Source organism: Leptosomus discolor, chromosome 2, assembly GCF_034619465.1.
Source record: "Leptosomus discolor isolate bLepDis1 chromosome 2, bLepDis1.hap2, whole genome shotgun sequence".
In the NCBI taxonomy this organism is placed as follows: Eukaryota; Metazoa; Chordata; class Aves; order Leptosomiformes; family Leptosomidae; genus Leptosomus; species Leptosomus discolor.
Genome location: NC_141392.1, coordinates 24,061,954 through 24,133,799, shown reverse-complemented (window position 1 = coordinate 24,133,799; position 71,846 = coordinate 24,061,954). Strand labels below are relative to the sequence as shown.

Below are 71,846 nucleotides of genomic sequence, written 5' to 3'. Positions count from 1 at the left end.
TCCATCCATTTCAAACATAGTATGAAGTCTGTCACCTTTTTGCTTTCAAGCAGCACGAAAGCTGTCAATGTACAGGAGCGCTCAGGAACACACAACAGGGTCAAGCCTTGCACAGCCAGAACTTAAAGCCTTGTTTAAGCTCAGTCCTGTGCCTCTGGTTTGCACGAGCAATGGCTACAATTGCTTAGGTAAACTGAATGTTTGCCCACACAGATGGCCAGCAAGCAACAGCAACAGATCTTCTGCTCATTTAGATGGGCTTTGGCTCAGGAACTAAAATGCTATTAGCTTGGGGAAATACGACAGCTACTCACAGCGAGACACCGGATCTCTGCAGTGTAGGGCTCATGCTATAGCACAGGCTGGGTGGTACCTACCTGAGCTCCACATTCACATGGGCAACACCATGCAGACAGGCCCAAACAGCTGGGAACAGTTCCAGCCTCACCACACAATTAATTGCTTTTTCTCCATTTTATGTGGATTTGCAAGGAGCTCTTGAAAGGTTTAGTGGCTTCTCTGCACTGTGATTTTGAATTTGGTCGGTCAAGAAGCAGACCCAGGTAAGATCAAGTCTCACCCTGGGCACCCTGGTGTGTCTCAGTTCAGTTGCACAGCTCTGAAAAGTCTTCCATAAATTAGGTGTCAGGAACAGAGCTAACTGGACCTCAGCTACATGTTCAGCCACAAAGTCTTGAAGAGCCTCATCACTTCATGAACACTTCATTATACATGAGCCAATTACCATCTGCTAAGAAGAGCTGTGCATCTCATATGTTGTGGTTCCTGAACAAGATTCACCCACAGCTCCACAAAAAGTTTCCAGCTGTGGGAAAACTTGTGAGGCTTAAGTCTATAGAAGCAGCGGATGACACTGCAAGTGGTGCCACCAGCCAACATTCAGACAATAGAGCTGCTAATGGTTAATGTAATAATATTTTCACTTCGTTGTACATGAGAAAAGATAATTACTTTCAGGGTTTAAGAACTGAATGTGTTGATCCAAATGTAATCTCTGTATTTTAGCATTTGATTATTACATTAGAAATACAAATGTCAATGGGCTGTAGTAACCTAAGTTATGAGAAGAAAAAAAAAAAGAAAAAAAAAAAGAGACATGTTACTTAAATTACAGTACAGAGGGAGGAGCAGAAGCCAACGAGGGACTTGTAACTTTCGTTAATTAAAAATATATAACTTCTGGAACCAAGAGCTTTTGTTTTTCCTAAATGATCGTTTTGCTACACCCAAAACAAGCAAAGGCCAGGACAATGCAACCAGGAGGGAGAACTGTGAATCATTCCTGTTTCTTGATCACCCAAATCAGAGATTTGAAGACTTGAATGGCTCCTCTTCCACAGCAAGGCAGATCTGTGTTTTATAGCCACTTAGCGACAGCATAGCTGTAGGCACCTGCTCTCTTGTCATGAGTTAGTACGGGAATCCCAAAATTCATTCTTGGAGATCGAGGTCTGAGCAATGCTTCAGCAACACTTCTTGTTAGCTCAAAGACTGAAGATGCTTTTCCATTTCCATTCCTCTTTTTTTTTTTTTTCCTCACAATCCAGTTGGCATCTTGCTCTGGCATCTTCTTTCATCTGCATCGGTCCAAATGGGCTTGTATGTCCATCTTACCCTAAACCTGCTCTAATGAGTCTTGCATACAAAGTGTTTTCTTTAAACCCCATCCCAATTCAATGGAAAAATGCTGTAGAGTCTAACCAGCAGTCCCAGCAGAGCAAAGCCAATCCATTAGCTAGTTTAGAAATTAAGCATTGTCCTCCAGGAAGAGATCTCTATTCTGAACTTCTTGCTAAAAGCATCTAGCGCAAACTGGAAGCCAAGACTGCATGTAATAGTTAATAACAAGAGCACACTGCCAAGAATTGATTCAAATTGTTATGATTTGCTGTTGAACAAGCTATTGCCTTGATTTCTCAGCAAAGTTCAAGTTTACAGCAGACTGATTAGTTCCGCTAACATTCCTGAAGCACCTACCGTTGTATGAAATTTTATTAAATTGCCAGCATCGACGGCTGTTCAAAGTTTGTGTGCCTTATTGCAATTGATGACAACAAAATAAGGAAATAAAGAAAGGGGGAGGGAGGGGAACTCAGTTTGTTAAGGTTTTTTCTTTTTCCTTTTCAATAAAATGTCAACTCCATTATATAGATGTCAACTCCATTACTGTAATGCTGCTTCTGTAACCTCAACATGTAACTATCTGTTAATAAAACAAGTTTCTCAAAGGAAGTGCTGAGGGCAAGCGTACCCATGGTAGGGTGCAATCTGTTTAAGAAAATGCCAGTTTATCCCTGTAGACACAAATACCATTTTCATTATTCTGTTTTCCTGGTTGTCTTTGTCACCCAAAAATAAAAAACCTGCTCCTTATCCCAGGGAGCCTGCGGTGGTCACAGACCTATTCTTGTTATATGAGAAGTCAGAAAACAGGAAGAGCGGTGCCCAGCATGCCAGCAGGACCATAAAAAACCTGCATTAGACAGCAGGAACATGGGAGAAAGAAAGGAGCAGCTGACCCAGGGTCTGGTCCAGCTAGGAGACCCCCAATGTGCTGCCAGACCCTCTGAGGGTTTTCTTGGGGGGCAAATGCCCCCCTAAAAGCAGTAAGATCTGAAAGCCTGGGCAGCCCTGCAGGCAGGACGCACTATAAGTCAGCCTCATCACCAAACCCCTTGAGGGACTTAGACAGGTTTGTGTGTCTGTGAGGTCAGGAAACATTTAGGTGTATGAAACCAGGATCTGCTTGTAAGCACCATTGCCCCACAGCTAGGTTTTTGGTTGGTTGGTTTGTTGGTTTTTACAGCTGGATTTAAAAAACCAAAAACATGACAGGGAAGACTCTCACCCTTTTCCCAGGCAACAACTGCAAGAAGACTGGAGGAGGACAGATCACCTCCTGCAATCTCAGGTTTGTTGGCTGTACACATCAATATGAAGACAAAGATGAGTACATATTTAAAAAAGAATAAAAAGAAATCCATTCCAGAACGGGAGCTGTTTAGATAATTGATTTCCCTTGGACTTACAAGCAATAAATAACACTCACTGAGCCACATCTCTGAGATAACCTTTTCTTTCAAATCTCTCTTCCAAAGGATTGGCCTTTGACAGAGGCATCTTTCAAAGTGCAAATCTAGCAAGCTTTAAGCCAGCTCATAGGTAAGACCTTTCTGAAAGAACGTGATGATGATTCCTCAAGCAATTATTTTTCCTTAGTATCCTTTGCATAGAGAGAGCTAATTAACTGCCTGCCAGGTTCTGCAGATTCACAGTAAAAAATGAAGTAGTACAAATGTCATAATTAATTAGCAGTTTAATGCTAGAATGAATATAGCAAAGGTGCTATAAATATTCAAGTGACAGGACCTCCACACCAGTGTGTGCTTGCTGTACAAGCCTGCCCCAGCGGGGATGTTGTTGGGGATTTTGCATGCCAAGGACCACACAACAGGGCCCCAAATCACCACCCCTTAGCAATAAGCTCAACCAGAGTCAGAGGGGAATGAGGAATAATCTGTCGTCTCCCGCCCTCATGCTGTTGGCCACCTTCCCCCGAGGAGCCGTGCAGGGGAAGCTCATGCCAGGCAGTGATCTTGCTGCTTGGACCCCCTACACCACCCCAGGCTCTGCACCTGTGTCCCCCAGGGCTTGGGCTGGTTTGCACAGCCCAAACCCTGCTGCTTTCCAGAGAGGTAATGTCAGACCTACCTTTCCCCCACAATCCATCAGGACATTTGGGGTTTGTATTTTTAGTGAGCATAATCATGACAGCAGACATCAGCCAGCTTCCTAGAACATCTCTCAACATGGTTCCCTCCTTGTGTGGGGTAGATGTGAGGACATAGCCATTTTCTGCATGTAGACCTGAAGCCTTCAAAACCCTTCCATGGGTAGCAATCCCATCCCACAGAGAGAAGAGGAGCACATCAGCACGCAGAGTTACCAGCTTCCCCACAAACCAATGCAGGCAGGAGTGTGTTTTAGACCTGGGTCAAACCCAGAGCCTTGCACCAAACATGCAATGTGAATTAAAGAAAAAATATTATAAATAATCAAAATTGGCTCTTGGGAAGAATAAAAACCCAGGAAACCCCCAAGAAGACACTCAGCCTCACCCTTGCCTCTCGAGCAGTCACACAGGCACTGGGGAGAACACTTAGCTGTACTTTGAGCCCAGCACAGGACAGCTCTGCACAGGACACCTCGCACCCTCTTGTGGGCTCTGGACCAGCCCTCATAAGCCTACAAGGCATGATGGAGCAGCCCAGGCACTATTCCCACTCTAAAAATAAGTGACCCTGGCGCTCAGGCACAGTTCCCACCCTGAGTGGCCCAAGGGCTGTGGAGCAGAGCAGGCTTCAGCAGAAAAAAAAAAATTAGAGGGAAGAACTTACAGGTGTGCGTGGCTCCTCTGCCCAGGCACCCATGGCTCCCTCAGCTCCACTCTCTTCCCCATTCACCTGCAGGATATCTTCAGGGGTAAAGAGGAAGCAGATAAATGAAGTCACTCTGCCAGGCACCCATCTCCAGAGCATCCCAGGCAGTGGTACCATCATTGCCATCTGCTCTGCTTTGCTGGTTACAGAAGGCAATGCTGCTTTTTAAGTCTGTCTTTATTTCTTTTTCTTTTCTTTTTTTTTTTTTTTTTTTTTTTTTTTTAAGATGCCACAATCTCTCTGCAGACTGCAACTCCATGGTGACAAGCACCACCAGGAAACCTATGACACTCACAGGTCAGAGCTCGCACAGCATATGCGGCAGCAAGGGAAGAAAACAATGAACTGGAGCAGTAACCCAGGGTATGAAAAAAAGGATAACCTTGAGGATGAGAAAACACATAACAGGGAAGAGAAATTCCTTAAGTTTCCTCTTTTTTTAACCTCATGAAATCTTTTATTAACACAATCTGGAAGGGGCCAGCACCTCCTAAACATCTGCTTGGATGCTTTGTTCAGGTATCAAACTTCTCTTTCCTTCACCTCTGCTGTTTTAACACACCTGGACCACCAAAGGCATATTTCAGCACTTCAAAAATGTGTCATTTCCAGGTTCCCTCCCCGCCCAAAGTGCTGCCTCCTGCAGGTGAGAGCAGTGAAACAATGGCTCAGTTACGTTCATCAGTCATTAGGGTACCACACACCATGGAGCTCAGATGCCACCCCTCGGGATGCAGCAGCCTATTCCAGCAGGAATGCCTGGGAAGGCATCAGCAGGGTGCTTAGCCCCCTACAACCTTCCAGATCCCAAAGATAATTTTACTGTGCCACAGCTTTGGATCTAGGCAAAGGTGGCTGCAGCGATGGACATTTCTATGGAGGGAATCTGGGAGTTGCTTTTCACCACCACATGCTCATTTGAGAGGAGAACTAGTCTCCTCCAGGTTCACACTATTCACAACCAGTTTTAACCAACTCCTCCTGACTCAGTCTTGACCTGGCCCATTATTTCCAGCTCCAGCTCTTCACTGCACTGCTCTGCTCTCCTGGATTTGGATCACCTCCACACGAGGCTGTCCCACAAACTTTCGCATGCATTCAGAGGCACAAGATGCTGAACTACAGATTCACTAAACACATAAATCAGATTTAAAGAATGCCTGGTGACCTTTGCTAGCCCTGTGCAAGAGGCTGACCCTTTACAGGAGCTGCACAGGGTTTTAACCAAACTACTGATCCTGGCTGAGACAGGCAGGGCAGCACAGCAGAGAACGGCAAGATGGTAATGTGGCTGCCCAGTGCTCAAACCGAAGTTGGCTTCACCCCAGTGGGATTTATAAAGTTATTTCAGTAGCTGGAGATGCTGACAGGCACCCAACAAGACAAAAACGAGTCTGTGCCCAACTGCAGAGTGCGTGGACACTCTGGGTGCATTGGAGTGGTCCAGCAAAATGAGATGGCAGCCTGAGGTGCCCAACACCCTTGCAGAAACTACTTCCCAGTTAGGAGCATGACACACACTGATTTTTCACTAGTGTTTATGGTCCTTCATGAGGTCTGAAAACCCCCACTCACATCACACAAACTGTGGGACAGCCTGGACAGCCCCAAGCAGGTGTGAGGTAGCCTAAAGAGAAACCTCCCTCTGCATAAAAGGGCACAGAAATGAGGCAACAGGATCACAGAGACTCTGAAGACCACCTCGCACCCCACCACAAGCCACTCCCTCCCACACCAGCCCAGCTCTGCTCAGTCCATGTGACAGCATTTGGACCCAAGCTCAGTCCGGTTAATTAATTTCAAGTGTTGCCTCTTGATTCCCAATAGCCAACACTAAGTCATCTTGCATGCATTGGCTTCCCTCAGTGTAATTTAACTAAAAGAAAAAGCTTGGACATGAGCTTTAGAAAACTGTCTTTCTGGTGGCTCCACTATCCCCTTCTGATTTCTTGAGAATATTTGTTCTTCTATATTGCATATTCCAGTCCTCCCATCACAGGGACTGTCGTCACCAGTAATTGCCCAGTGCCAGCAGCCCTGGGGACCCGCACACAGAAGCCACAGGCAGCAGAGTCAGAAGAGCTGACTGGGCTGCCAGCACACCACATGCAAGCTCAAGGGCCCTTTGTAAGGTCCTGGCTTGAGGTGATCCACCAGCAGAGCTAGCTGCCACATCACAGCTCCTGAAGGTCTATCCCAGCAAGAAAGCTCTGCTACCGCTGGTCCCTGGCTCCTTCCACACCAGGGGACAGGGGAGCAGTCGCAAAAGTGCCGTGGGGGGCACTGCTTTACTGTGTGCAAGCCACACCACGTCACTTCTCCAGGGAAAACATGCACAGAGGGAGAGAAATGAGAGGACAACTTTTCTACCCTTTTACCCACTGCTTTTGGCAGTCAGTGGTGATCCTATTATAGTCTTCATCTCCCAAAACAGCTGAATCCCCATTGCCGGGGGGAGGCAGCCTCACCTCACGCACCCATGTTGCCCTGTGGAACTGGCCGTGTCCTCCTCTCCTAGGTGGGATGAGCAGGAGCTGCTCCTCAGCTGCCCTCCACTTTGTTGGCCCAGACGAGGCCAGCCCTCTCTTCACAGGCAATTGGTAGGGGATGAGCATCCCTAAAGCCAAGCTTCATAGCTGGGGGTCATTTAACACCAGCATAGCTGATGAACAAACCTCCATGGAACAGCTTCTCTCACTCTCCACATCACTGGGAAATGAACCATTTCCCCCTGCCCCAGCCTGTGCGGGGTCTCACACCCACACTGCCCATCAGACATGCTCCCACTCCACAGGGCTTGCACAGAAACTCTTCCTCCGAAAGAGGTGTTTTCTCCCCACTCTGTTTGCCACTTTGCTCTGCTCAGCCTCCCAGAGCCAGGGCTCTGAGTAACTATGGTTACTTCTAATTGTACAAGGAATATTATTCCAACTTCAAAGGTAATGGAGAGGATCCTTCAGGAAATCTCTCTACTTTGTGATTTCCTCACACTATATCTAAATCTAACCCGAAGAGTCACCTTGACCACACGCTGACATAAGGATGCCAACAAAAGAAATCAGAAGATGTCATCAAATGAGTATGGAGGTTTTTTCATTTTTTTTTTACTTTCCAAAGAAAACCCATACATTGCTAAATGCCTCTCTGGGGTTTTGCATAGAGCCAGCTCTGTCTCTGAAGACTGTCTAACTTCTCAACCTACTATCCAGGCTGGGCAGCCTTTGGCTCTTTAACCCTCCCTGTTAAAACAGAAGCTGTTGCACAGTTTACTACATAAACTCTTTGCAACATGGACTCCTGAACACCATAATGACCAGCGTCTGAGGGCCTTCCTGCACTTCAGAAGAGTTTGGCCCTCTGAAGGGAAAGCAACACACAGCCGTGAAACCCTCAGGCAAATGAGAGCCCAGCAACTACAGCAAACACCAGTACAAACTGGGGGTCAGAATTTTACAAACCAGCAATGAAGTCAGACCTGACTAAGAGCTCAGCTCTCTGACCTGGGCACAAGAGAGAATAGATACAGGGAGGCAAAAAAATTGGTGTTAAATTAGTAAAATATTCAAGTAAGGGGGCTTGGGGGAAACACAGACCCTTCTTTAACAGAGGGAACGAGCCCTATGGATTTGGGTAGCCCTCACATCAGCGGAAAGATCTCTCCTGGACGACAAAGCAGGACAGGAGAGACATCATTAAGATTCACCCCAGTACCACAGAAGTATAACAGAGCCCCAGCACCCTGTGCCCACAGCTAATTACGCCGCCAAGGAGGATGAAGAGGTTTGATAACCCCACTGCCAGTGCTAAGCACACGTCCCGGGTGAAAGGGCTCATCTTCCAAAGCCAGAAGCAGTTACGAGCAATGTGCTATCAGGAGACAATTTTAAACAGCAACAGAAAATAACCTGAGCAGTAACTCAGGAGCCCAGACTTCACCGGCGTTCCCTGACAGAGAAATCATCCAGCCCCACACAGTGCAGTGGTGAGGAAAGCCAGCCTCTTTATTCAACCCTACTAATTAAAAACGAAGGGAAAACAATATGGAATAAAAGAACACTATATCAACAAAGAGAGAAAGGGAAGTTGGCCAGGAGGCTGCGGCACAGCACAAAGGAGCCAACAGCAGCCCAAGCCTGCTGCTAGCCAGAAGCAGTGCAGGGTTCAGTGAACCTTGCAGAAAAGGCTGGGATGCCAAATAAATATTTACATTCTGTTATTTGAGGAAAAGCCAGATGAGATGCCATTGTCACACAACATTGGAATATTTTCTACTGCACCAATAACTAGGAAAATGTTAAAAGCAGCCCTTGGATATTTCACTGAACTGGGTGGAGTAACATTCCCCATGCTAGTGAGCCCCACAGCAGACAGCTCTATTCCCATCACCGCACACTACCACAGTTCTCTTCCCAGAAACTTTTCCCCACCAGATCTGAGGACACAAGACATTTACCTGGGATCTCAGTAGCTAGAGACATCCCCTTCCACAGGCAGATGGAAAACTGGCTTGTACTCCCACGGCTGCAGAAGCTGCCACCCAAGCCCCACTGCAGGCAAAGCAGAAAAGGAGCAGAGCCCATAGCAGCTCCTAGGTATCACCTCACCTGCCCACAGGCTTTAATAAACTTGAATGTCTCCCCTCAGGAGTCAATGGAGGCTCCCAACATCAGTCCACATCTGCGTGAGTGGTGAGGAGCTGCCTGCTGTGACTCATGCCTACGGACTGCCAGCTCAATAGCAGGGCATGGGCCACTGGCAAGAAATGCAAGAATTGGGAGATGGCAGCAGAGTCAGTGCCCATTAATGTGCAAAATACATCAGGGTGAACAATCTTGGCATTATTTCAATGAGAGGAAAACAAGCTTAGTGGGGGTAACTGCTGATAGCACCTAACCCAGGCCCAAGAGATCCACTGACTACAGAATCAGCACTGGGTGAGATCAATGTAATCCTCATTAACAGGATCAGCAACTGATCTCAGGCGATAGCTGCACCCACTATCAACCTGCACGGTGTTTCTAGAAGGGTCTTGTGCTGCTCAGCATCTTCCCCAGAAGCTCGGAAGAAAATGTGGAAGGACTACTAGTATTTTCAGTCACCCCCCAAATTAACAGCATGGTCAATGGCTACAGGAGCAGTCTGTTTCCAAAAGGTAACCGGAGCCAGGCAGCACCCAGCTGTGGTTGCACACCGTGGGTTTAATGGACCCAAAGGCAGCATCCGTGTGCCTGGGCACCAAGGGCAGAGGAGGGATGAACCCTTGTGAGCTCTCTTGAGGGCACGGCCAGCACCCACACAGATGATGGGATAGACACTGCCCCAAGCCATCAGTGAGTCTAGGGAGGCACAGCCAGTCAGATAAACATGCCTTTGCTCTGCAAGGCTGCGCCTCCCAGGAGCAGCAGTTGACGGATGGTTGGGGCTTGGGAGGCAATTTCAGCTCGACACACAGCATCTGCGGGGCACTGTAGCCACCCTGCCTGCTGCCGGTGCCGGGAAAAGGGTGAGAAAGGCTCCTCAGGAAAAAAAGCCCTGAGGAAAAAAATCCATCTAGCAAGAAAGGCTTACAGGGGCAGATTTGAGAAGTCCACTATGTTTAGTGGGTTTTTTTCCAAAAAAAAAACCAGAAGAAAAACCTACAGTCCTAAGGGAAAATACTGTAAATGGTAACTGTCTGAAGGTAATGGTCATTGCGTAGAGAGAGGCAGGATGAAGGGAACCTTAAGGGTGGGTAGATGTCAGGTGCAGAGAGAATAACACACGCACACACCCCACCATAAGTCTGCCACTGACTTTAGTATAAGCAAAACCCCCAAATCTGTGACATCTGCTGCAGCGGCCGTGGCCCTTGCAGTGGCACTGCCAGGCATTCCTGCCAGCCAGCACCGTCTCCCACTGAGTAAACACCTCGGCCATTAATTCCTGCCCACAATTACTTTTTAAGTGCTTGATTTCCCCTGGAAAGGGAGACGCACACACACCCAGCCACAGGCAGCGAGACCAACATCTGCAGCAGGAGCAGAGGACTCTTTACGCCACATAAATATCTTTCTTTCCCTGTGAACAGGCTATTTAGTGACACTTAAAACTACTAAATCTGGGGTTTATGTAGAAACGATTTTAGAGTGCACTGGAAACCCCAGGTTCCTTTTTCAATCTAACAACGTCTTTAGAAAGCAATTCTTTAAGCCTCCATTTCCAAGACCCTTTTAATCTCTGCAAATTATTGGTAAGAGCTGAATCAAGGCAAACTGCCATCAGCTGTGATCACAACACTGTAACTGGGCAATGAGCGACTATCACTGATTATTTAGAAGAAACTATTGCTTTTAGGCAAGCTGCCACAGAAATAAATTAACATTTATACTGGATTATTGAAAAACGCCGAAAAAAAATCAGCCTCTATCTATATGTCAATTGTGTCTTGCCAAGGTCAACATCTTTACTGTAATAGGCACGGTCTCAAATAGCAAGAACAACCTATGTGTGGAAATGAGCACTGTATGGCCAAAAAATGTCATTATTATCAGAAAGACAAACTGATCTCTGAAATAACAGCTGCATTCGCACGGCTTTAAATAAAACAGAAGGTGTGTAATCAAGAAGCTAGGAAAATAATTCAAAGAAATTAAAACCTAATAGTTTGACTTCTCAGTAGGTTCTTTCCTGTCACCGCCTTATTACATTTGTTAAATCTTTTTTGAAAATCTGCTTTTCAAACTCCTTTGCTTGAAATCTGCAGCTTGATCTTCTCAGGCTATGGGTGGACATGGGCTATTTTTGCATGGCCCTTCCAGGTGATGACTGATCAAGTTAGAAAAAGATACATTCTGTAAATGAGGATGATTTTAAGGGATTTTTTTTTGGTGAAACATTTGCCGTATCAATAGGATTTTCTTTACCACCTGTCCAGCACATTCTAACAAAATTAAACAACTTCTCCCCAGTCACTGGAGTTGAACTGAAACAAAGGAGTGTGTTGGGTTGCTGCTGAAGTAAAACAGCAAAGTGAAAATCACCCTGATACTTCATTTTAATGTCGAGCAAGTGTTTGATGCTGACCATGCCAAAAGGCTCCATTTTACAATGCCCAGTTTAAGAAATTATGAAAGCCATTGTCACAATGTTATGCTTTTTATAAAAACCCACTATGCTACTGATGTGGGAAAAATTCTGGAGTGTTTTCAGTGCAAAATAAACATGAGGAATTTTGTTGGCTGCATTTATTTCAGCCCCCCCCCCCCCCGGCTGTTCTTCCCCTTTGGCTTTGTAAGGAGATGCAGGGAGGAGCAGCCTCTGCCCCCGAAATTGGGGCACGAGGTGACCCCGGGTCTCTGGAAGAGTCCATGGGCAAGAGACACGGGTCAGTCCCTGATGCACCCCCAAAGACCCGCCACAGTCCTGGAGAGCCCGTCCCAGCCCCATCACTGGTGAGATACCCCGCATCGCTCCTCACCCCAGCTCCTCGACCAGGAGTCGGGCTGTGGCTGTTGCGTCCAGGCTCATTTTCCTGCCAGCTCATCCTTCCTGGGCTGCTCCCCTGCCGGGCAGACCCGTGGTATTTCACTCCCTGTGCACAAGGTCCCCAGTTAAACGTCTCGGTGTGCAAATGAAGGCCACAGGGGCTGGAGTGGTGCCTATCACTCCTTACGGAGCACCACATTTGTGCTGGATCCCCAAAACCCAGGTCACACCTACCAGGCTCATGTGTGTGGGCCAGTCCTGCTCATCCCTTCCCCTTCTTTCTGTCTGGTTTGCTACCAAAGCAGCACCGAGGCCTCAGTGGGATCCCAAACTTCCTCCCTGTTCCAGCAGCTAGCAGGGAATCGTTCCAGGGGCACAAGGAGCAGCCTCTCCCAACTCCCGAGAGGATCAGGAGCACCGTGCACCATCTCTCCCCTTTCATCCACCTCCAGGGGGGCTCACCTGCACAGAGTCGGAGCTCCTGCGGGGTCCTTGGTTTGACAAGCCGCAGATTAACCCTGGAGCTGTGTCCCTGCAGGGCTGACCGGGGTCCCCCTCCCTCCTCCTGTCTGCCCGAGGGGGCTCAGGCCACTAAGCCCCTTCCACCGGGGCGATTCCATCTGACCCGACAGCAAAGGGGCATCTCTAAATCCAGGGAGGACGGAGTGTTCAGCAGCTCCTTCCTGGAGTGTGACTCTCAGAAAGGAGGGGATGTGCTCCAAAAGGGACAGAAAACTCTCTCCAGGGGGGAAAAAAAAAAAAAAAAAAGAAAAAAGAAAAAAAAAAAAGGAATAAAAGGAATAACTGTGAGCCTTTTGAGAAAGACATTGGTGAACTAAATGCTGAGCAGGGAGGGGAAAATGGGCACAGGAAAAAGTAATGCAGGTGCCAGGAATTCTGCCTGAACTGTGGAAAAATTTTAACTCAATAAAGTGTTGCAGGTAAAATTGGTGGGGAGTGGGAGTTCGGGAGAGCAGAACAGCAAGAGCAGTAGTGCACACGGAGGTCTGAGTGAGCTTAACTTGCCCTGCACCGGGGGTCTTCAAAGTTTAAGAGGGGGAGCCCAAACTTTAAGAAGCAAAACTGTCCTCTCTGATTTTTTTTGAATCTTTTATTTTCCTTTGATAACCACCCCAGTGCTGGTGATGCTTTGCCCAGTAGTTATAATCAAAGGTGTCAGGGAAAGAATGGAGTTTGGGGAAGGGAAGGACAGGACATCACCGTCTCCCCAAATGGAGTGAGGTATGTGGAGGACGGCTTATTGCACGCACCGAGTTTTATCTGTTTGCTCGGAAATCGCAGTTCTGCTGGTCCCCACTCGCAAGGGCGGTGCACGGATGGATGCACCAGCCTGTGCGGGTGAACTGGCACCCAAGGGGACGCCCGGGCACCCCGGCCCGCAGCCTGCGCGGAGCAGGCAGCCCCAGAGAGCACAGACAGCGGGTGCGAGCAGGTGCATGTACCGAGGGGGCAAACCCACGGGCTCCTGCGGTGTTTGTGCGGGAGCATCTCGCTGCTGCGGAGCTCGCCGCCGGGTGCGCACGTATAGAGCGATGCATAGGCGGAGTGCCTGTACCAGCGCAGAGATGTGCGGAGCTCTGGGTCGGCACCGCCGGGCCGCCCCGTCGCGCTGCCCCGGGATAGAGAGAGCAGAGACCGCCCGCAGCACCCCACGAACTGCCGGAGCGGGCAAGCCCCCGGCCCGCCCCGCATGGTCCCGCGGCGCGGAGCCTCGGTGCCTCGTGAAGAGGGGACAGGAGGAAAGTTTGGCCGCGGGGTCTGGCTGCGCCCGGTCCTCTCCGCCTGCGAAGGGCCGTCAAAGCGTCCCCTCAGCTCCCTCCTGCCCGCCAGGAGCGGCGAAGGACGAGCGGGAGGCAGCCACGGCCACTTCTCCCCCGACGGTCCCCGGGTCCCGCCGCAGGACTCCCCGCAGCCGTAGCCCGAGGCGGGGGGACCGCGTCCCGCGTCCACCCCAAGCCCCAGCCGGGGGCACGGACAGCCTCAAGGAATCATTTCGTTGTCGCAAAACCAACGAATAAACGAAAAACGACCGGAAAAAAAAACCCGAAACAACAAACCCCAAAACAAACCGCAAACGAAGCATCATCCCTGAAAGGGCATCCGGCGCTGCGCGGGTCCCCGCCAGGACCCGCACCCCGGCGGAAGCGGCTCCGGGAAGCGGCGGCCCCGGGGCTCTGTCCCGCCGCCCCGAAGGGCCGGGGCCAGCCCGCTGCCTTGCCCCGGCTCGAAGCCGCACACTCACCCCCAGGGAACCGGGCCGGGAGAGTGGTTTCCCCGGCTTCTGCCGTCGGGTCCGCGCCGTCGCGTTCGGGTCCGCGTCGCAGCGATCGCGCTGCCCCGAGGGAGGTTTATTTTGGGGGGGGGAGGGGGGGGGTTTCCACACACAGAGGTGCGGTCCGCGCCTCCCGCCCTTGCCGTGCAGCGCTCCGCGGTGGCGGGGGGAGCAGGCAGGTACTTACGGGTGAGGGCCACGGGGCTCGGCTCGGCTCGGCTCGGCTCGGCCCGGGCCGGGGCCGCTCGGAGCCGCTCCGGTTCTGCCCCGGGGCGGCCGGGCTTAAGAGCCGTCCGGCGGGCGCAGGACAATGGCCGGGAGGAGGGGGCCGGGGAGGGCGGCGAGAGGCGGGGAGGGGACGGGGCCGCCCGCCGCCGCTCTCCCCCGCCGGTCGCTCTCGCTCCGCCCCCCCGTGTCTGGCGTAAACCCGGCGCCGGGCTAAAAGAAACGGCGAGCTACCGGCGTCCGGGGCTGGTGGCCGCCGCGCCGCGCCTCGCCCGCGCACGGCTCGCCGGTGCCGGCGGCAGCGCCCGGCCCGGCCCGGCCTGGCCCATCCCGTCCCGTCGCGCCATGTCGCTGAGCCCCAAGCACACGACGCCCTTCTCGGTCACCGACATCCTCAGCCCTATGGAGGAGAGCTACAAGAAGTTTGGCGGCATGGACGGGGCGGGCGGGCTGGGCGCTCCCCTCGGGCCCTACCGCCAGCCGCCGGTTCCTGCCGCCGCCGCCGCTGCCGTCCCGCAGCACGTCGTGGCGGGCCCCACCGGGGCGGCCGCGTACCACATGCCCCACGGCGTCTCCCAGTTCCCGCACGGCGCCGTCGGGGGCTACTGCAACGGCGGGCTGGGCAATATGGGCGAGCTGCCTGCTTACCCCGAGGGGATGCGGAGCGGCGCGGCGGCGGGCGGCGGCTGGTACGGGGCCGGCGGAGACCCCCGCTACTCCAGCAGTAAGTGCGGGCGCGGGGCGGCGGGCGAGGGGCGGTGGGCGGGCGAGCGAGGGGGAGACGCTGCCCCCGACGGGGCGGCCGCCGGCGCTGAGCCACCTGTTCCGTTCAGTATCCAGGTTCATGGGTCCGTCGGCGGGGATGAACGTGGCCGGGATGGGCGGCCTGAGCGGCATTGCCGAGGGCGCCAAGGCCATCGTGCCGCTCCACGCGGCCCCGCGGAGGAAGAGGAGGGTGCTCTTCTCCCAGGCGCAGGTCTACGAGCTGGAGCGGCGCTTCAAGCAGCAGAAATACCTGTCGGCGCCGGAGCGGGAGCACCTGGCCAGCCTGATCCACCTCACCCCTACCCAGGTGAAGATCTGGTTCCAAAACCACCGCTACAAGATGAAGCGCCAGGCCAAGGACAAGGCGGCCGCCCAGCAGCTGCACCCCGACGGCAGCGGCGGCGGCGGTGGTCTCTGCCAGCAGCACTCGCCCCGCCGCGTCGCCGTGCCCGTGCTGGTGAAGGACGGCAAGCCCTGCCCGCCGCCGGGCACCGGCACCCCGGCCCCCGGGCAGCCCGCCCCTCAGCCCCCGGCCGCCTCCGCCGGGGCGCTGCCTGCCGCCGCCACCGCCTCAGCCGCCCACCCGCACCCCGGCTCGCTGGGGCAGGCGGCCGACCTGGAGGAGCTCTCGCCCAGCCCGCCGGCGCTGCACGGCCAGGTGGCCCCCCTGGCCCCCATGGACTCGGCCGGCGTCGATTACAACGGCGGCATGGTCAGCCCCAACCTGCTGTACGGCAGGACGTGGTAAATCCGTCCGTGTGTGTGTGTGCGTGTCCCGCCCCGCCCCGGCATCGCCCCCGCCCTCCGGGACCGGACCCTCCCGGCCCCGACGGCCACCCCGGCGGCACCGGCCTGCGGGGAGCCCCGACGTGTGCGCACACGCGTGGACGCAGGGCTGCGGGCGTGGGGCTGCGCCGCTGCTTGTCTCTGTGTGTGTGCGTGCACGCGTGTTCGTGTGTGTGCACGCGTGTGCATGCGTGTTCATGGCTCCGTGTCCCGGCCTCCTCCGTGTGCGCGGCCGCCCGGGGTCCGCCCGGGAGAGCCGCCCCGACGGGGCGCCCGGCCGGCATGCGGGGAGCCGGGGGCGGGGGGCGGCCGGGAGGCCGCGGGGCTTCGCTCCTGGCCCGGCGCCGCTCTCCTGCGGCAGCCAAACCCGAACGCACCCGGTGCGCATATACCTTACAGACCCATTGAAGGCAAACAATAAATCTTCTGAAGTGCAACTTATCTCAGCAGAATTAATTTTAGAAGGGTGCCCCTGAAGTGCAATTTCATTATTATTTGATTGGAGGTAAATTGAATTGTAACTCAAGGTCGAGGAGGCGGCGAGCGGGGCGAGCGGCAGGCGGCCGCTGCCTTTTGGAGGACGGGGGAGCGCCGGAGGAAGAAAATAAAACAAACTCAAGGCTGGCAGCGGCGGAGGGTGTTTTGGCAGAAAAGCCCTCCAACACCGGTGCTCAGATTTAAGTGGGGAAAACGTTTTTATCGTTACGATTAATTATTGCTCAGTAAATAAACGGACGGACACGGCGCGCGTCCCGTGCAACCGCCGCAAACCCCGGCACTTCGCTGAACTTCCGACGAGCCGCGGAAATGGACGGAAAACCCCGTAAATCCCGGGGCTGGACACCGCTTTCCAGCCGAGACAGGAGAGCGGGGGGAATCGATGGGGCCCCGCCGCGGCCGGGGCCGCCGGGCCGTTGGAGGAACGACGCAGGGACGGAACGGGGCGGCGGTTTGTCACCTCGCCTCTTCCCCGAGGAAATCCAGCACACCGGGAAACGCTTCTCGGAAGTTTCCGGCAATTTTTCTGTCTTTTTGTTTTGGTTTGGTTTTTTTTTAACAATAAAAGGAAAAGTTGTTCTCAAGCGTTGGCTGCTTCGTTCTCGGTGTACGCACGGATGCGGTATGACTGCCCCTGGACAACCCCCAAAAAACCTTTTTTTTTTCTCCAAGCCGCCACGAAGATTTCATTCCGAGCCCCCCCCCGCCCCCCCCGGCTCTTCCATCCTCAGAGGGGGGCCTCGCTGAACCCCAGCCGTTCCGGGGGCTCCCCAGACTCGGGGACCACAAGGGCTCTGCCGTGAAGGAACGATTCTGGGGCGCAAAATAGGGATTTTGTTCTTTGTGAGCACAGGGACCATCCCAGGGGCCGGGAGGGGAAGCGGGGGTCCCTCCCTTCCCCCCACGGTGGCTGCTGCACGGGAACCGGGAGATGCCCAGGGACCCCTGTGGCTCTCCCCGCTTCCACAGCTAGGCTTGCACGGAGCGTTTCTCCCCGCTGACTCCCACGGGGGACTGCTTACAGGATGGGGATGGCCCTTGGAAAGGTTTGAGGCCGGTGGGGTGAGTGACACCCCCCTCCCAATTCTGCTAAAGCAAAGGGGGTGGCATCAGGCTCAGATCCAGCTTGGAAAACGTACAGAGAGAGAGGTAAAGCAGCTCCAGAACTGCCATGGGGATCCTGTCTCTAGGGGTCATCCCCAAATACTTCAGCAGCTCGGGGTGCTGCAGAGGAGGGAGATGCACAGGCAGGCGAAAGCAAACAGCCCAAGGAGAGGTGATGCTCCACAGTCAGGCCCCACGTCCCATCCCCGCGTGATGGAGCAGAGGAGGCAAAGCCACTGGCCAAGCGCGTCACTCCAACCACCACTCCGAGGGTCTGGGCAAGCTCCACTTGGAGCTGTCAGCCTGGGCAAGTGGGAACCTGCAGGGAAAAACCCTTCCCAAAGCAGCCCCTCAGAAGATTTATCCAGTCCCATTTTTGTACTCCCAGACAGGTGGAGCAAGGGACAAAAGCCCACTGGCACCCCAGGTTCGTCCTCACCTTCAGCAGTGCGAGGATGAGCCACCCCGCTCCTTCCTCCAGCCTCACACTCAACCACTGCATTTGCATGAAAATTCCTGTTTGCTGCTGGTTTTGTTCTGCTGGAAAAAGCAAAATTACTTTTTTTGAGAGCCGAATGTTTTCCCGGCCGAAGGAGAAGGCCCGCAGTGAGGGCCCACGGGGTTTCCCAGCTCTGGGCAGGATGACAACTCTTTGCATTACAATGAAGGATTCTGCTCCACCCTCAATCACTTGAAAATAATGAATCCAGTTTCATGATTTCTTCCTCCCAAGGTTACACTGGTCTGGTCCTTTTTCCGTCGTTGCTGGTGATTAACATCTGGGCCCTTAGAGGAAGGGGCTGAAAAACTGCTGAGGGGAGCGCCGTGCTTTGCGGCCTGACAGAGGGGCAACAGCAAAGCTCTGAAGTTCACTGATGTATAGGATCAATGTGTTTAATGGAAAAGGCCCAGTGTGGCACAAGGGAAAGATGTTATACTGGTGTTAACGCTGCTCATTGAAGGGGACATTCTTGTCTTTTTCTTTTTTATTAAATAAAGACCTTAAATGCTACAGTAGAGGCTGTGTGGAATTATTTTCCAAGAAATTAATATAAATGTGTGCACACAGGTGTAGATAAAAGATATAGGCACATTCTGGAGGGGGTTGGAAATAAACCACTTGATACTGCTCAGAATTTCAAAAGCCACTTTATAAAGCAAATAAAAATATTTACTGATTTGGTACACCGACACAGAAAATCTCTAGAAAGAGTACTAAAAATGAATGGAAACTGTACTTTGCAGCTATTTTAAATTATATATCAAAACAGACAAATACACCTTCCGTGCTTGTTTATGTTACAATAACAAAGTCAGAAACAGGCACAAGTTGTAAAAGTTGAAACGTTTTACTTCAAAGTCCGAAAAAATCTCCTCTCTTTGTGAGAAATTCAAGGAAGCATCTGATCAGGAATACCGACAGACGTGTCTTTAAGCGCCGTGCTCCGCAGGCTGCCTGCTGTGTCTTCCCCAAGAGTTAATAAAATCCGATTTCTATGCATTCTTTAAAACTCCATGTCTGTTTTCAGGCTCTTATGTGTGAAGTAAAGGATGTTTGGAGTTCAGATTGACAGGCACAGCTAAGCACAGCTTGTATAGGTAATAAAGACAAAACAGCACTCCTACCTCATTGAATGTCTCGCAGGCAAATTAGCAAGTCTAGTTTACTCGTATTTTGCAATACGCTGTTTCCAAGCGACATAGCCGCCCACAAAAAAAATAATCAGTTTGGTAAGAAATGTGCACATTTAAAACAAGAATCATAGTTTAAAAACTACAGGGATGTTTCATAAGGATCCCATTTTTTCCCCCCAAATAATAAAAGAACAAAAACCCCAGACATTTTCTGTATTTAAAAAAAAAAAAAAAAAAGTCAAGAGCTAATTCCAGCTGTATCTTCCTGAGGGAGGTGGCAGCGGGTAGGGCCTCCCGGGGCCATATGCCTACAAACAAACAAAAGCAAGCATTTATTTTTTGGATTAACATCACAGTAAACAAGTTGGGCGAGCTTCAGGCGCCATACAAAAATGAAACAATACATCCTTCGCACAGAAAGGTACCACAGGCGGAGCTGAACATCTCTTCGTGGCGTTCACAGATGCTTCCCCGAAAACACAAGCTTTAACTTCCACCCATGGAGAGCGGTTCCGCATGGCACCTTCCAGCTGCACCACCGGAGGAGCGACGCTTCCGCGTCAGAAAAAAAAAAAAAAACCTTGCCAAAAGACAGTGCTGAGGACAAGCTACTCCCCGGCTGTAACACCTCTGTGTGTTCCTTGCTCTCAGCAATGCTGGGAGGTACGAAACGTTAAAGCCACACACAGACATGTATGTACACACACACACATACACACCTGAAGGGCAGATCTGAAATGCAAATTTTTAATTCCTACAGAAACGCGGGCTTTGCAGCATGTAGGCTGGGGCTTTGTACAGAGTAACGACTTAAATGTCATTTTTGTATCCATTCGAGATGTGCGATGCCTGTAAGCTGTTAGCGGGATCAGCCAGGTTTATGTTTTTGAGGAAAAAAAAAAACAAACACAAACAACCTTCCCTCAGCAACCAGCCTTCTGTTTTAGTTGGAGGCAATCTCACACTAAACCAAGGCAAACGTTTTTACACACAGATATTTTAAGGGAAAAAAAAATTGTATTTGTTAGAGAAGCAGTGTTTTTCAGCACGCATTAATCTTAAATAATAGGTGAAAGAGGCCTAAATTCCACCTTCGAAACCACTTCAAATTAGATATATTTTTGTATTTAAATTTAGACAAGGCACTCTGTGCATCAACTATTCGGTGAAAAATCTGTTGGAAAATTTCATAAAAAATCCCCTTGAAACATTTAAAAATATTTCAAAACCTGATCTACTGCAGAGACCAGAAAGTTAATTAAATGTGATGCACGAACGACAGCTATAGGGCTTTGTTTGCTTCTTTCTTGGAGTTTTTTTGGTGGGTAGGGGAAGAGAGGCTTCCTTTTCTTTCTTTAAAAGAGAAATCCATCTTCACCCTGTCCTACAGCTGGAACTGAAGAGACAGTGAGTAAACCTGTGACAGGGAGGCTGGCTTCAGCCTGCTCCTGCCAGGCAATCCAGAAGGACTTTCTGACCAGAAACCTACCTGTTACACCCTGTTTTTAAAGGGCTCAAAGAGAGGTGCAGAATACACTGTTTCCGCTGTCAGGAAGGTTTTATGTTTGTTTTCGGTTTTGATTGCAATGAATTAAAAAAGGCAACTATATATCCCTTGAAAAATCCTCCAAGTTACATACGTAGCAGCAATCCCTGTACAGAACTGCAATTTAGAGGTCTTGTAAGAGCTGCACAAGACATTTTTCTGGACATTCAGTTGTGTATTACTACAGGCTAAAAATAAAAAACGTCAAACACCCGCACAACATGATTAAGTTTGTTCTTTAGTTGTCTGGAAGAGCTGGACACCAACAAATACCCACTACCACAGAGCAACCCATATCCATGTCAGTTGCATTAATTTTGTAAGCACTTTGTAGCAACGCGTTTATTAACCTCTTCACACCACGTTCTGTATGCTGTAAAAAAAGAATTCAGAGGTGAAAGGGAACAAAGATAATTATTTATTCTGCTATGTGTCACCACTTCCACTTGAATCCCTTTTCAAGGCTTTAAAGCTTTGAAATTTACAGGCAGCAATGCTAGATTCAATTATTGGTTTTGCACCCTAAACCCTTTAAGTTAGCTTCTAATTTTACTCCAGTGCTGTCAGCCCTGAGGAAATAATGACATCTGGAAGTTCATTTAAAAATAACCAAAAAAAAAGACAAAAGAGAAAAAAATAAAAAGGAAAGGCAACAAAAATTTAAAAGGAGATACAAGCCAGTTGGAAAGCAACACAACTGCAAAGGAAAATTTTCAGGAAGCCAATTTACTTCAGCTGAAAGATTTGTCCTTAATAACCATGATGCGCGTGAATACAAATAAAACTGTCACCACCCAGATTTAACTTCATGATCCAGCAGACACGTCCCGTGCTAGTGGCAGCGAATTCTGTTTTGGGCAAGACCGCAGTACTGCCAAACAGCAACGCATCTCCTGTTTAATCACTCGAGTGGCAAACAGCTGGAGAGCTGCGAGGGCAGAGGTTTTCTGTCACTGCCAAGCCGTAGATGTCCACCATGCTCTGAGGCCCCACAAACATGAACTAAGAGGGAAGGATGCCCTCCCTGAGCTCACTCCCCTTCCACCCCATCGCTGGAAAACAATTCCTGTCCACCTTTCACGGTTCCAGCTGCAGCTGTTTCGCATGAAGATTTAAGGTTAGGAATGAACGAGTTTAAGTGTTGCTTCCTTTTGCAAATACCCCCACCTACACTACCCAGGATAAAGGGTAGAGCAGAGTATAGCATAGCAGACAGACTTTTTTCAAGTATCTGTTTTCCAGTCCTCATTAAATACCACCCAGACTCCACCAGCACCAAAACTCTCCACTGATTTTTCTACATTATTACAGCAGCCCCTGTTATGGATTAGTGTAACTGTGTATTCGTTCCTTTGCCTCCAGTGTTTTGGGTAAACCCTAAAATGAAAGATTTTTGAAGACTGATCCTATCAATATACCTCATCCAAATTTGAAATATACTTAAAAAAACCACTGGGGACTAGTAGGGCAGCACAGCCAGGATTCAAGCCCCACTATTTCTGTACTAAGCCAATGTGATCATAACCCACGCTGTCTAGTTTTGCCGACAGCCAAAACCAGTCCTGGAAAGACTCATACTGGTAATGCCTCCCCATGCTACTTGGAGCAAGAGTGCACAGCAGCATACTTGCCTCTTTTTCCCCTGTTTCCTACTGCAACACCAACAGAACTGAACAAGCTAAAGATGATTCCTACTCCAGTCTTAAAAGGCTCCTCTGCACTAGAAGCGCTTCAGGGTAGGAGTCGGGGCTGGGGGGAGAAGGGAATCTCACCGCTGCTAACAAGAGTTCAGCCAAACAAGAGTTTAAGAGTTGGGAGCGCCGGGGCAGGCTGCTTGCTGGCTATAGATCTTTTCAGTAGCACCATGTAATCCCGCAGCCGGCAGACAATACTGGGAATGGTATTAGCAGCTCACAGGCTGTTTCTGCTGGGCTTTGGTCCTGACAAGCTGAACCAGACAGAGAAGCACACGGCACTCTGCAAAAAGCTTCCCCAGCAAAGGCCAAAGGCTCTTCTCTCACAAACCTGGCTTGATAGTACACGGTTTTCTTGTATTAGCTGCCTCAAAACCCCCACACCATAACAATATCATGGTGCAAAAGTGGTTGTGATGGATAGTGCTACCCAAGCCTCATAACCAGAAAAACAAAGCAGACAAAAATCAGAGAAGTGGTAAAAATGCTGTAAGACGACTTTCACATATGCTGTATGGCATTACAATTTAAATGGACTGTACTTGCAGTCCCTGCTGCATAAGCAAAGGGGACTGGGATATTATCCAAAACATACTGCAGGACAGAATTTATACCCACGTGAAAATGACTATACGCTGCCAACAGCATGGAGAAACAGTCCCAGAAATCAAACACCAAACTGGACTGTGCTGGTGCTATACAGTGTAGCACAAATGTTTGCCTACTGGGGAGATGGGCAGACTGGAAGGAGAAAAGAAAAACTAAGAGCATACACTAAAAAGTGACTTTGCTTGAGCACATTTATGAGAGATAGCGGAACCAGGTCCCAACAGAAGGCAAATTTCAAGCAATTTGTGCCTTAGTTTCCATACATTGGAAAATAGTGCTGTTACCAAGCAGCTGAGCGCTCCTCCTCTTTTCCCCATTACTGGTCACTAACCTTCCCACAGCTGAGTAATAGTTCTGACTTACCAAAACAGCAACAGAATTTAAAGTTTCATATAGATATCTGAAATTTATTTTAAACTAGTATATAGCATTGTAAATATTCAAATTTCTAGTACAAGAGTATATGCAGATTATGTTTTTACTGGGATCACACACACACACCCCCCGAAAAAAAAAATCTTATAAGCAAAATCAGCTGCTGCTTTCAGGAAGCATTTTCATTCTGTCATCAGTTTATGAAAATGCCACAAAGTCACCTACAATTTTGGATGAGGTTCCCCTATCATGTTCACTTGTTTTTGTTTAACCACACAAAGCTATTTTCACATGTACTTTCACAGACATGTTTATTTCTCTGGCTACTAGAATCTAACATGTTCATTTAAGCAGTTTTTCAGCTAAGAGAAAGCCAATAAACATCCGAGAAAAAATAACAAAGTTGTAAGAATCTACATTTTAAACATAGTGGGGAGAAACCCTTCTATCCCCAAAATGCGTAGCTAACAGGTTTCCTTACAGGAAGGGAAGACTCTAGTTGAAATACTTGCCTTCAGATTACATTTTCTTGGGCTGCACAAAAGTGTGTGACTTGGTTGCATGTCTGATCTGCTTTTATGAAAAGCAGCAGCGGCATAGTCATGGCATAGGCCTTTTGCCAGGGGTGCAGCTGGAGGGGCTGCACAAGGCTGGGAAGCTTACCTGTCAGTGCTTTCACTGGTGACACAGCTACTGGGCTAAAACCAGCTCAGGAATGCCTACCTGCACTGCACTCACTCTCCACAGCCACACATGAAGGAAGCCTTACTCAGGAGGACAAAATGTGCAAAATGAGGCAACATCTTCATACCTGTCTTCCCCTGTCCATCCGATCTTCAGGTCTCTGTGGGTAACCCATTGGTCCGCCCAGTCCCTGGTACTGACTTGGCTGGTACTGATTTTGGGATTGTAGCATGCGGTTCCAGGCAAGAAGAGGAGCAGCCCCAGCAGTTCTGCGTAAAGAAGAAATACACTGCAGCATGAACGTAGCTCCTAGAGAGAGTTTCGCACCACCAAAAAAAAAAAAAAAAAAAAAAAAAAAAAATCTGTATTTCTACAGTTTCGTATGATAAATTATTAGATTTGTCTCCGAGTTAAACACTGTCACATCCAGCTATGCCTGCAGATGGCCAAGTTGTTACAGCTAAATCAGGGAAGGGGGGAATATCTTCCAAGATTCTCCTGCCAAAAGGCCGTATTTGCTTGCTGCTTCTTTCACCACAGCTTAAAACCTACAGAACCAGGTACTACCACAAGCAGCAAATTCAATTATACATGAGGTCTTTTTTCAAATTCCTTGGAAGGATTCTGCCCATCTTTTATTTTAGGGGCAAATCTGCCAATTCATTCGCACTGATCTTGAATGTAGATTAAACCCCCAGATATCACCAAGTTAGCTAAACGTAACACACCATCCAAAGAGTAAACATGTGCGATACAGGAGAATGAGGCTTTCTTTTCTAAATGTCCAGACTCTTTCTGGGAGTCCATTCTTTCTAGTTAATTGCAGGTTGCAAATGAATTCTTACTGCGAGTATTCTGAATCTAGGGTAGGGGCCTTGGCTGCTTTTTCCCATCCATTATTCTGCTCAATATGTCAGAAGGTCTGATCGGGAAGAAACCTTTTCAAGTTCTATTGATGCCGTTTTCAATTGACCACGGTGACCTAGCAACATAAGCACTAATTGGCACGGACTGACTGACATTTGGTGTACAGTTTATATGGGAACGCAAATTCAACATCCATTATAACCTAGTTTGCCATCCTAGATTACTAAGAGCAAGAAATGTTTTAATTGCTTTCAAGTACCTATTCTAACACTACAATTATAAAGCAACAGGTATAATATTTCAAATCATTGTTTGATTAAAAATATTTAGAAAAATGATACAGCCATGATATAGTCTTTAAAGCTGAGCATGGGTAAGCGTACAACTCCTTACAGAATTCATAACAGTTATGTTCTGCAGTGCAATATATTGTTGTAAATGAAAAACACCGGATAGTTGAGACAGTTAATCTTTTCTGACCCCTGTTTAAGAGAGTCAGTCCAACAGCGTGCAGCCAGCCTGCTGAGACAAGCACAGCAGAAAGCATGAGCACTGCATCTCACATCTACCTGCTGCACCCCTCAACTGAAAGTTACATTGTAAGTCTTCAAAGAGCCTCTCCCTAGATTTGCTGGATTAAAGCGGCAGGACTTCAACCTTGGAGGAGCGACACTACCCCAAGGCTGACATATTCTTTCAGGCACACATGCAGTTCAGGGAGGATGTATGACTTCCAACACCAGGGAGGATTCACAGCCAGCTGTACCATGTTGGGCAGACTGAGCTTTGAGCAATTGAGGAAGCAATGCTGGCAGAGGAAGGACCTTTAAATACATATTTCACCAGCTGGAACAGAGGTAAAGTCGGAATCCAGTCGGGTAAACATAAGATTAAAATGACTGAAAACAGGAATTTTGGATGTGAAAGCTTTCTGGTTTCAGATGCAAATTGCTCTTAGTTTCACACCTAAAGCCTGCTGCACCACCTGGGCAGATCAGGACCCGCCTGAATTTTAGAAAGGCAAAAGAAACTCCTGTCTCTAGAAATTAAATAACTTGATTCCTGTTTATAAAAGTGTAAGTCTTACCTGATAAATACACAATTGGTAAATGTAATGCGCAATACATGTACTAAAGATGAACCTGCACAAAAGCTAAGTGATAATACTGTGTGGTTTTACCTTTAGCTTTAGAGGTGTGTCTAGAAATGCACAATGTTATCTGAATCACTCATTAGGAGGAACAATACTGCATTTAAAGTTAATAGCACATTACACTTTCATGGACTAAACACTCAAAATCAGTATTCCAAGTATGATATTCCTTTTGATTAAGTACTTTGACAACTAGCTTTTTTTCCCTCACATTATTCCCAGAAAACAGCAGACTCTCCAGGAAGAACACACTGCTCAGCCTCAAAGAAAACTACAGGGAATTACCTATATAGACCCAGCTCTAGGACTTTCACCAACAGTCACTCTGTCTCCACAACTTTGCTAACATGCTTGTGATAAATACCCTCAGCAACTGCTGGTCACAGGCCAACAACTGCTACAAGCCTGGAACAGGAAAGTTTGACACACATTTCATTTGACATTAAAATACATTTGGCACAGTTTAAACTTTTTATTTTAATAAAGTGAAAATTTGGGATATTTAACTAATGAAACAAACGAAACACATTAACAGTAATATCACTGCTATGTTGGGTCATTTTTGCTTCGAGACCATCTGAAATTGGTGATTTTCAGTTAGAACCACTATGTATTGTAGGGGATAAACCCAGTATAAAAAAAACCAAAAAAAGCTGCAATGCATTTTCTGATCTTAAAGTCAGAAAGTCAGCTGACACTTCTCTGCTGCTCTTAATTCACAGAACTATGTACTATTTTTAAATCCCAAAATTTTAGGTCTCCATCTGGTAAACAGAAATCAGGAAATTATAGTCCTCACAGCACTTGACTTCATGTTCATCTAGCGGATGTATTGATTCAAATTACCTGAGGGTGGAGATCTGTACGCAGCAAAGCTGTGCCTCATGGGTAACAAAAAAAGAATTGTGCCACTTGAAGTATCACATGACTTCACACTGGCAGAGTTACTCAAACACACTATCCAGAGTTTCATCAACTTACGATTAAACTAAAGCATATACATATAGACTAGCTAAGACAATTTCAGGAAACTTTATACAGTAAAACATTTCTGTGTTCCAACCTCAGCCTCTTTGGAAATCTCTTCTATGAGCAGATTACAAATTTCCATCAGCCAGGAAACCAGGTAGCATATATAAAACCTCTGAAACATATCAGAACACCAGCACTGAAGGCAAGAGCATGAAATAATCTCCTTTGATCTCCAGTAACTCAGCCAAGTCAGACCAGGGCCCAAACGGGACGTGCTGAAAGATGTCCGATTTTACTTGCTGCACACTGAATTGCATCACTAAATTTAAACATAAGAAATTTTAGGCAGGAGACAAGGTCATCTGGATTACAAAGAAGCAGCTTTACAATGTTGGGTTTTTTCCACCCAGGCCTACGAAGCAAGAGCTAGTTTAGCCCCCACTGCAATACTCGATCCCTGAAACAGCACAAAGGCTCAAAGCTTTCCTGGCAGGGACAGGGCTCCTTGCTTATCCCCTGCTTGATGTCGCAAATCAAGGATATCGTAGCCTCCTGCCAACCCACTTCATCTGAAAAGGCTGGAGCAGGGGCTGGGCTCTCCCTCAATTACTTTCTTTGCAGGAGCAGGGGTGACAGGGGAGAACAAATTCCTCGCTGCTCTCCCTGGTGGCACCTTGCTGCTGCTGGAGCACCTGAAGCCACAGCAGCAAGCAGGGACAGCCTTGGGGGTAGTGGTACAGGAACTGGCACCTCCCAGGGAATTAATTGTCAAACTGAAAACCTCTTGAGGGAGCCGGTCAGTTCAACAGGTTGAGCCACTTTTTCCTGCACCAAGCCTATCTACCTTCATGTTTCTGTCTAACCTTTTGCTGAAGTCTCCGTGCTTAACTCTGTACGGCAGCTAACTCAACACCGGCCCTAAGCATCTGTTTGATTTGTTTCCCAAATCAAACACCTTTCAAGAACATGGAAAAATGACTTACCTTCAGCACTGAAACTGGCAAGCTAGTGATTTTAATAAATCACCGGAAGTATAACAAAGCACCATCAGGCAGATAAAACATTGTAAATGTACTGTTGTCACTCAAAAGCCAGAATGGCATTCTGCAAACTTCTCTAAAGCTTATTTTCTAGGTGAAAATGATACATCTTCAGTTTAAAGTCACCTCAGGGGACACCAGTTTCCTCAAGTTTAGGAACTGAATAGTGAGTTCACTACTGCAACACTGGAAGCAGGCTGCATAGGTTAGCAGACTGAATCACAAACACCATCTGTCTCCAAAAATGCTCTGAAGTGCCTGGGCAGTGTGCAGTTACTTCAAAAAATATTAGCACAAACCAAGCACAGTAACCTTACGATAGGCTTCTGATTAGAGAAACGGTCAATTATTACAATTGTAATAAAAATGTGTATTTCAAGTGAGAAACAGACAGAATTTCTGGCTAAAATTTATACAGGAATTGATAACTCTTCCATGTCGCAAAAATAAACAGCCTGGTAAAATGACAGAAGTATAGCATTGTAAAAATAATGACAAGTTGCAGATCCGTACCAATATTCCACAAAATGGTATTATACAAACTGGATTTAAGGTGTGGGAATAGCAACTCCCATGGACAAAGCAGTATTAAGGTTTGTAATCCAAGATTCATTTATAATGCAAGATTCATTTATGATGCTATATTCTGCATAGATGCAGCACAGGACAAGGGAACCGGACTTATTTCAATAGGGATCAAAATGGTTGCCATGGAAAACGTGATGGCGGACAGCTCAATAAATTCTCCCAAAGCTCATATTTTCAATGGTCAACATTTGCAAATAAAACCATGAAAAAAAAAGTTGTGCCACAGAGCAGAAACTTCAATGATCTCACATACGCTCTCATTCCTCCATAAATATAAATAAATATCATTATTCATAGCTTTCACAGGTATGCTGGAGTTTAGAAAGTCCATCTGACTTAAGGACATATAATCTATCAATGAAGAAACACATGTAAAACATCCCTTATTATCAAACCATGTCACATTCCTTCTATTCGATGGCACTTATTGGACTGCAGATTCCATAATCCTTCCCTGAGTCCCTTCTGCATTTAATTCAGTTCAGTCTTAAGTAGTTAAAGAAACTGTTTTCAGTGGCAACTAATAACTACTGACCTACAGTGACACTGCCCTACAATAGGCTTGTCAGGCCTGAAAAACTTGTACCAAAGAAGCTGATTAGGACTTCAAGAGGTTTGTAGCAAGAATCAATGGCTAGTCTGTACTAATGCTGCGGTTGCGGCACAGAAATGATAAAAGTGGAACACCATTAGTTATGCCTCATTAAGCTCCACAGCCCTCCTAAAAAGAAATTTGTTTAGCCTGTCCAAAATCTAATGCAGTTTTAAGCTCTCTGTGTTCAATTTCATAGTATCTCAAAAGCTTCAATAAGATAAAGGCCAAAGAACCAAGAACAGTACCAAAGCATCAACAGTAAAGTTAATTTTGAAGTCTGAGTTTTAATGGAAAGTGTTTTTGCCTTCTTTTTTTTTTTTTAATACAAAGTACTCAAGCCTTTTAAAGGATGAACAGCATATACTGCGCTCACAAAACATAAATAAATCATGGACATTAATTAACTTAAAAAAACCCCTGCTGTACAGTGTGATTTCTACGAATTTAAACAACAAAGTTCAAAACAAAGAGGGGAAAAAAAAAAAAAAGCTGTGAAGCCTGGCAGAACCAAGTACATCCTCCTGGCCACACTTTGCAAAACGCCAATCCCTCCTGCCTTACCTTTGTGGTGTCTGTTGAAACAAGGGTGTAGGACCTCGCCAAGACTCCTGGGGTCTAAGATCTAGAGGGCAAACCAAAATGTTAAAATAAAAAAAAGAGCAAATACACTGAAAGAACTGTGCTCCTCTTACTCGTGCCCGAGAACTTGCTTTAAGAAGTCAAACTGAAAAGCTCAAAGTGGGTATACTACCAAACACATTTCACCAAGTCGTTGGTTACTGTGCTGAGCTCTTATGTCCATCAGTTGCAAGCTCAGTATTAATTAATGAAAGGCAACTTTTGTTGTTGTTGTTTTTGTTTGTTTGTTTTTCTAATATGCCCAATAAGCTTTAAATTGTAAATAATGAAATTAAATTGCTAGAACTAGCACTGGTTAGTGCTTGAACACTTCACCGGTATCTTCTGTTGAATTTTTAAAAATGCAAAGCCATGTCTGTTACCATAACAACTGAAGGCTTCATTTCATCTTTACTTTTCTTACAAGTACATTCATGACTATATAATATGAAAAAAATAGATACATCTACACACGCCACTGTGTCATCAGCACAATACCCCATGTTTGTGAGCAACAAATATTTAATATTCAAAATACGTATAAGTTTCCCTCCAACTAGGCTGTTACTCTATAAAGCAAACTAAAAGAATGACCAGAGCACGTAGTAAAGCAAACAGTTCCACTTCATCCACTTTTTTTTAATATACATATATATATATAAATATGTTACATTTAGGATATATTTAAAGATAGTAAAAATATATTTAAAAGTTAACGCAAAAAATTATAATAATAAAAATCTATTAATGATTTCTCAGATAATGTAATCAGACTGAATTAAACCTTTTTGGGTAAAAGCTTGGCCTGAGACCTAGCACCACAGTTATAAACTGCAATGAAGAAGACCACCCACTTCTCAATTGTTTCTCCTACCCGAATTAACTCTTTACAAAGACGTAGCAGTAACAACATTGCTTTAACAGGACATACAATTAAATGGCTGTTGTTCTTCTAAACAAACTGGTCAGTAAACAAGATAAAAGAAACAGCTAATCAATAGCTCCTCAGTCAGTGCACAACACTCAAATTGTGCATCAATCAAAAGCTTCAGTTTCAGTGACATCTTTGATTATTTTCAATGGTGTTTAAGTGCGACCTAATTTCAACAGCTGGTTCCAGAAGTTGTCTAATGGACACACTGCGATGGGACAGCAATGCCCTGCTGAACTGCCAATATTCAAGTAAAGTAAAGCTTTGCAATAATTTAAAAGGGGAGAAAAAAAAAAAAACAGACAGAGGAAAAATCTGCACCTCTCCTGACTCTGGCTGGCTGGTCAGCAGGCTGTAATGGTCTGACCTGGACAGAAACCTTCCACGGCAGCACTGGAGAGCGCAGCTCCCATTGAAGATAACACCGCTTCGTCAGAGGAAATAAATTCTGATCCCCAGCAGCTCCCATGTTCCCACCTGGGCCTCCCTCCAGGCAGAGCTAATCCAGCCCACCCAGCCCAGCAACAGCCCGAGCTGCAGGGGGGTACATGCTGTGGTTTAGGTATTTATTAAACATTATACATATACACACACCCCAACCAATACATACACCTCTCTATATACACACACACACTCAAACATACACACTGTCACCACCTGATGCTCCTAAACAAGTGTAATTGGTTATTTCGCATACACTGTAACCAAACCAGTCTAAAGCACCCCAAGGACTAAAGATGGGTAAGTGGCACTTCCATACCGATCAGCCTGTGAATTACAAGGGCTTTTACATACACAAACAGGCTGTAGTAAGACCACACTTTAGTGACTCTGTGTTTGCTTTTGAATACAAGATTAGGGCAACATAAGAAAACCCAGGCCCATAATGCTGTCTTCAGCTACTTTAGGGGAAATGAACAATTAAGAGACAACGTTAACTGAAGCTTTAAAAAAAATACAAAGATGAAATTGCAAAGAAAAAAAAATGGTAAAGCCCAAGAGTGTCACTATTTTCAATCAAAAAATATCTTAAGATGACTTTATTTCTAATAATTTCAAAGTTTCACAGACACCAGCGCCACAGAAATACATGCAATACAGAAGAACTATGCTCTGCTAAAATGTTTTCAGATGCACAAACCCCCTCTATCTGTAGCTACTAACACCTGTAGTTCTTCATCTGTAGCCACTAGCATGAGGGCTAGGTTTTGGCTCTCACCATAACCAGACCTGCAGGTCTCCTAAGCCTGTCTCAGTTCTCCTTTTGCTTGCTAGGAGACACAAGCTTCCAGAAAAAAAACCCTATACTCCAGGAAGAATAATGGCAATGCTTCCCCCACCCTTCTCCTCATCCAGGCTGAGCTGGGCAAGACCCCCAAGTATCTGGACAATTATACAGAGTAATAGTCTCTCCCTCCCTGCTCAGAACTTCACATTTTAATTGAAGTTTATTAACATGTCTCCCATTCCACTGCCAGAGTCAAATGGTGCTCTAGTGAAAAACCCAGTGAGGTGATGCTAGTCTCGCCCTGGCGCAGTGTTTCCCATTTATACAGATCCCTGCTTAAGGGCTAGTTAAAAACCTGTGTCCTATTTAATCACTTCCTTTCCATCTGAAAAAGAAAGGACCCAGCTCTCCTGCTGTAACCACATCTTTTTGCAGCTCTAGGGAACAGTTTAAGAAACAGTTTAATGAAATCATCATAAACACATTTAAAGCCACCTTATTATTATTCTTTTGTATGGCTCTGACAGAGAACAATCTTCGAGGGAAAAAGCTTGGAGCAGTGAATTGCACTTCAAAAAGGCACAAAATCGGAGAAGAGACGACAATTAATATTTTCTTTAGTCTTCAAAACTTAGGCATTTCCTAGAGCTATAAGGCCAAATAAACTGCCTTCTCTAGCAGCTCCTCAAGTAACAATTTATCTAATCAGTGTGGCAATCAAAGACGAGATTTTGTGTTTACTGATTGCACTAATCAAAATCACTTTTCAAACACAGCTAATTGACAAGTTTACTGACTGAAATGAAAGTCGTAAATCAGATATCCTGTGCTGCAGAAACCAAATATGCCATTCAGAGTATTCCCATACTGCACTTGACTCCCCAAGTTATCAGCACAGACAATTATTCATCAACTGAAAATTGGCACATCAAAGTCAAATCAGAGAACAACAGTAAGGAACACCCACAGCAGGCTCTTGAGGAAGAGATGGCACTTTGGTTGACCGCATTGCCCTTCTAGAGTCTAATTTTACTTCATCATACATATAAAAACATAATACATAAAATGAAAAGTTGTTCTGCATCAATCCCACAAAATGTGGGAATTTTTGCCACATCACCTCTAGTTTTTCAGGAATGTGTGAATTCCAGACGATTCCCAGATGATTCCCACTCCAATTATGCCGCCACACACAGCTGTTCTCTCACAATTACATCACTGGTGAACGTGACTTTGACACAAGAGATAACCTGCCCCATTAAGAAAACCCAGCATATGCCTTCCCATTCCTTCTAATGATTTTCTAGTTGAAGATATCTGTGCTTCAACAGACATTTTGTGCTTCAACTGAAGGGGTTGACTGCAAAACGCAAGAAGATAGCTGTGCTGTCAGACCTAGGAACACCTTTTGGCACCCCTAGACAGAATGCTGTCCAGGTGAAACTGGCCCATGTGCTCAGTTCTGACCACAAGTGTCCACCAGAGCAAACGCATTGTCTGTGCAGACTGTTCCTGTTCAATAAGATGGCCACCACCTACCGCAGCAAGGTTCGGAATGTTGCTGACACGCTCCCATCTTGACAGGTTTGCCTCGTGTTCAACCCACACAATCTATAATCCAGTATATGTTACGGTGTCTGGGTGTGGTCCCATTTTCAAAAGCATCCTTCAGTGTGAATGTCAGAAAGACTGATTTGAGAAGAAATTTTGGACTATGGAGGTTTAAGCAAGGCTTTAACCCTTTTACCGCAGTCTCTGCCTGCTAAGGTAGAGGAGTTAAAGACACGTGCAGCCACTTGGCATCGATTAAGTCAACCCCCACTGTAGTTAGTTGTAAAGACTTCACACTGCAGTCAGTTTAAACCAGAAGTTAATTAGAGTTTAAGACCAGTCTCCTAGGACAGCTTGGTATCGTTAGTAGAAGAGGAGAAACACAACAGAATTAACTGACAAAGAATACATTTGCAGCATGTTACACTGCGGTCTCCTATGAAAAGAAGAGAGTGTCAGGAACCAGCTTCTCGACTCTGGGATTAAGAGCCCTGGAGAGCAATGGCAGGCACACAACTCCTGCTTTGTGAAAAAGCCTTTGTATGATGACTGCTGGCAGCGTGTGAAGCTGCGTGTCATGACGGCGGCTGGATGGACCAGCAGGTTGACCTGGCACCTCTTTTTGCTGCATGAACAGCAAAGTACAAGATCAACCTCTGCCTAATGGGAAAAGCAGCATTAAGGAAAGTGGCACAATGAGAGAAAGAAACAACAACAAGAAAAGAAGCCTTGCTTTCAGATTTGCTGGGCACGCTTGCAGAACAGCAACTGGGGATGCCTGAGGCAATTTGAGGGTGAGGAAGGGATGGAAGATGAGGGGAGGAAGGGATTTGTGAAAGAAAGCCACCAGACAGTTTTTCGGAGGCCACCAGATGGACTGAGATTTCGTATCGATCAGTGGATTCAAGCCTCCTCAGTTTGAAAGAATGATGGCACTGGGGCATATTTGCATGTGGAGTCCTTCCTACACAACACAAGGTGCTCAGAAGTCATGAGGATGAGAGCTTTCTAAGTACCTAATTGGCAAGATCAGCTCCACATACATAAGGCAGAGAACACTACTTTGAAGTAAGTATTTCCCACAAAGCGTCAAGACTTGAGATTCAGAAGACTTGAACAGCAGCATAGGGACTGATGAGCTCACAAATACTTTCTTCTCCCCAAATCCACGCAGACTTTCTCTTTTCAGAGATTAATACAAAATGCGATGGCTGTTTGGTTGTTCTGGCTTCTCATTCCCCACACTCTTCCTTTCAGATCATATTTCTTGTTTGTTTAGAAACCCACTTGTTTTCCTTTAATCAAAGTTAATAGCTCCAGGCTCTCATATTCAATCCATCTCTCCACTTAACCCATCTAATTCCTCGCACAAGAAAGCTTCTGCACCCACTACTCAACTACACTTCATCTACTTTGGGACTGGATAGGAAGTTTCATTCAGAGTGGCCGCCGATATTATTTACTTGCTGTTTTGTATGTGGCAAAAATACAAGTCAAGTATAAGAAGCCTGACAGCTTCACTATGCAGTAATCTGGTCTTCTAAGCATGACAAAATGTTGGAGTTCAGATTTTATCTGTGTCAGGTGTCTAAACTTCAAACACTTGTATAATTCAGTATTGCAAGAATTCAGCTGAAGAGTGAGAACTTCTTACTTTAAAGCTGCTCTTTAGGCAGTTTAGCCATGTTTCCTCTGGTCTCAATCCCACATTATAGAAACACAGCTCCTGATCACAGGCAAAGAGATAGGACTCTTCACTAGCATCCTTTTCGGGAGCTCTTCGCACAAGCAACTCCTTTCCAGGATGAACAACTCCACTTCAGGTCACACAGGATTTATCTCACCCACTTGTTCACCAAGCCAACAGCAGTGGCAACCCTGACCTCCTGACGATCTCCTACCACCTCAGCCAGAAGTTGCAAGACCCACCGCAGGCAGGAGAAGCCAATACAGGACTGAATTAGCAATTTCGGTTCAGTCTGGCATCTCAGCACCAACCACAGCTCTTCTGTTGTTCCTACAATCTTTCCTGATCTGCCACCATGCTCATGCATGAACTATTTTCTGTGGCCAGCATCCTCCTCTTCTGTTCTCTACAGACACAAAGCACCAAGCTTCCACCAAGTGTGCTGACACTGGTGATGTTGAGGTTCAGCCACATACTCAGTATGTTCCAGGTAACAAACACTAGGAACCCTTAGTAGACAAAGTGCTGCTTTTCATATTGCATTTGAATACTGGGTGCAGTATTTAAAATGGGATCCTGCTTACAGGCACATAATTACAGTTTAGCACATTTCATTACAGCAATTCCATAAAGGAAGAGCCATAGAGAAGAGCAACACAAGGTTAATGAAGACGGATGCCTGGATCTATTTTTTATTTGTAGTAGTGCAACAGACCACAAAAGAACAGTAACATTTTTGAAACTCAGAAATGTAGAAAGCAGAACCCACTTACTTGACAACAATTTAGGAATCTGCTGCTGCCCACTGAGAAGCGGCCTGGCGTATGGGCTACCATAAGTTCCAAGAGGTACTGCATTGGCATACATTCCTGGCATCCCTCTTTCCCTTGGCATCGTATGGCTATTATGTGTAAGAAACGGAAAGGAAAAAAGAATGAGGTTTTTATGAATGCCATCTTACAGCACAGCTGCTACCCAGCCCATTAAACACCTCAGCTCTTTCCAGTCTGCCAGTGCACAAACATGATGCAGTGACTCGCTTGCACACCAGGCAAACCACCAGGCTTGTCCCAGGCACACCACCACCAAAGCACACGCTTTGCGAGCTGGTCCCAGCAAAAATTCTGAAGTTTCTACAGCAAGCCACAATAAAGAGAAAAACACCTATTTCCTGCAAACTGTGGAAGAGTCCAGTAAAACTGAACTGCTGTCACATTCCCCAGGAAGTGAGATTTGATAGAGACGCGGGATCTGCAAATATTGGCATGTCGATATTTGCCAAGCCTTTGCTGTTATTCCTGTGCAGAACTACATTTGCCTTAAGACTTTGATACTTGGGGCATCTGCCACCCTGGACAGCAATTTAATGAGACATCATATGTGATCGGCAGCACACCTATACTTTTTTTTGTAACTAGGTGAACCATCTTCTGTTCTTCATGTCAAGTTCTGTACTTCAAGCAAGTAACCATCAAACAAGTTGGAAAAAAGCAGCGCGAGAGCTAGTTACAAATATTTAGTAGAACCTCCCCCAAAATGATGAAGAATGCAAAGCATTACTGCAAACTTATAGTAATATCCAGTTTTCATCAATACTGAATATAAATATCATATGCCAAAGTTTCCAACATGGAACACCAGCACCTAATCTCTGACAGTCCATCCCCACCCCCTTTCTTTCTTTCTTTCTTTTTTTTTAAATTAAAAAAGCAATAAAGAAGCATAGTCATCTCAGCAATGCAGTCAACAACAATGCTGCCAGTCTTACCCTAAAGTTCTAAACGCTGACTGGTCCAAATGGACTGGTTTTCTGTCTCGGTTAAAACCAAGCTGTGGTCTCCAAGGCCTGCCATCATTGTTGGTTTTTTCCCAGTCTCCTGGCTTCAGAACTGGAGCAGGTTTCCTTAATATTAAAAATAGTCCCATAAATACTTATCAGAGCAAATATTCAGATGAATGAAAGAAAATGGAATTATTTGAAAACTGATACTTACTTTGCACCAGGTAACACTATAGCCTTGAAAACGAAGTCTTCATCAAACTGCGGATCTTTGAAAGAGATACTAGGAGAAAGTATTTGAGAATTAGGTTTACTTGATAATTAAGACAAGATTAAAGAGTAATTTGTGCTTTATTAATAGTGCTGTACACAACAGAAAAGATAAGATTCAAGAACCCACGACAAACTGCAAAGTGCATTTCTTGCACATGTATATACTGATTATATTGGACTTGTCCCACTTATTTTCACAGGGTGACCTTTTTTCTCCCCTGTTATCGATAGCCAGTCCAAAAGAAAGTTTAATGTCTAGAAAACAGTCAGTCCTATGTATGGTAATGAAAGTATCTTCTGTAGACCCTTGAGTACAAATCCTCTACTCAAAGCACTGATTGCACTTGATTAAGTTCAAAGGCTGCCACAGTATAGACAGGAAGGATATCAGCTTGCTATGCAGTTGAGTCAGAGGCATACAAAACTCAGAAGTGGGATTTCCTGGGCCAGGGAGTTTTTATCCTGCAAGGTGGCTTTGCAGTTCCCATGGAGGAACATACACCTATTTTCAGTGACATCTTGCAAACCCTGCTTTTTGAGCTGTGTAGCATTAGACAAACTAAATAGTAACAGAGCAAAAAGTGGTTGAAAGCTTGGTTTCTGTTGGTACGATGCATTATATAGCAGTTTGGGTTTGCCCTAGGAAAATTCATCCACACTCCTAGCAATTCCAATCTCCTGGTGTAAGTATCCAGGTCTCAGGTAGGTCCCACCAGGGACACGTTTGAAGTACACAGTACCAACCTGCTTCCTGTTCTCTCACTACCTAGCATTTGATATAGAATAATGCTTGGGATGCCAAGAAAGATAAAAGCAAACAGCTAAACAGAATAATCTCACTCTTCCAGCTGGTGTTTTTCATCACACAGAATGAGACTGGAAGGAAAGAATAATGGTCCCTTTGAAAATTCAGCCAAAGTCACAAGAACTGAAGAGCACAATCATGACTGCTCATACTATCTCAAAAGACAGGGAGAAAAATCATTGCAACAGAGGAATGGACAGAAGCATAAAACAATTCAAACCTCCTGACAGTGGCAGATGGAAAGCCAACAACTACCTTTACCTCATCACTCAAAGTAACTAAATCCCCATTTCAGAACATCCTTTCTACAATACCCTGACAAGCCACAACTTAGGATTTTGTATTGCGTGTAGATAGTTATTCTGGTTGAACCAAGTTATGCCTCCTTGGAGGAAAAAATTATGCAGACAGATCACAAGTGATTTTCAGTGTCTCAAGTATCTTATGTGGCTCAAGAAGCGCAAGGCTATAGGCTCAAGTATTACATACCTATTACACTGTTCCAAATTAAGTGAGAATGACATACAACACACTAGATCTACAGAAATTTGCTGTCAAGTGCAAGAGCAATTAAAACCTTCTGTGACCACAAGATTTACTCTTGGAAACTCTGCACTGTTCTTTATTCATTATGAAGTTTCTTATTTTCTCCGAAACATCATATTCGGGCAATTAGTATTACTCCTTTACTTCTTAAAGACATGAAGCTTATATTCCCAGGCATCCTCTGCGAATTTCTAGGAATAAAAATGGATAAAAATCCAAGAGGCAAAAATCAGGAGCTGGAGCACTTTCAATCAATACCCAATTCTGTCTCGGGGGCGGGCTCTCATGAACGTTTGGTTTTCACTAATTCAAAAGGCTCGATACAGACTATCAAGTTCTGTAGGTGTTGCTCTTTGCTTGCCAAAGTCTCAGAAGTCCCAACAGAGAGTGAGCAGAAAAGCAACAGCAGGGAAGATGAGGTATTTCTGAAGGGGTGAAACACACTGGATTTGATGCATTGAGAAACGACTATTTTGGACATGCCTGCAGGACACGCCACTATGCACTCTGCTTAACCACCCTAACCCAAGTCTGCTGTTACATCAAGATCTTGGATTCAATTCTCACAGAAAACGAGAAACGTTTAAAGTAAAAGAGTCAGTTTTATTAAGAGGTGGATTCTGTTGCAAATTCAACAACACAAAACACCAGAATAAAACGATTTTTGATTGCTGCATGTTGTACACCATTGCATTAAAACACGGAGTTTACTTACCTGACTGCAGAATTTTGTGCAAGATCACGCAGCATTGGAACAGGAGACTCCACTGTCCTGGTAAGAGAAAAACCTCTGTCAAAACATCACGTATTGTATTTCTCACCATTTGCTCCACTTTCTCTGTTGCTACCACTCTTGTTCCTCTGTCAACTAAGCCTAAGACACATAAAAGGGATTTCAAAACTAACTTGCCTTTCCCCTAACCCAAATACTTATATAAGCAATGGAATTACTGAATTACTGAATCCTTATTTCTTAGTGTCACTACTTTTTGCAGCTGATCTGTGTGGATTCTCTAGTGTCTAACAGTGGGTTCACACACTTCTCACTACCCAGCAGCCTGTTTACAAACTTTAGTACTATTCTGCACCTTGGAAACCTCCCTGTACTGCTAAGGTTTGATTATAACAAGCCAACGTGTTCAAAGAGGGCAGGAGAAGACCAGAGACAGACACACAGGCAGCTACCATGAAGACACAAACCTGCTTCACTAGTAAGAAAAAGGCTTTGAAGTAAAAAAAAAGAAAAAAAGAAAAAAAGAAAAAAAGAAAAAAAATAGCAGCTATTTTACACAGCACTTAGAGAGTCTCCTTTCTGACTGAGATTTAACAGGCTGACATGCAGTTACAATTAACTAGTACTTCTTTCCTCCAGAAAACTTTACCCCTTTCAGTTCGAGCAGACAAACACCACATTACTCTTATCAATCCAAACCCAGGTTCCTTTGTTCATCCTGCTGCGCACAACTGTCAGAGACCCATGTTACACATAGAGGTCACAAACTATACATGCTGACTGAATTTGGTACAAATCTTTTTAGCAAAGACTTATTTTGAAGTGGCAATATAAATGCCTACTCACCCTCACAGAATTCCTAGTGAACTAATACTCTAGGTAAAAAAATACCCATTTCTCACGCCCTACCTAGGGAACACAATGCCAGCAGTTTTCTTTTTCCTGCATCGCTATTCCTTCCAAGAACAGCCCTGACTTGCTCATATTCTCCACAAGCCATGACAAGAATAGAGAAATGTATATTAGTGAGTATGACCTAGGATACATTATCTGTCCAACAAAATCGGAGTGTTTGTGCATTTAATGCAAATGAGTTACTGAACACCTGCTTATGCCTCTAAACAGTTAGATAAATGAATGCATACCCTACAATGTAAAGATTACACCGATAATTTCTCAAACTAAATGCATTATCTAGAAAACAAAAAGCATTAGCATTTTTTGTATTTGTAGCTGGTAGCAGTCCTGAATTTAGTGCTATAGCCTAAATGAAAGTGGCAAAATACATCTAATATATCTCTATTTGGATTTTTCTTTAATGCAATTAAGATCAGCATAGAAGAGTAGTTGTGTTTGGTTTTTTAACAGCATACACTACTGGAAGTTACAGACTGCATTAAATTAACATTCATACAAAAGCAAAGCGGCCAAAACAACTGATCTTATTGAATAAGGCCACTGATCACTACTACTTTTATTATATAAGCCCTGTTACAAATTACAGTTCAAACATTACCAAATACATAAAAATCATACATAAAAGCCTATTTCTGAAATTAAAAAAATTGGATTGCAGAAGGCAAGTCTTACTTGCTTCGTTTTTTACGTATGCTGACGATAATACAGACCTACTATGACACATAGTGGAAAGCATGTTTAGCCTCAGAACTAAATGCGTTGCCTTGTCAGGAGTTAGGTTTCTTGTTGCGGGCACAAAGATATTTTTATTTAAATGCAGACATAACTGAAGGCAATGTCCTTTAGTTTCACACAACTCACACCAAAATCCATACTCACTGATCTGGAAGAACAGCATTTTCATTCAGTGTAAGCTTTCCCTGAATTCCATGGCACAGCTCTGGGGGCATATCCACGGCCTATGGAAAAAAATAGTTTTCCAACCGAAGCACTTTGTTAGACCTCCACCCTCACCATTTATAAAATCCCTTCAGAACCATACAACCTACCTCTGTATTTTTGGTCTTGTACTGTTCTACAATAAAGTCACAAAGTGGATGGTGTTTTCCAACAAAGAGAACATCCCCACCAAGGCTATTTCTTCTGCCTAGAAAGAAAGAATGAAGAGAATGGGATAAGAGTTCAAAGCAAAGAAGGAAGGAAGGAATACAGCAGAGCAGTACATCATCCTGTTGACATCTCCACAAAAGGACAGCTTCATTATAATTTAGGAGAAAGCTTTGAATGTTCCTCAAGAGTGTTGGAAAGAAAGCATCTCTGCCCAGAACAGGATGTCTCTTGTCACAAGGGCGGCTGGCAGACAGTAAAACAGGAATCTTGTGTTCAATGGGAGGAATCTTCAATTCAGAACAGGGCAATGTTGAAGACAGACAGGCTAGGTAAAAAAACCAAAACCAAACCCCCAAAACTCCACATGCCTCCTAGGCAGTTTACTTACAAGACCCAGTTATTATTTTTGTACAATGGAGAAAGCAACACCTACGTTTGCCTATATAAGCTGAACATGAAGCTTCACATATCGTAACTGGATACAGCCAGCCTGCTGGTCAGAACAGCCAATACATCTACCAAGTTTAACCATCATCTCTAACCTTGGAAACAGCTTATTCTTTTGATTGCAACATATTCACGTAACGAGTACTTTGACAGTGTATACTTTGACAGTGTATACTGATAGAAGCTTTTAATACGATTAAGTTGCCATCTAATTTTCAGGTTAAGTCTTATGCAGGTCTACTCGAGTAAAAGAAAAGTAAGCAAAAGCTACAAAACCAAACCCATTGAGGAACATTCCAATTACCAGCACCATCTATGAAGAAGAGGCTAAAGCCTGCCATAATTCAATCCAACCAAACATCTATTATACCTTGCTCATTTAAGATGAAAACACAGTGGTAATAACAAGTCGTAAGAAAATATCATGATTCTTACTTTCTTCAGGAGTGAGGTCAGGGTATACTTCTTCCAGGGCAGCTCTAAGGCGTCGCTCATCAACAAATGGCAATAATGCAACACCTAGTAAAACCAAAACACTATTTTTTCCACACTTGTTGGGGGGGTGGGGTGGGGTGGGCAGGGGTGGGGGGGGTGGGAAAGACACTAGCATGGAAAGTGATTCTTTACCCAAGAAACAACTGTTGCATCAGTCACGGGAAAGAAAACCCTACATTTTTAGAGGTTGTGACCCTGCAGGCTGTTTGGAGAAAAATAATTCAGTGGTAGTGCAGGTGAAAAAGAAAGCTTATCTCCAAGCACCCCTTCCTCATCCTCCTCCTCCCCAGTCCTGGAGAGGCACTGGGAAGAAATAACCTCTACCCACACCTGCCTCATTTAGGAACAAGATGAGCTCAGTAAGACAGTCATTATTTGTCTCATTTGCTACAGATACTCCCCAGACAGAACTCAATGCTACTTTATTCAAATTAATTTATTAAAAGACAACAATGGAAGAAATCACTCCAAGTTCAGTGACAAGGTGATACAGATATTATCCATTAGGGACTATTCATACCAGCTATTAATTTTACTCTGAGATAACGTGGAGGCTCCTCTCAGGATCAAAATCCCTCATGAAGCAGCACATCTCAGAGCCCATTCAATCGTATTGGATGACGCTGGAGAACAGCCTTCCCTGGTTTACTTCAGTATATGTTTTCTTCTATTATAAAATCAAAAAAAGCACTAAGAAATTTACTATGGTAATTCATCAAAGATTTACTTCTGTCACCGTTATTATCGGTTGGAATCTTGAATAATTACTTTAGTTTTTATTTTATTTCCCTCACCGGGTACACTAGAACTTCTAATCCAGATGACAGCAAAGGCTTTCTACCAAACTGATATTCATAATTTCATATTTGTGCTTGTACCAGTTCTGCTGGTGGGCAAATCTTAGACATGTCTGTCGTCACTCTAAGGTACAATATTGGCAGACTTCGGACTTCCACAGACTTAAGATTCCCGATCTAAAGCTTGGTCTGCCTGATACACTTTTGCTTCAGAAGCTAGATCTTTATGTGGCTTTGTTAAAACAAATACTATTGTCCTGAAGCTGAAAGGACAGGGGACAACCTAAAACTCCACCTGAACTGTAATTACACCAGAAGCTCATATCATCTCCTAACAAAACCAGTTTGGAACGAACCATAAATAGTTCAATATGTCAGAAGTTTAAGTGAACCAGAATTTTATTTAGGCTACTGTTAGATAACGAGGAGCAGAGCTGTACAGTCTGCTCTTGCCAATGTCACCAAATAAGAAATGTGCACTGTCCCTGCTTATGAAGCATGAGGACCATCTTCACGCACACTGACTACTGCCTTGCCAAAGACAGCACCAGACCTCAGCCATGTTCAAGTTTCAGCTGGAATATGACTCCTTGTGAAGGGAAATAGTGATAAGCCTACCCTGGAAAACAAACAATTTATTTTCACCTTCACAACATACTGGTGGAATGACAAGAAAACAGGAAGTGTTCATAACCCAGGAGACTGCAAAAAGGGTCAATGCTGAGCTTTCAGAACCATAATCACATCTCTAAAAGGAAGATCTTCAAACATTTCATTAAAAGGACAAGGTACACTAGATGCTTTTTAACAGAGACTGTACTTCCAGCTTGGAAAATATTTCTTGTTTCACAACTGCCTCTTAAGCAGAGAATTCCAGATGACAATCCAAAACAAAGAGCTTGTAATGCAATTAAGCATTAAAACAATCAAAAGTAACGTTACAGGCTGCTGAAAGCATGTGGGACCTACTTAAAACATTACTGCTTTAGACTGTAGATTTGATAACTGGACAAAAGGACTAAGGAAAGTTGCCAGAATTACTACAGGGATAAGAAAGGGCTTCAAGTTACAGAGGGACAACCTGCTCTGCAACACAGCTCCTAACACCTAGGAATATTCTCTTTGATTTTGGAACACTGCCCCGAGTAATATACCTGCGTGTCTACCTGTGCCTATTTCAGAACACCTTGCCTTGGGAGAAGAATCACAGAACCACTGATACCAGCAGGAACCTCTGGTGATCATCTAGTCCACCCCTCTGCTCCAGCATGGTCACAGGCTACTCAGGTTGCGTTTGGAGTATCTCCAAGGACAGAGACTCCACAACCTCTCTGGGCAACATGTTCCAGTGTCTGACCATGCTCAGAGTAAAAACATGTCTTCTTATGTTCAGATGGAATTTTTGTGCCCTAATAATTCTTTATACCTATAGTTGAGATGTTACATTATCATCTGGATAGTGTAACAACCACAACATTTGACAGACCTTTAAAATTAATATTCTCTAAAGAAAGAGAAAGCTGCATTAAATACTGTAACTGTTTTTTCATTCTTTGTATGCATCCAAATATTTCTATATCCCCCAAAGCATTTTTCCCAAGGTACTAATGAGCCACTGATTGAACAGAACAAGATCCATTAATTAAATGCAAAGGAGACAGAAGACAATTACACAGTAAGGCTGATAAAACTAGAAAAATGATTAATCTAGTTCAGGACAAATTAGCAAGTCTAGAATGACTGCTGAAATTACTAATAATCACTGCGAATCCTAAATCAGTTACTGACCCATAATTTGTTCTTCATACTAATTTCTTTTCAAAAATATACCTGCTGCAAAATACTCCTCCCCCACACCAAGTAACACAAGTTACCTCTGTGACTTGGTGCGTCACTATCTCACTAAGATAATTTTCAATTTTCTTCCTATTTTTACATAGATTCTTAAGACTAAGGTCAGTATACTATAACTCAAAAAAAAAAAAAAAGAAAGTTGAAATTTCACCTTGCCAAGCATATTTCTTCCCATTTAAATCAATTGCAAAATCTTCCGGGTAGAAGTCAATTATGCTTGATTCCTGCATTAGAGAAAATAAAGTAATAATAATTAAAAAAACGCATTAAAGTCAATTACAAAATTGATTCAGAATGCCACGTAGTACTGTACTTCACAGAGGGCAAGTAAACACAAAGCTAAGGAGGATGCAAAGAACTTTGAGTAATAGAAACAGCTTTCATTAAATGCCACTTAAACACAAAGTGTGGTAGGGCACTTTCATTACTTCAAGTATCAAAACAAGTAGTTAAGTAGGGCAGAATAATTTGAGATAACTGGGTTAAGGTATCTACTCCCCAGTTAAGTTCTGCAAGGTTTCTATAAGAAAATAAACAATCTTACTAAAGTGTAAGAGCCAGGAAACAATTTTTTCTCACAAACATCTGAATTCAAAAGAATCACTTTTAAAGGTCTTTGAAGAATCTCTGCAATCTACCAAAAATGTTCCCTCCCAGTCTCTGTTATTTTTCTGCCTGAAGTAAGCAGCAAGTCATGCTCACACAACTGCAAGCTGACATAATCTTACAGAGAGGAATACAACAAGGATTCTTACCGGATCTGTCATGAGCTTCCTCCACGTTGGTGGCAGAAAATTTCCACTTGCAGCTGGAAATACTCCCATAAGTTGTTCAAGAGGCTTAAACTGTTGAAATTAAACAAGCAGATGTAGGACACTTCTAATGAACTGTTAAATCATAAACAAATAAGTAAATAAATAAAGGTGCCCTACCGGTTTTGAGCCCTTCTCAAAATCCGAAGGCATGTCTGCTATACCCTCAAAGTCAGAAGCAAACGGAGCATAGTGAAAAGGGTAATACCAGTTCCAGGATGCACAGCCCTAGGACAAAGAAACAAAAATCAGACAAATCAAAAGAGTAAAAGAAAAAAAAAAAAAAATCATGTAGCCCAGTCACTAAAGCTGACAAAATTTAGCCCAGCATCAACCAGGAGAAAGAGGAGTCCCCATGATTAGAAAAGAAAGAGCTCTTGCCTCTAAAGGTACTCTGGACTTCAGGTTGGGGCTTAACTTTTCATTGCCAGACTAGAGCGAGTGAGTTCACTGGCAGTGAATGGAGACCTCGGGCATTTCCTCGGCAGCACAGAACAGCAGATAGACTTCTATGCCAAAGTACTCTTGCTATGTGCTAGGTTTGAGTCACTAAGGGAGACAGCCAAAGAGACAGGACCTAGCACCAGCACGACAAAAAAGACCTTACAGCAGAATCTTAACCTTAGCTTCGGAACACTGTAATGTACCTCATGACTTTTTCCTCCCCCTCAAGAAAACACACACCAGCATGTACACAAAGTCCAGTGAAACCAAGCACAAAAATTTCTCGCAAAGAGTAGGAAATCACAGTCTATTCATACAGTTAACCAGTCCCTGGGGCTAAGCTGAGGAGCCTGTAACAACTGGACACATTTTCAACTTGTGCAGAGTTGCTACCGCATCTCCAACAGGTAAATGCACATGGACGACACAGAAGGAATTCCCAAGTTCTCCGTAATTATACAAACAGCAGGCTCGTGTCAGTCAGAAAGCCATTACAGAGTTCTCAATAGGAGCAGAACTAGCATTTTTCTGGCAGCACAGTTTGCACTACTGTTTTTTCAATGCAAAATCCCACTGCTAACTCAGGAATATGTGGGACTAGAGAACCCTAATACGATACACTCTACAAGGTGTGAAAATGTGAACGATATTTGTTGCAGGTTTAAATGTATTCTGGTTTTAACTGTTACTTTTCTGTTCAGCAAGCACTAATACACACTCTGAGTAACATTTTGCTTTTCTCCCTCTTATTCTTCTGTCTTGGATATTGGAAAATACAAAGTGCATTCACTTGAAACAGGCAAAATAATCCTCAAAAAGAAGAAAAACTCAAAACACATCAGAACACAATGCACTTTGTAAAGGAAAAGGTCTAAGTCAAGTTTTCACCTCCTCAGCTATTTTTCTTAGCAGTACCACTTGAAACAAAAGCCTACTATTTTGACCTCCAATTCTGAATAAGTAAATGTCAATGAGGCTCCTCCAGTGATATTTTTGGTATAAAAATCACAGACACTATAATTATTAGATGCAATTCTTCAGATAGTTTCAGTATGTTTCAAAAGCCAGGTGGACTGGTGGGGTTTGTTTTGAGTTTTTGGTTTTTGTGGGGTTTTTTTGGTTTGTTTTTTTTTTTTTTTCCCCCTTCTCTCCAAACAGATGTTCCCGCTAGAGGAACACGCTCTGCGTTATTAGCTTTTTATAAGAATAGAAAAGCACCTGATGTATTCTGTCAGAAGTTTTATGGACAACAAGCAGTAGTTACTGGAAGAAATTCTTATTATGGTGAAAAGAAAAAAAAACCCTCCAAACAAAAACCCTCAAGCAAACCTATTTTGAAAGTCTCCCAGTCCAACAACTTCCTAATCTAACTTCCATAATATGGGCAGAAAGTGATTTGATTGCCGCTCCATATCCATACAACAGACTGTCCATGCATAACAGGTTACAGTATCTTGTCTACACATAGCTCTGTTACGCAAGTACAGACAGCAGCACATTCAAGTAAGCTATTGCTGAACTACTGTAAGTCTGCAACGTGATTTTTCTAAGGTCTAGAGACAGACTGCCTTCTTTTCGAGTAATCTGAATATGAAGCAAAATGGCAAAAACAAAGCCCTAAATGTTTGTGTACTTTCATCAAGTTTTCCTTTAGAAAATTTCTAAACCAGAAAATATTTTCTGTACAGTCACTTTTCCTTGAGGTCTTATTGGCACTCCTTCTCAATTTTCTTGAGAGCACTGTGGTCCTGCCTGAAGTCTGAAGTTGTTGTCAACCTCTATTTTCTTTGCAACTGTAATCTTCTATCACTTCTATAAGCATCAGTCACTTCAGCCAGAACGTCTACAAACTCTGAAGGACAAGGAGTCACCTACATACATCTCAACAACTAAACTGCTTTTACAAGCTAAATCAGTGAATGTTGCACAGCGACTTGCCCGTACTGGTTTAAGTTTGGTACATGGCTGTCTTCCAGCTCCCATACATTGAAAGCCACAAATCCTCAACAGTGCACATGCAAATGCAACCCCAATTTAAACAGTTATAAAAGCACATGATGATGCCTGCACAAGGCCAGAGCCACTAATCACAAAGCAATGAACACAAACCCCATGCACACTTCTTTAAATAAAACAAACTTAATTTTGCAAGCTTCAAAAGCATATAAATATTTTGGATGACTTGTAAATGTTATCTCAGTTTTGCCATATACTCCCTTCCTCTAAGCCCTTCAGTTTCCCTTAAAATCCAGGCTGCCTTTTGCAGTGGTTTTGTTGTACTGCATCACTGAAGGTTACACTGACAGTTTTCTGGCAAGTAGACACCTACAGCTAATCTGAAGATTCATTTACACACTTTGGAGACACATGGGTACAGACAGAGTTCTAGGAATGTATCTTGCCATGGTTGACAAGAACTCAGTTTGCTTTCAGCAGACCTTAATTGTGACCAGGATCATGGGAATTTCCACCTATAAAGGTGTCCAGGTGACACCTGTCCTTTGCAAAAGGAGCTACTCAAGGATGTGGAGAGCTCAGCTCTCCTGCAGATCAACTGCAACAGACTTGCAAACCTTAAACTTCGTGATTTCTCATCCACCATAATATGCAAGTCGGAGCCCACAGTCAACCAATTAATAAAGCAGGAGGGACGGGAACACTCTTCCTTTTTGTTCCAAGGCAGGGGGCGAGGGGGAAGGAGTACACAATAAACCAACTTTAAGACTGCAGTTTTTTGCAGGCGTGAGAGGTATTTGCACAGCCTGTGCCCCAAGCTGGACAGGTTTGAGCCACCTATGAAAAGTGTGCAGCTTTATCAACGTGGCACTGCGTTCAAGCTACAAAGCCCTGCTGAGATGGATAAACTTCATCGGCTTGAGCATGTTCTGTTACCAGGTCACACATAAAATACAACTTACTTTGTCTGCAGGGCACGAAGCTAGTTATTAACCATCAGTACAATAAACCCCAATATGTCTAACTAATCTCTTGCCAATCTGACATCTCAATTATCAAAAGATTTAAATCAGATACAGATTACTTCAACCACAATACACTTCATAGAAAATCACTACAATCTACAGAGGAGACTGACAACTCTGTTCCCCTCAAATTCTTACTAGCATTTCACGGCTTTGTCCTTTGTTCCCTCATTTAGTCATCTGCAATTTCACTATGCATAGCTACGTATTGCAAAGGAAAAATACGCATCAGTCCTTAATAAACTAACAAGCGCCGTTACTGTATGCGAGAAACAAAAACTGCATTCAAATCTTGAGTGTCAAATAGAATGGGCACCCACTTACTTTATATCTTCAAAAAAAAAAACCAAAACAGCAAAGAAAAGCACTGCTTTTCAAAAATGAGCAATGTATAATTATTTCCTGAAAAGAAATAGGGTGCAGACACAAAAGAAAACTGAAGTTGCAGAGAACGAATTTTTAAGTACCTGGTAATAATATCTGAGAACCCAGCAAAGCCCTTCCACATAGGACTGTACAACTTTACGACGGAATTTCTCATCAGATGCATCAACATCAAATTTGTTTTTATAGTAGCGCTGTTTCCAACCAGTTTCCCATAACCTGCATAACAAACACAAATAGATGCCAATACATGTTAATATATGCACATTTACACATCGGAATTAAAATGTAAGCCAAAGTCACTTGCTACTTCATTTCCAATTTTCATACAATTTAAATGAAAGCATAAAAACCTGATACTCAATAGCAAGAGAATAAAATTATGGTTGGCATCATAGAAAATCCGGATGAAATTCTTCAAGATCTTCAAAGTACTTGTTAGGAGCAGGGCAGATTTTCAAATAAGTGTCTGCTGCTGTCAGGATTTTTCAGAACAGTGTTGTTCCTAGTTGGCAATTTTGTCTTTCTTATCATGAATCTACAACCAAAACTGCTATTCGAACTTTGTTCTTTAATTCTTCCAATCACTAGAAAGAACAAACTCTTCCCCTTCCATATTTTGTTTAATCTACCCTAGGCCAAAATCTTTATCTTACTGGAATATCTTCTCACATCAAGTTCTTTGCTCTGTTCTTAATGCCCCTCTCAAGCAGAAAAGTGATATAGTTTCCCTGCTATTCAAAATCAAAAGTAGGAAAATAAAAAAAAGCAGCAGCAGATCAATTTCTATATTGTATTGCTGTTCAGACAAGCTATGATTACCAGCAGAATTATCCACAACTCAGGAATCCCATGCTAGCTGACTCACATCAGACGAGTTCCCTTTTACACAGGGGATTTCAATCTTTCATGCCAAAGACGGATGCTAGAGACAGAACAGAAATCTCAAACACCATTTATCCTTACTTCACACAGCTCCCCCTTATGTCGGCGGGGCAGGGCCACTTGCTCATCTTTGACAGACAAGCATCTGAGTCCCTCAGCTCCACTGTATAAAGTTAGGAAAAAATTGAATAATACGCTATACCGTGCCATATTTCAAGCAAGAATATTCTGTGATGACTAACAGCAAGCACAGACCATAGGCTCCCCTAAAAGCTGAAAAGGCAGGGGGAATACAGCTGTGGTGGGCATGGGCAGCAACAGGAATCACTGCCTACGGACTCCAGAGCTATTATCTGCTCACTACATCTGCTGTGTTCCCTGCCATTCAATAGCTGACACATCAATTTTTGAGAGAACAGTTGGGCCACAAGCAAGGCGCTATTAATGTGAACATAAAACTGCCAGTTGTTAGTCCTAACAGATATGACATAAACTTGGGGAAAATTCCACTACAATTCAGGGAGTGCCATCTAAAAGGATAGTTTAAGTAATGGAAAGATTAAACTCTACTTAACATTTGGTTCAATCATGATATCATGCTTCAGAACTGGCCTCCCTCACAAAACTATTTGGGCTTGTTTTGGTGGGGTTTTTTTGGTTTGGTTTGCTGGGGTTTGTTGGTGTTTTGTTGTTTTAGCTTTTTGGTTTTCTTTTAATTTAAAGCTATTATTCACCATAGTGTATGCATTTTACACACACGTATCTCAAAGTTCACAGGAATTTTGGTATTCAAGCGAACTAGAGTAAAGCATATCACAAATCTGATTTGGAAACTAGTTAAATCGGATAATCTCTTAATAATGACTTTTTTTTTAAAATAGAATTTTATTCTCAATTCAAAAATTGGCATCAATTATCCCATCTGAAAACCATCATGCAAGATCCCTTTCCACAAAGGCTGTGACCACTTGAAATTATATGCAGAATCTGAAGACACAAGAAACCTGCAAGGTCAACTCAAACTTACACTTGTCAGAATCTCATAGCAATAAATGCAGCACACGAAGCCTTTACAAGACAGCAAAGGTGGATTTATGCTTTTTCAAATGATGCATCAACTTTCGGTTTTGCAAAAAAGCATCTGCCCTTGCTTCTATTTCAAGTTAGTTGCCCAGTACAGGGATACTTATTAAAATCTGACTTGAGCTACTTCAAAGAAGATTCAAATTGACGACAAGGTAGAGAAACCAAAAGGTGTTTTCAAGAGTTTAAGAAAGCCAGGTGAGCAAGGACAGAGCTACCTGCGCTAAAGTCTTGAAGGACAGAGTCAAGAACATCTGCAGTCTACGAGCATCTGACCCTACGAGCTCCCTCGCAGCTAGATGCTTGCATAAATTTCAAAAACCTTTTCTGTAAGACAACAAAAACCAATCTGCCAGCTGACTAGAACTATTTGTTCTAGTTTTAAAGTCATTCTAAATAGAAAATACATTTTCCCAAACAACTTTGTCACATCTAGTACATTTATGCAGGTTTTTTTACTTACAATGAGGAGCGTAAAATTATTTTCCACTCAGAAAAGGAACTGAAAAAGTATTCTGAGCTACAAAAAAGCTTAAATAACTGCACATGAATGCAGCATATCCTTTCGCTTGACAATACCAACCCTGTCAAAACTATTGCTACTCGTAAATCACTGCAGTTCATTCACACTAGTTGCTATAAAACTGTTAAAGCTTCTTTTTGACCCTCTGCTAAAATTCAAATGGAAAGCATCATTAACATTTATCCTGATTTTAGACAAAAATTCTTCTTGCTTGATTAAAAAAAAAAAAACAACAACAAAACACCCCAACAATCGATTCCTATCCGCACATACAGGGAAGAAAATAAGAATGAGAGCTAGAATATCTGCTAATGGAAGAGTTGACAGGCTAGATGTCACAAATATGTCACAACAGGGCTGGTCACTCACTAGTGATCAGTACTTCACAATGAAGTAACCCTTATTGTTTTCCCCCGACTCTACAGAAAACAAAAGCCTACTGGGTCCATTTATCAGAGCAGAACCTTTAACAAAAAATTATAAGGGCCTTCACCCTCAACTTAAAAGGGCAATAGCTTGACTTAAACCTTTGTTAAATGCAGACTCAAACGTAATTCACTGTCAGTTAATTCTCATAAAATTCCTATCCTTTAATCATCTAGGGATCAGCCGTCTTAAGACATGTAAAGAACTAGTCATAGACAAAACAGGGCCTGCTACAAATCAAAGATGGAGGAAAACATATTTCGATAGTCAAGATAAATAATGCTGCACACGCGAATATAACTGAATCTTATGGGTTAAATAGCTCAAAAATTCAACTGCTAAACAGCGGCATTCAGCTCACATAATCAAAGCTGAGCAGTGAATGTCTAGCCAATCTAGTGCTTGGTCTCAAAGGGAGTAGGGGCTTGGAGGATGAAAACCTGCACGCATACTAATCTAGATACTTAGATTTAACAGCTATGGCTTACACATCTCACTGGAATTTACTGAATATTCTAACCCTCCACATTAATTACCGGTGGATAAAAAGATCATAGAAAAGCATCTGAAGGCACTGCTGCTCTAAGCTAAATGGCATTAATTAGACTGCATCTATTTCAGCAATTTGCTAACAAAGTGCTACAAAAAATGGCTTCACCTGATATTATCCTCTGGCTCAGGTTCACTGTCACTATCTTCAGCTTTTCGCTTAATTCCTCCTGCCAGGGATGGGCTGCCATCAGAAGTGAGGCTGGTATTTGGAGATGATGAAGCTGTCTAGGGTCAGAATTATTACAGATAAAGGCGGGGGGGGGAAAGAGAGAAGGATTTATTAGGCATTTTAAATTCAAGTTAAAATTAACAGCTCTGTGATCATTACCTGCATTATTTTTAGTTCCCCAAAAACTCAATGCAAAAGCTACACAATCCTTAAACTATTAAGTCAAGTAGTAAAAGAAACAAACACATCTTTACATTAAAAAGGCAGGCATTGATGCATACAGGCAAAAATTCATTGTATCTGAGAAAGAAAAAAGATGCAATAAACAAGACAATTGATAAAACATGCCATTTTTTATATATTCCAATTTCAGAATATAACTGTTTTCTCTAGTCCTACAGCTTATGTTACAACTTCATTTTACAGCAATGGTGAAAAATGCATATGCAGGCTGCTGCAAAAATGATGCTTGTAGTTCAGAACTGGCACAAATACTCTTAAGTTTCTTCACAACTGATCTTTTAAACTCCTTTCAAATTTATCTATTTTAGTATTATAGAGTCTAAAAGAAACATCTCCCATTCCATAAAGGAACTCATTTGCTTAACCCATGTGCAGAAGTTTCAAGATTAAAAGGGAAGAATAGCAGAAATAATATTTTAAAAAAGCATATTGCATTTATTTAGACTTAAGAGACAGAACACACACATTCACAATGAAAAGGACCTTTAATTTGCTCACTGTTTGGATGAAGATTTATGCCCGGAAGGAAAATATTTGTCATAATTGTTATTTAAAGTTAACAATCAAGACTTCTAACAGAGCACTCAACTTATTTCCAGTTTTCCCCTTACTTCCTAATATCTTTGCAAAAACTTCATCTAAGTTTCTCCTCTTTCCAGTGAAAAGCTATGCTTTGGAAAGTAAAAGCAGCTGACAAACATGGAGCTATGTAAATCACACCTTTCCAAAATGCAAATATCTATGCCTGGGTGTGTACCCAAACTCCAAAAAGAGCCTTAAAAGACCTCCAGCTCAGGTATTTAGTTTGTGCCTCTCACAAACCTATTGAGGAAGTTCCTAAACCTGTACTCGCAAGGAGGTTTGATCCCCCAAGCGCCAAACAAGCCTGGGGAGAAGAGCCACCGTATTTAACTCTGATGCATTCACCTCACACTTGCCCTCCCAGAACTATTTAACAAGCAGTACCACACCAAACATTAAAATAAAGAACACAATTTTACTCAAGTAGTCTCACAAAAATTGGTTATTTTTCAAGGAAGTGGCTTTAATAAGTTTTTTGTGTCTGCTTTTCAAGAAAGCTTGATGGGGTAGAGAAAAAGGTGTCCAGAGTAACACAGGATGTGATTATTTCCCCTTCTATGATTAAATACCTTTGAACATCTACTTACAGAATTCTGTCTGTCATGCATTCTCATCTCAAAGGCGGCTTGTCTAGGGTTACTGATTGCCTGAGGACTAGATCGATTTCCCAGAGCTTGAGGGGAAAACTGTCCGCCAGGAATAAAAGAAGGCTGATCCCTCTAAAAGATAAATATATACAAGTACACTGAAAAAGCTGTGTAATCTCCACAGCAGTGTGATGATGCTCTCTCACAATTTTCAGATTAATGTTATACAAAACAAGCACAACTTACTCAGTTCAGCTTAAATTAGCTACGTTTAACAATCTCAACCAGACATAAGATGACACAAGCAAGACAATTCCTACAATTTATTAAGCTCTTTTAAAAAACCCAAACAAACCCTGCACTTTGTGCCTGTGTTCTTTCTACATGGGCTGAAAGGCAGGTTTTTGGGTAAGCGAGACTTCCATCTACCTTACTGGGAAGAACATATTCTTTGTAAGCAAGTGAATAACCTCTTCCACTCCAATACAGATAGTCAGAAAATATGTAATTTAAAAATAAGCACAAGATCCAGACAGTACTCAGAGCGTGGATATTATATGCCCTGAAAGTTTTGGAAGCTACACTTATCTGGATGTCCCAAACAAGAACAAAGGTATGTTGAAACGAACATACAGGAGCCCATTTTTAAAATATCAGAATATTTCGTGAGGAAAACTCAACATGGTTCCAATAACAGAATTTTAAAGAATTTGGCTTACATGAGTCAGAAAGGGCAAACATTCCCACAACAGCTAATGCTTCTCTATTACATTTGAGAGAGATTTGGCAACACCGACTGGCGCGCAGGAGGAATGTGAGATAACTACAGCCTGGGGTAAGCCTTCCTCGCTTTTTTACAAACACGCCTCTAATTAAGGAAATCCATTTAATGCAAATTGGTATATGTATTCAATTTGTTATACGAAACTCCACTGCCCTCAGCAATACAACTGCTGAGAAGGCTTGCGTCAATGCACGGAAAAGCAACTCCTGTACAGTGACCATGCTGAAGTATCACTGAATAATCATGAAAGCGCACATTTGTGTAGATTTGAAGGACCCAACATAGAGCTAACACCCAGTGCATTCATCACTCTCCCTCCTTTCCCTTTTAAGAAACCTTAAATATGCCATTTCGTCTTTCAAAGCTCCAGTCTACAAAAAGCTGTGAAAAACCCCTTTAAAATAGTTTACACACAGGCCCGAAAATGCCATGATTACAACTGCAGTTTCAACCAACACATCCACTGAAAGCTACAGTATACATTTGAATTCTTGCTAGTTTTTGCCTTGAGAAAGGAACTAATTTACCTTCATTCTTTTTCTTTTTTCTTTTTGCCGTCTTTTAAAGTTATCCTAAATAGAGAATAGAGAGAAACAAAGTCAGTCAAGCATACTTGTAAAAATATCTTATTACAATCCTCTACTAACCAGAAGGCCATAAGGTTTTAACATAATGTTCTGAATCAGACATAGGTCAATTCCTGTGTCTGTAAATTGAATGGAAATGGGATAGAATTTTCTATCCTACCTTGAAAACCTACCGCGGAAAAAAAGTAGCTGTGTATTCAAAGCCCCACAATTTTGGTAAGGGCTTATATTATCTAAGCTTAGCTATAGGCTTACTTCTAGGTGACAACAGTGTCAAAGGACACAAGCTCCTTGCCTGCACTGGAACAGCCACCAAAAAAATAACTGATTAAAAAAAAAGGAGGAGAGACATTGAAGTTCTAGAAACAGGAAAAGAAGAGGTTCAAGGAAAGTTATTTCTTATTCTTGGGCCATTGAAACTGAAAACTTGAACATCAAACTGGCATTTCACTTCAAGAGAGATGCAAGCTGGGGCAATTAAAACATTTTGCCAGCACTAGCATAGTATTTTTGGACTGGAAAGCAAACGCAATTCTGCTCTTTCAGTCACAAGGTGTTTTATCCTCTGTACCTAATGAATAAACTGGAATATGTCTGCAAAAACTCCACAAACTGCAGAGACAGACCAAAAGAAAAACAATTTACGGACATGTTTCAAGTGGCAAGAGGCTGCAAGGCAAGAATGCACTTGGAATTCAAATGTAGTATTTCACCCCTGCTCATGGCTTGCACTTCCACAGATTCCAGCAAATTATGAGCCAACTCCTTCTGCAGTTTTCACAGCAGCTGTTCAAAAAGCTGCAGGCAGTTACAGAAGTCACATTAAGAGTTTTCATTTTGTTGTTACTTGGGGTAACAATCAGAAAAACAGGCCTTCCAGCCCAGGAAAACAGAATCAACTGGAAGCACGCAATTCTTTTTTGAATATGTAAGAACTCACTAGAGAGTATAACCAAAAAAAATACATAGTTTGGGTTTTTTTCTTATTCTGTTAAAGGAGCGCCACAGTCTAACAGTAACGTATGTGATCAAAGCCAAATTTCAAATATGTAACAAAAAAAAATTACATCATCATCTTTTCTCTTTTTGAAAATACTATCTTCAACTTCTCCAACAGCTAACATGATCATCTGGACCCTCTGTAGGTTGACAAAACCACTTTCTGTGAGGTACCCCTGAAAATCAGAAAATAATATAGTTGAAAAACAAGCCTATTTTTGTAGCAAACACCCAATATTTTTTACAGAAAAGAAAAACATTTACCCCAGTTTTGTGCACCACATTTTTATATATGTTAACCAAGCGATCAATTGCTCCCTCCCTAAAAACAAAGAAACAAAAGCATGAGATTCTTATCATTCAAAGCCACAGTAGGTATACTTGCAGGAAAAGAAAACATATATTCTCACCTACCTAATCTCCAAGGATGGCAGATGAGGAAGAAAGTCATTTCCCACAAAGAAGCACATAAAGACCCAGTCATCAACGCTTCTTTCAAAATCAAAAGTGAAAGGCAAACTGGCCATGGTGAGTTCTCTTTCCAAATACTGCAACACATGCACAAAAGGAAAAGGATGTGAGAAAACACTGGGTATGGAGTTTGAAAATTTTATTTATATAAAGCAGATACAGTAACTGCTTTAACATACCTCCCGCAAAACACATAGTCGGATGAAGATAAATTCTTGTTCAGCAACAGGAAGACTGTCTGCAAACTGATCGTGCTAAAATAAAAGGAAAGAGTTGCATGACATCCAAACCCACCCTAAAGTTTCTCCAGCTCCATTTTAAAGGCTTACTTTCAGAGGAGTCAAGAAGTATACAAGTACAGTTTCTCAAGTTCTTATGCGAAGCATGCATTTTGCTACTTCGCATGTCTGTTAGTTGCTGATAATTTTCTGTCACCAGTGAAAAAACCCAAACAACAAAACGGCCTAAGTGAGGATGTTCAGTCTGGCATAATATTTGTGCTACAGAAGTACAGTTTTTACTTATTAATAAAAGAGGAAAGCTAGGTAATACCAATAATATAATCTGCATTATGTTTCAGCCTAAACCAACAGCAAGAACAACTTAAGGATCTAATTAAAACTTCATTTAGCTTACAGATAAAAAGAATTTCTAGAAATAGCAAAATCCTTACCTTGCCTTGCTTTTCTCTGGGCAAACCTTGGCAATCCTTAACCTCATGACCCATCTGGTTACAAAGAGCACATGGCTTGGGTTTGTTTGGTTTAAACTCTTCCCTAATTATAGTGAAGTTTGGTTCATGTGTAGCTAACCCAAGCATAATCAGATCAGCTATGAATCAAAAGAGAATAATAAAATATAATGAAGGATTAAAAAAAAAAAAAGAAAATCTTTATAAGCAAAATACATTCTACCTGAAGCAAGTGTGAACACACAGATGTGCTTACCCACGAACTACCCAGATAGTACAACTAAGTGAAAGTTAGCCCTTCAGCTATGAACTGTGTTAGATCTTTCCACATACAGGACACGGAGCTTTCAAAAACTAACAAATACACTAGAATTAAGTATACTAGATTATTTACACAAATACAAGTGAAAGCGTAAAGAGTACAGCCCAAGTCAATCACAAAACAGCAGAAGAAAGCTTAATAGGACATATTGCTAGCAAAAAAGAACTCACCATCAGCCCCACACAGACAATGATGAGTGTTTGGGTCATGGTTTGGTTGAGCTACACAAAAGAAAATTGCATTTAGTCAACCAAAGTCACGTAAAATAAATCATTACTGATCATACCTTAATTTAAAACAACACATTCACATTTATTTGAATTTTACCTCTTTGTCTTCGAATGTAATCCATGATTTTATGTTCACCTTCACCAGGAGCACTAGCATCAGACAAAATAACCTGCAAAACATTTAAATTACATAAACAATTTATGCCACCACAGTAAAGAAAACCAACTTATGTAGTTCATATACTGAATACTGAATCTGACTTACGAATACCTGAAATTCTAATTTGCAGTTTTAACAAATATTATGACTGAAAATGAAATTATTTAAGAGTTTGGAACCAATGAATAGACCTTCATTTTTCTCTACTAATTCTAGGATGAAGCTGACATACTGATTCAAATACCATTGAAATTAGCACGTCATTAACCAGCATATTTGAAGTTTCTGATAAATCACCAGGGCGATTGAAATACGCACTAGAGAACTAACAGATAAAGCAGACATACGCCCACTTCCCTTTAGATCTTCTAAACTCGTAGATACACTGATACATTACCACATTATACACTTCCTTACACTGATGTCCAGATGAGCATTAGCGTTTATAAAACTCACGTCTGATGGAGGGAATTAAGCAGAGTCAACTGCCCTCTAATTAGACCACTTTAACAGTCAACTCATGGAAAATAAAACAGCCAGCTGCATCTGAGAAGCCTGACTACTCTGCCCTCTTGTACAGAGCAAACACAGGGCTGTCAGAAACAAAACTCAGTGGGAGCGGAGTCGTTGAGGAACAGTAGGAGAGATTTTCAAAGTGCAGAAAGGAAAGAAAGCTGATATGTATTCTTTTCGTTGCCTGTCATCTATTGTCATCCACCATTAGGATAATGGAAAAAACGCAGCCTACCTAAGGTAGCAAAGGTGTTAAAAAGAACTAGTGAAAAGAATACATATACCATGTATCTTGACATTTCTCCCCAAAAGAAAAAGTATTCCTAAAACCCTGTCTCCCATTACAGCAAATTGAGGCTTCTATCCAATCTTTTTATTGCTCTTAAATGAAATCAAAACAAATAGTGCTGTTAGATTGTGTTATTAGGATGAAACGTATCTCTGAATTCCCAGCAGAACGTGCAAGTTGGTCCATTATTAATAACAGCACAGTGTCAGAAGATGAGACAAATCTGTTAAATTTATACTCTTCAATCATATCTCAACCCAGCCTAACAGATCACCTTAATTTTCCTGAAGTATGAAACTGGGAAACTTACTGTCAAATTCTTCCACCCTGGGTCGCTGTTCAAACGGTCAGCAATGTAATAGCGAAGACATTTAGCAAGATTGTCCATAAACTCTGTTCCCTAAAAAGTGACGGAAGAAAATAAATTAAACCTTCATTCAGACACAGGCAATTGCTGGTTAAAGTGCAAGATTACTTACCGGGGTAATACAGTTGCTGTCAAATCTCTCTTTCACTTCTTCCGGAGGAAGAATGCCACCTAGAGCAATAAAAACATTTACCAGAAGTAAATCAATATGGAACATTAAAAACATTTTTGCATGATAAAAATGTTAACACTTACTGATAACAACACTTACTGAAAATTAGTTTGGTTAAAAAAACCCAACAAAACCCACCAACTAAACTAAAACAGATCTTACCATTATACTATCTCCAACTTAAAATAAGGTGTTAGTACATTTACAAATGTTGTTACTTCAGAAAAGAGATTTCACTACCTATTCTGTCAAAAGACTGTGAAAGTAATCTCAAAGAAACTAAGCTTGCTAAATGAGATAAAACTTTAGGAAAAATTTATTTTCTTACATATGCTCCCCTATGTTTCCACTATCTATTCACTTGGGCTCACAAACAGGGTTACATCAACTTCTCTCATCTCTGAGCTTCATAAACGGTCTTCATAGTCTAGAAATGCTACAGGAAGAAATGTTAAAATAGCCTTTGTCCTCTCTCTTTAATCTCTAGCTAGGTTACACAGTGGCCCTCTCACTTGGGCTGTAGCACTCATTTCTCCTAAACACTCACCTGAACTGACTGCTCTAGCTCAGGCAGCGTGCTTCAGCTGAACACACTCCTTTCACTCGCGTCATGTCACCATCACTCTTAGAAAGTTGCACTGACTTTGTTTACTCACGGAGTTTAGAGTTTCCACTGTCAAGTAACTACCCTTGCTTGGAGTTCATTATTCCTGTGCAGTAGTATTTTCTTTCGATCCCTGCTTTTAAGACTCAACTTTCCTTTCATCAAGCCCTACAAATTTGTACTTCCCTCATAAGGGTTTTGATTAGTTTCCCCCTACTACATTTATCCCTGCTCTTCTGTTAAATTTTTTTTTCTAAAGGAATTAAGAGTACTCAACAAAAACCCATTTCAGGCAGGAAACAGCAGAAGAAAAAAGTGACATTTTGTTTTATCTTGACTTTCGAAAACACAGATCCATTCTTCTGTAGGCTTGCTATCCCCTCCTCCTCCTAGTAATGCACAGACAAATATCCACTAAACAAGACACCCATTTTCTAAACCTCACTGAAGCATTCGAAACAAACAAGGTGACTCTCTCTTGAAAAACCTGAGATATGGTCACAGTTCTACCTTTTGCCAGAATTTCTTGTCTTATTTTTTGCTTCTCTTCAGCAGCTTCCATGCCCTCCTTTGATGCTCTGAATCTTCTTGACCGCTGCTGATTCATTTTTGCACGTGGAGCCTAAAAAATGTACCATAATGCTTGGTTCAGTTATTGCATCTGGACAATCGCTTCCTTTCTGCCAGTTTTTTTGGAAGCCAAGAAAAGTCTTTTGAAATTGGCCAGCCTGTAACTAAACAAAGCATTGAAAAGGACATCAGTCTAAACTGTAACTGAAACAGTGATTTCAGTTGTCCCTCCCTCATGTCACCTCTAGCTTTCATATGGCAGCACAGGCAGCTGGATACATTTCTGAATAGATCTCTTAAGCTTCTCAGTGAGGTAAGCCAGCAGCATGTGCCGCTGTTCCCTCACCTCAGAAATCCACAAGGATACAAAGTTTCCCTTGCAAAATAAACGAAACTTCCAGTGACGTGCATCTGAAACCACTATTTATTACATATCCTTTCTCCAACAAGAAACCCCTACAACTGTATTATTAACTCTTGAAACAAAAAAAAACTCTGGCAGAGAGTAGTTAGCTATCACTTATGTCAGGTATGTTGGGGTTTTTAAAAGGCTACACCAATGTTTAGTTGAAATCACTTTTATAGACACAGATGCGTTAGGAATTTCTACACTTGAATTTAGGTTAAAAGTCTTTTTACTTAATGATACTCCTTTTACTTTGAGAAACTGAAAAGCCTAGAAAACCAGGCAAGCTTAAGAGACCTGCCAGCAGTCTCTGCCACGCCATTTTGGCATCTCTCAGTGAGACCATGCAATCTGGATAGAAAAATACTCAGTAAAGCAAAGTCAATAAGAAATGGTGGCATCTTTCATTAGAGCAACTGATGCACCATAGGGAGATGAGGATCAGGACAAAGACAAGCTTTCAGCTTTATAAATGTCCCTTAAGGGCAGCCTGAGAAATATTCTGCAGCACAACTAAGTCACTGCCCATTTTAAGTGCAACCGCTTAAACAGTTTTCTGGTCTTCCTCGGCCTGAAGCATAAATTATGACTGAAGCCACAGAATGGAGGAACATAAGTAGTTTCACTGTCTTACAGAAGTTTCCTGCTTTTCAGAAGCAAAGCTCAGACTGCAGTAGACTACATTAGCCAGCTTGCACAACCCCGTGGACAACAAAACCCATGAATACTTTTAATTACCCTCACCAATATTAAATTACCAGTATATTTTACCTGCAGTTTTTCATGTTAGAAAACTATTTCCCAAAGGATGTTACCAGAGCAGATGTCATCTACCCTAATTTTACAAACAGCCATTACTGGGAACCAAATATACCAATACTTACTACTCCGTCTATAGCCATGTAAAGAAGTCGCCTCGGTCTTACAATATTGAAGATCCTGTCAATATACTCAAAAATCGCAACCATCATTTCATCTTCATTTTTGGGCGCTGGCCTAAAATGTAGAGCGTTCCATTTAACATCTGAAACACTATCAATAAACCCCATTGGCAAAGTGACAAAAAATTGCCTTACTTGTCTTCTGGATGTGTACAAGGGTGAATTATACCGTTCATATCCAAATACAGGTTATCAAACTCCACTTCGTTAGGGTTAGGTTTGCTTGTATCAATTGGGGCCTTGACGCCATTGCACTCTTTAGCCTGCGAACACAGTCGAAACAAATATTTCAGTACTTGATTAGAGAAGTAGCAGAAAAACCAATGCGTATTAATGGACAGACTCATAAAAATAGTTTTTTTCCAAGAGCAGTAGGAAAAAAGATAGCAAAAAGCTACCCACATAATTACCTGAAGGTGCATGCTTACACTATGAAAATAGCACTTTTTTTTAAAAAAAAAAAAAAATCATTATGAACTAGCACAACCAGAAGATACTACAATGTGTTACAGCACTGTTGGTTCATTTCTGTTGATCAGCATGTATTATAAACAAGAAGCTTCCATACCTCATATTATTCAAGAACACAGTTCATTCTACTGCTAAGACCACACTGACTGCCTCAAAATTCAGTAAAGGGACTTCAAAGTTGATAATATGATGCTATAACTTTAACATGATAACATAGAAGCATCAGTATCTTTCTACTTTAAACATGTAGCTCCCAGAATGGCACGTCCAAACAAACTGGCACGGCTGCCTTTTGTTGCTGCAATCGGTATTTAAGTCACAGGTACAGCTGGGGGAGGCAGGGCAGTGACAGTGCTTCACCTGGGGCTGATGACACTCTGGAGCCCAGCTGGGGACACAACAGCTTCCCAAAGTGCATCAGTGCATCCTGGTGAGCAAAGGGCAGTGTGAGTTAACTAGAAAGAGGACTTTTCCCAGACTGCTCTACACAATGAGATCCTTTCAGATCCCACCAGCCAAATTTCCACTTTGGGTACGTATGTCTCACTTTTCCTCATGAGTATCAAATGCACTGAGGTGCTCAAACCCCTGAGCTCTTCAACTCCTGCCTCTGAGTTTGGCTGCGGATATATTTGAAACACTAAATAAAATCCAGTCCTTGCCTTCCACCTCCAAAACCAAGTAAACTTTCGACTTCACCTCCTCCGTGCCAGTGTCTTTTCCACTGCCAGGCTGCTGCCTAATGAACATGAAACTCGGGCACTGTGCCAATGGTAAACTCGATGCAAACTTGCCACCACCCCAAACCACCCATAGCCACCTATGTTCCTGTACTGCACCGACATTCTTGAACGCTTACAACAGGCTAGGCAAGGTAAACCCAGCAGTGCAAAGAAAACAAAACTCAGCTGATTTGGAAGTAATAAATAATCCCATGGTTTTTTGCATATGCTGTCATGCCAATGACGAGTAACTATCCAGGTGAAGAGAACCACCTCTCTCATCGGCCCCAGAGCAGAGATCGGGGCTGGCACTGTAACACCTACACGAAAACCTCATGCCCTTCTCTCAGGCTGTCAAAGCAAGCAGTTTGGAAACACTGGTGAGCGTTTCAAAGAGCAGCTCTTTTACAACCATGTTTAATTTAATTTCCTCTCTATGTGTTTGGGGTTTTTTGTTTGTTTTGTTTGAGGTTTTGTTGTTGAGGGCATGTGTTTTCTCTAGTTTAGTCAAAAGGCAATTAGTCACACCCTCACAGCAATCCTGAGCAACTCGGCATTCTCCCTTTCAGAGCAATACCACCAGCCAAACACGTAAACCACCGAATTAAACACCAATAGCATCGGTGATGGAAGAGACGCGAGCCGACCAAGAAAAAGTCAAATGATTTTCAGAGAAATTATGACTGGAAAGGGTTATAACACATCACAAAGTTGGAATGAGGTGTACTCTTGAATAGCCTAGCATAAAGTGAAATTAAAAAACTGTCATGTAATTATGTAAAGGCTAGGATGACAGGATTGCATGGGACAGGAGGGAAAAATGCGACACTGCTAGTTCTCTCATTCATGTGAAACTTACCGGTAGCTGGCGAACATCAAGCACTTCTATTTGCAGACTTGCTGCCTGCTGCTTATTAAATGAGTTTCCCACATCTCTAATACAAAGCTCAAACCATCAGATTCAAAAGGAAAAAACCCCAAAACCTTACAGATCATACCATCGACTTTCTTACAATTTTCCTACTTAGAGCAGCACCAGAACTAGCTGAACTTGCCCCAGTCTTAAAAGGCAAAAATCAAATCCTCTGAAGCAAAGTAAGTCTTTATTTGGTGTTTACATTTTTCACAGCTATAGGTAATTGAAATTCTTTCAGGAAGACTTTTGTGAAGTCATTTTTAAATAACTGACCACTAAGTTGCTCTATTTCACTTCTTTAAAACAGGTGAAATTTCTGCTAAGTCACATCTTTCTTACACTAGTCATCCAAACTACTCAAATCTGCACAGATGAAATCTTGACCCCTGTTTGCTTCCTTTACTGAACTTTCTAGCACACAAGCACAAAATCACATGGTTTTAGCAGAAGCTAATTGTCCGGTGCAAACACTGTACTATAGCTTGCAGTTCAAACAAAGTAACACCGGGCAACCAAGACCTACCATTTTAAAAGAAGAATATTCACTCTGGTTTACATCAGATAATGGGACGATAAGCTTACCTTGTGTTCTACTTGATCTTTCATCAAACCTCTTGCCAGAGCTAACTGTGACTCAGAAGATATCAAAGGCTTACAACTATGTGATATGGAAAATAAAATTGCCCCTGCCGCAGATCTTATTTGCAGGCTTGACAGTAAAGCAAAATAAATATGATCTCTTTCAGCATGCAGTTTTCATCTGCATACCGCTACGTCAGCAACTTTACCATTACATCCCCATAAACCTATCAGATTTTTAATGTAACAGCCTTGTAAAAGGTTTAAGTATCTGGGAGTGATATCTCTTGTGATATAACTAAACTGTTCACTTCTAATCTACAGCCTCTTTTGAAACCATTGAAAATAGATCTTCAAATATGATATTTTAGTTGCAGCTTTATTAATTTGTATGAATTTGATTAAGAATATTCTCTCCTGGATTTTATATTATCTTCAAGATCTTCCTCTTATTCTTCCTGCTCAGCTTAAGAAGAAGATTAATCAGATTTAAGAAAAGAAATAATCTAGCAAGGTAAGAGAACAGGATCAACTTTTTAATATTTGAAAGAGACAAGCTACCAGGAGATACAAAATTTCTGATTAGAGAGATTTATAGCAATCCTAAAATACACATAGAGCTGATTACATTGTGAGAGAAATTTAAATTCACCTACAGTAAGACAAACTACAGCTTTTCACTACTGTCCTAGTGCGCTCTCAAATTTATGACCAGATTTGAACATAAAAGACTGTAATGAACAGGACTTATCCATGTGCTGTCCCTACTGTAATTGCAATGCGGTCTTAAGTTGGAACAAAGCAACGTGGATGAGGACATCACGACGTGACACTTCAGTTATGGTAAATCTAACTTGGCCCAATGGAATTTGCATATCTTTCCATTTCTTTTAATAAAGAAGATGCACTGTTACCTGCTCCATTATTAAAGCCAAAAAAGGGCATACAATCACAAACTGTGTAAAACCAACACTATACAAGCCTTTATTTTACCTAAATATTAAAGCAGTTTTGATTACATAATCTGAATGTTTACGAATGTGATGAAAAAGATAAGCCTTCTGCTCTTAGAGAAAACTGTACTTAATTGTTACAGGTTGCAGATATATTTGCCATTTAAATTGTGACTGCTTTTAATTAGAGGGATCTTAGAGCATTACCCAGAAACAGCTGGATAAGCTTGTAAAACAAAAATGTAAACCACCCATTCCTAGTAAAGACAAACCTATAAAAGAATCTGCTTTATATTGTCCAAACTCTGTATCCTTTTGATGAGAAGAACACTGCTTCAAAACATCACAACTAAACTTCACCTTGTGGCTATCCTGCCAGCATCGTTATCAAGGTGACAGATAACTATTCAAGATGCTGTCTCTGAACCTTACTGCTGAAATGGGTGTTCGTTCACACAGGGAGCTTTTGACTTAAGGAAGGAAAGGGGGATTTGGTGAATGAAAGGCTTGGACAGCCAGCTATGATGCTGACTGTCAGCAAAAGAACAAATGGTTCACCTTTGCAAGTTCCCCGCTTTGGGGGAAAGGGGATAAAGCAAATCTACTGGTGTGAGTGGAAGACAACAGGTAGGACACACACACACACACACTCAGATGTCAGTTAGCTGAAGACCCACAGCCCCCGCTGGGAGAAAGAGAACCCCATGTCAATAGTCGTATGCTCGGTAAGTGTTGCTGGTGGAGACACATCGTTCTCCAACTCCCCCCAAGCACCCTTGCCATCCACATTTCTCCAGCAGATACAAACACGACACATGTACCTGACAGCCCTCTAAACTGAGCGTCACCTAGATCATCAGAACAGATCACATCAGAGATGACATAAAAAACAAGAGTTTGGTAAAGCAACCCGAACAATCACTGCTAGCTGCCGACAGCTTATTCCAGAGTAAGCACTTGTGAGCAGCTATTAAGCTGTACTTGTAAACCCACAAATAACCTTTTTCTATAACAGTTTCTCCAAGAAGACAAATCCTCAAATCTTATTTATCAACTGGAGTAAAAAATTCAGCTCTTGCAGCTACAGGTAAAATAAAATTCACACGTCATGCTGAGAGAGGCTAACTGAAGCCACAACTGTAAAAAACACAGAAGAGTAACTCACAGTTTTAACCATGCAACATTTGATTAATCCAAATCTATGATTCTGTTTCACCACCTGAATCTGAAACGCAAAACCACCCTGACTAACAAGAACTGAATGCTAAAACTGATCTGCCTGCCATTCACATACACTCAAACCTCGCTGAAGGCAGGCAGATAATACGTGCAGCCAAAAAACTCAGTGTCAATACATAATTAATCACTTTACTCCCTTTTCCCTTCTTTTCTCTACCTTGGCCACACATTTCTGTCTCCTTCACAGCATAGTGTTTCCCAAACGTGAGGCACGTCTCTCCCAAGGAAGGATAGGAAATAGCAAAAAGGCAGAAGCCACATGCTCAGCAGCAGGGACATGAACTTTCAAAAACAGTATTATGTGGAAGAACAGAATGCAGCTAGTACGACCTGACAAAAGATGACAGAAATTATTTGGAAAAGTGTACACAAAAAACTGTTTGGGAAGTGTGAACTCAAGGGTTTGTCTTCCCAGAAAAGCTTTGGCTAAGTTAGGGCTGAAGAGAAACACTTGCTGTGTTCACTGCACTGTAAAGCTACCACAGCTAAGCTATTCAAATCCCACACAAGTCTGTGCTGCCACTGAAGGGGGACACCCCAGTCCTCCCTGTCACCTTCCACCTCCTACCCTGTCCCTTCAGGTGGCACAAGCACCCACGTGGCTGCAGTGACTTTCACAAAGGAAGCAGCCTATCTGAAAACCTGCCTAGTAAAAACAAATAAACAAACATCACTTCAGCTGCATTACTTCCTAGAAAGGGCTCCCCAGACAACCGTACAGACCTCAATGCTTGTGCAAGGGAGAGTATAAATATGAGCCACCAGCTGAAGGCAGAGACCAGGAAGCTTAAAGCAACCAACAACCCATACCTACTAACAATTGCAGGTTAGTGATGATCACTCACAGAGCCCAAGTTGGGACTAAGTCTTCACCAAAAAGCATCTTCAGTTGCTACGAAAAGCCAGACTTTAGAGGCTGTCTTTGGAAAAATCAACTCCCTGCTTGGGCAGGAAATATTTCTCCTATACTAGAAAACACCAGCAATAAGACAAAAAAAGCTGAAGCTGCTCAAGGTAACTACAGACTTGTTTTAAGTCTCAGACGCAAGCATGATATCCTGTGTTGGTGGGCACATTGAAAAAAAAAAAAATCAGAGTAAAGTAGGAAACTACAGAAAAACTAACACGCGAAATAAAAGACTGACAAAAATAATTAATAAGATCTGAAAATGACACAATTGTTAAGCATGCAAATGCTAGGAGAATGAGAGCCCAAGGAAGCGTACGACCATACGTACACCAATATATCACTTTACTCTTACGTAAAACCCAGGCAGCTATAAAGGAAAGCCCAGTTTTTTCTCAGACGTCTCATTCCTGCCCTCATTCTGCTGCTAGCACTGGCTTTCCTGAACCCACACCACAAGCTGAGCCACTTGCAAACAGGATAGTCTCATGGAGAGAGACTTGTTTCCAGACCCACAAGTTACTTTTAATCATTTACACTTGCATTTCTTTACTCTTTTATAGACAAGCAGCTTCACTTTTGTTTTCAACAAATCTTAAATATTGCTTCAGCTTGTAAATCACAAAAAAAGTTGTTGAAAAGCAGGGACTGCAAAGAACATACACAGAAACAGAACAAGAAACAGTAAACAGTATCTCCACTGCTCCCTACGCAAACATTTTCATAAAGTTTAACCAAACACTTCCATAAACCCTACTTTTTTCGCCCGAAGCTACACAAAAGCAGATGCCACCACGCCGGGAAGGGCTGGCATTTCAATGAACCGGCTGGGGACTAGAAAATTGCAGGAGAAACGCGATTGCCTGCTCCAAAACCCCATTCCTCCCCAGCCGCCAAACCGCTCACGCACGCGAGTGAAAAACCAAGGAGGCACGTTAACTTCTCCTCGACACCGGCCGCCTTCACGAATCACGAAGTTTAAAAGCGCCTGGTCCAATGAAAGAAACAAACGCTGAAAGAGTTACGCACCCCCCCTTCCAAATCCCTCAAACCCTCTTGAAAAGGCACCCGAGAGAACTGAAGGCGGCACGGTATGGGCAGGCAGTAAGTACTGGCAGGACTTTGCTTCCCAAACTGCCCCGATCCCCCCACACTCGGCCCACAGCGCTCCTTCGGCCCTCAGAGGGCCCGGCCCGGTCCTGGGACAGGAGGCGCGGGGGCGGGGGCCCGCCTCACCTTCTCCTCCACGCAGTTCACGATGATAGAGGGGTACTTTCGGCTGAGCCAGCGGAAGAAGGCCGGGACTCCCATGGCGGGCCGCGCGGAGCAGGGGCGGCCGGACCGCGGCTCTCGGCAGCGGCACCGGTCGAGGCGGCGGGCAGCGCTTCCGGGGGCAAAGGGCGGCGCGGGGCACCATGGGGGAGCGCGCGCGCCCGCGGCGGCGGCGGGGAGAACGGGGGGGGTGGGGTGGGGGGACAGTCACGTGAGACGCACGCGGCGGGACCGCCATTTTAGAGGCGGGCGCGGCAGAATGCGCAGGCGCGGGGCTGAGGGCGCCATGGCGGCGTGAGGGGAGAGGCCTGTCCCTGTCCCTGTCCCTGTCCCTGTCCCTGTCCCTGTCCCTGTCCCTGTCCCTGTCCCTGTCCCTGTCCCTGTCCCTGTCCTGAGGGGCCGGCGGCACCTCGCCCCGAGATCGGTGGGGCAGCTCCTTAAGCACGAAGGTGGCAGGCGGAAGGGAAAAGCTGGAGCCTGAGGCAGTGCCGTATGGCGTCCTTGCCCTCAGACAAGGCTCTGTGTAAAAACTTCCTCTCGGTCAACAGCCTGGTTAAAAACCAAACCAAAACAAAGCAGCTTGCTGTTGTGGGATGGTTTAGGCAGAAGATGCATGGCAAAAGTGATTTGGGGGCATGGCTGCGCTGTCCCAGCTCATGCTGCAGGCCTGCTTTTGGTTCCAGCGAGCCTGGAAATGGGACAGAGGGGCGAGGCTCAGGAAGAGGCCTTTTCCGTTTCAGAAGGAGAGAGTGGGCTGCTGGCAACTGTTCAAGAGGAGTGTTGGGGTGCTGGCAGGAGAGTAGAAGGGCAGCAGAAGCTGAGGGGACCTTGCCAGAAGCAGGGAGTGTAAAATCGTGACAGTTGCAAGAGGCGGTGTAAAGAAACTGTCCCGTTGCTTTGCCCGTTGCATAAGCAAATACTATTAAGTTGGCAGTTTGACGATGTTGAAATGGAATTAAACCTTCAGGTATTAAACAGGATTAACACGAGGAAGATTTTGTGGTCTGCTGTGTCCTGCTGCTATACACCAACTTCATTAGGAGGGCAGTGATGGGGGCGAGGACATGAAAAAGCAGCCTTGGAGTCATTAACAAAAATAACAAAACCTCAGTAGTGCTTATTCAGTCAATGCTGCCGATTTGGGGAGGGGAAGAGGAACCTTGCTACCTTGTTAATTTGCTGTAGAACACATTAACCCAATATTGTATTTCTCATTATTCTTAGTCTCACTTAGCTGTTGTTAAGCCATTTTCTGTTGTCAGTCCTCTTAATAAAATCTGTGACTTGAATAAATTTCCCCAGCAACTTTGTATTGGCACCACATCTGTAGTATCGGCTAAAGATTGTCCTTTATCTGTTCCTTACAAAATGTACCCTGATTGAAGTTTCCTATTGTAGTGCTTCCCCTGGAATTTAGTATAGAGTAAGACAGCTTAGTATTAACATTTAGTTTGTATTGATGGGCAATCAGTTGTTTTTCTGATAATGCTAGAGAAAACAGAAGACAGCGGCACCAGCAAATGCAAATGAAATATGATCATCTTATCTTATAATTACTTGTGTAAACAGGCACTGAAAAAATTAATACTGCAACAAATACTTCCTTGAAAAGTCAATCTCCATTTTGCTAAAGAAAAAAAAAGCCCCAAACCCTTACAAATGTCCTAAACTCATGCTGCAGAAACTGAGGAGCCAGCGTCCTCAGTGGAGGAACGTGCCTGGTGCTGGCTGGATGGGCACGAGCCAAAGTTTCACCTCACAACAAAAGTGTTGAGTTTTGTGTGACACACAAAAAGAACGTAGTACCGAGTCGTTGCACGTACACAGCAGGAATATGGGAAGACTTTTCGTTACGTAGATGAATGGCATGCTGATTTAAATCTG

At 43.4% G+C, this 71,846-nt stretch overlaps 2 protein-coding genes across 3 annotated transcripts; one reads left to right on the top strand and one right to left on the bottom strand.

The window, feature by feature from the left end:
• Positions 1–14,787: 14,787 nt before the first annotated feature.
• On the top strand, positions 14,788–15,955 carry NKX2-4 (NK2 homeobox 4). Of its 2 annotated transcripts, XM_086460758.1 has the most exons (3): positions 14,788–15,166; positions 15,276–15,763; positions 15,815–15,955. In XM_086460758.1, the coding sequence occupies exons 1-3, from the start codon at positions 14,788–14,790 to the stop codon at positions 15,953–15,955; spliced, it is 1,008 nt and encodes a 335-aa protein (XP_086316884.1). The 2 variants fall into 2 exon arrangements, with proteins under 2 accessions (XP_086316884.1, XP_086316883.1); XM_086460757.1 differs by having other exon boundaries at positions 15,276–15,955.
• A 2,770-nt stretch (positions 15,956–18,725) lies between these two features.
• Positions 18,726–70,009, bottom strand: XRN2 (5'-3' exoribonuclease 2). Its single transcript, XM_086482262.1, has 30 exons — positions 69,927–70,009; positions 63,039–63,166; positions 62,847–62,958; positions 61,497–61,608; positions 60,323–60,381; positions 60,154–60,243; positions 58,979–59,051; positions 58,822–58,872; positions 58,312–58,469; positions 57,818–57,892; positions 57,582–57,715; positions 57,432–57,489; positions 57,236–57,343; positions 56,109–56,153; positions 54,798–54,929; positions 53,323–53,441; positions 49,831–49,966; positions 46,059–46,166; positions 45,882–45,971; positions 45,278–45,350; positions 42,416–42,499; positions 41,473–41,570; positions 41,303–41,382; positions 39,488–39,544; positions 37,363–37,431; positions 37,137–37,271; positions 36,142–36,269; positions 29,915–29,975; positions 24,266–24,407; positions 18,726–19,538 (listed from the first exon to the last, which is right to left on the bottom strand). Exons 1-30 carry the CDS (start codon positions 69,999–70,001, stop codon positions 19,476–19,478), a joined length of 2,853 nt encoding a protein of 950 aa, XP_086338388.1. The 5' UTR covers positions 70,002–70,009; the 3' UTR covers positions 18,726–19,475.
• Positions 70,010–71,846: the final 1,837 nt, after the last annotated feature.

What these genes read in the sequence shown, in the direction of transcription:
- NKX2-4 (XM_086460757.1), top strand. Translation starts at nt 14,788, where the DNA reads ATGTCGCTGAGCCCCAAGCACACGACGCCCTTCTCGGTCACCGACATC. An exon ending in AGACCCCCGCTACTCCAGCA is followed by an intron (nt 15,167 to 15,275) that starts GTAAGTGCGGGC and finishes TGTTCCGTTCAG; the next exon opens with TATCCAGGTTCATGGGTCCG.
- XRN2 (XM_086482262.1), bottom strand. Translation starts at nt 70,001, where the DNA reads ATGGGAGTCCCGGCCTTCTTCCGCTGGCTCAGCCGAAAGTACCCCTCT. An exon ending in GACTATGTGTTTTGCGGGAG is followed by an intron (nt 57,716 to 57,817) that starts GTATGTTAAAGC and finishes CATGTGTTGCAG; the next exon opens with TATTTGGAAAGAGAACTCAC. An exon ending in AAAAGAGAAAAGATGATGAT is followed by an intron (nt 56,154 to 57,235) that starts GTAATTTTTTTT and finishes TTCTCTATTTAG; the next exon opens with GATAACTTTAAAAGACGGCA.